Source organism: Polyergus mexicanus, unplaced genomic scaffold, assembly GCF_030449975.1.
Source record: "Polyergus mexicanus isolate NDT 795.1 unplaced genomic scaffold, iyPolMexi1.0 SCAF_14, whole genome shotgun sequence".
In the NCBI taxonomy this organism is placed as follows: domain Eukaryota; kingdom Metazoa; phylum Arthropoda; class Insecta; order Hymenoptera; family Formicidae; genus Polyergus; species Polyergus mexicanus.
This window is the reverse complement of record NW_027223334.1, coordinates 3,736,970-3,797,917: the sequence shown is the minus strand read 5'-3', so window position 1 is coordinate 3,797,917 and position 60,948 is coordinate 3,736,970. Positions and strand designations below refer to the sequence as shown.

Below are 60,948 nucleotides of genomic sequence, written 5' to 3'. Positions count from 1 at the left end.
AATCCACATTCTGATAGCGCACATTGCCGTGTGCTATTGGGATGTGTGCTAAAGAGAAAATATGTGTTTCTTTTTCCCATAGCGCACATCGCCAGAAAATATGCGTTTCTTTTCCCGATAGCGCACATCGCCGTGTGCTAATGGGACGTGTGCTAAAGAGAAAATACGCGTTTCTTTTCCCGATAGCGCACATCGCCGTGTGTCATTGGGACGTGTGCTAAAGAGAAAATATGCGGTTTTTTTCCCGATATTGCACATCGCTGTGTACTATTGGGACGTGCGCTAAAGAGAAAATATGCGTTTCTTTTCCTGATAGCGCACGTCGCCGTGTCCTATTGAGACATGTGCTAAAGAGAAAATATGCGTTTCTTTTCTCAATAGCGCAGATCATCGTGTGTTATTAGGATGTTTTTTCCAACATATTAATTTATATTAATCAGTTTTTTTTTTGTTATTTTTATACAGCTTATATACCTTAAAATCCTCTGATCTAAATAGTATCGTGAGATACTTAATTCTATCATTTGGGAAAAATATGCTGTGAATATTTGTGAATATTGCACGTATGCTCTGTTTGTACATGTATATGTGCGGGTTTTTTACATCGAATACTACTCTATCTTTTCACCAGTTGCTGCAAGAGCAAAGAGAATGTATAAGAAAAGCACCTTCAAATATATAAACTTCATAATATCTCGATAGTTTATTCATACACATCCACTCAGCACGTGAGCGACAGATTTGTCTGTATTTTCGCGCGTTTTTCTTTGTGCATGTTTTTTGTTCTCTATTCGAACAAAAATAATTTTTATGGACACTTCTCTTGAGAAATATTTTTTATTCAAAATAATATTTCCATTTGCTGTAAGGCAACGAGCATACGGGGAAATTCTTCAAGAAGTCTACTAGACATAAAGAAAAAGAACACAATATCTTGATAATTTATACCCATAGATATGTAACAATGTACCCCCCATTGTTACCCGGCACGTAGACCAGCCGGAAGTCTGCTGCCCGGCGAACACCAGCCGGGCAGTGGCAATGGCGCTTAGCGTCCTATTTTAAATGTTGCAATTCGAAGACGATAACAGAGATACTGTATAGCCGTTATACGGCTGCCGATACGGTCCGAATTCCGAGTACAGCCGAACACCTTCAAAAAGTACCGAGCGCTCCGATACCGAAACGCCGCGTCATTTTCCCGCTGCGGGGTAGTGGCGCGCACCGCTAATTACCGACTCCGAAAACAACTTTACTCCCACCTGAATAAGCGACGCGGTTATCGTTAGGCGCTCGGTATAAAAAGGCCGCCAGATTACATTTAAGGACCAGACCGGTATTTGAATCCGCTCGAGCAGTACGCTCCGAGATACGATACCAGATCCGATCCTAAATTCGTAGCAATGACAGAACGTGAGGTTGACATGTTCGCAGCCTCCGCCGAGCATTCTTGGTTTCCGTACCGTCTCCGAAATCCTCACGCAATTTCGACCAACTCGACGAGAGTGGAGTGTTCGCCACTCTCCTAGATTACAGTCTACTATCCGATCGCTTCAGCTAGACGGACCGTGGGTTCGCTGCCCTGTCGAGACTTTTCGACTCCGACGAGCTATTCTCAACTCCGCGTACGGAAGCAGGGGCGAAGAGTTCTCTGGCCGATTGACGGTATTCGATCTCCAATCGCCTCCCTCCGTACACCTGGGAATACACGGATAACCCATGCGGCAACGATAGACCCGGATTTACGTACTCGCGAAAATAATAACCGCGCCGAAATACTTGTCGCGTATCACTACATTGTATTCCGCGCGCCGTCAAAATAAACACGGTCTTGCCGTGCGCCGACGATTTCGATATATCGAAACTAACGCCGGAATAACTAGCGCAAATTTATTGTCACGCGCTCCCGATATTCCGCGCCGATTTATCACGCAATTATTATAGCGCACCGAATATCTTTCGCGCTCACATTATTATTCGCGTTCTGTCATCCATTGCGAACCCGCTTCGCGGGTTATAACACCATTATATTTTGACTACAGCCGGAAGAGGCAAAATAAATTGACTTAATTATACCCAACGTCTACCGTGTGTCTCACCCCTTTCTCGAGCCCTGATCCCAATTGAGCTAATCCGCGCGCTCGCGAAAGCGGACCTGTTATAGATATATATGTATTGTGACGTGACGTTTTTGGGACGTCCGTCACAAGGGCCGAATGGCCCGATCGGGGGCGGTTTTTCGGGGGCCTGCGTCTTCCTAATTTAGGGAGAGAGCGGCCCGATGGTCAGATCAGCGGGATCTGACTTTCGGTTAGAAAAATCGAAAATGTAAGCTCGAGATGAGCCCGCGAATTGGTTGTCGGCACGAGATCGAGCGGCGGGATTCCATCCGGCGGAAGGAGAGGAAGAGAGAAGAGCGGGAGTCCAGGACACCAAGGACACAGGAGACGTTAGGTCGTAATTGTTAACTATTAAAAGACACTTTTGATGGCTAGTAAACATCGCTGCCGGTACTGTATATTTCTTACGGCAGGAAAGGAGAGCGGAGGGCCGGAATAATCCGGCCAAAGGGGAGGCCACTCCACCCGCACGAAGCGAGGGAGTCCCAAGGACGGGGCGACGAGCGGACTCTCAATCCGGAACCTATTCCATCAAATAGGGAAGAGAGCCGATCGGGCGCAGCCGTAAGCCCGCACCTTTAAGCCGAACAAGAAAATCTGGGAAACTCCGGGGTGATGAAACCACCAACACGGCCGTGATGACAACAAGGATTGCAGGACGGCCCTGCGTAACGCGAAAGCGCCACAAGTGGCGCGATAGCGATTTATCGCGCCGGCGTGTCTCCTGCAGGACTCTCGCTCGGCACTGTTCGGCGAGCCGTTAGGAAGGACGCAGGTCGCCCGGAGCGTACGAGCGAGCACGAGATCGCAAAGGAAAGGCCGAGATATTCCTGCCGGTGGGACGAGCGTCGTCGACCCGATTTTGTTGCCGAATAATTGTAGGTAATTAATTCGGATGAGTCGCGCCCTTAATAGTTGTCGAGCCACGCGTTTTGGTGGATTAACTTGGTGAATATTTTTGGTAGATTAAGTCGCACGGCCGACGGGCACATGTCGCTCATCCGAATTAGATAAAGTAGGCTCTCTCTATTCACTTCGCTGCCGCCGACAATTATTAGTGTTATTTTCGCGTTTGTCTGTATAATATGTTGTGAATTATCGTGATTTTTGCGTTCACGCGATCGATATTCCGACTCGCGCAAAGTATTGCGCCGCGCGACTCGTACACCACAGTCGTTATCAATAGTTTCCGTATTGTTTCTGTGTATTGTTAGCGCGTGTTTTGTGAGTATTGTAAGAAATTAGAATCAGGAGAAAGCGAAATCCTAAAACTTCGTACAATAAATCTATCGGGTGTCTTTGAGCCCGCTATTAGTTTCCGCGAGTCATTCGAGCTAGAGATTAGGCATTTCCACGTAAAGGTCGCCGTCATGGTTATTGAGACGTATATCGGCTTACCGCGAGCCGGACCAACGGACCGATTTGAGTCGTGCAATCTAGTATTTTCTATTATACCGAAGCGGATTCACGAGCGTGCGTAAAGTAGTTACCGGCGTATTCGAGAGATTTCTTTAGCTGTCGCGGCCTCATTAAGTTTCGTACGGCGGAAATCCTCGCAGCCGAAAAGTCGAGATAAAGCGCGTAAGATGCCCGGTAATTTGATATTGTTGCGCACGGTCGTGCCGATCTCCGCGGAAATAATATAGCTTATTCGCCTGTAAAATAATTACTGTCATCCAAGGCTATTATTTATACGAACTGCTGTATACTCTTGTTTCTTTCGTTTTAAATATATTATTGTTATCTTTGTTTTAACCGACCGAATGCTCATTTTGGCTCCCGTGTTCTTGACTCTCAAGATTTCTCCCGTTTTCCCCGAACCCCCCCCCCCCCCCTCTACTATTTCGGGTATACTGAATAGCCGCGGAATTTTGCCGTCGCGTTTATTATCGGTCGCGCGATTATCTTTTGGTGTTGCGTTTTTTTCGTGAATGGTGCGGCCTGCCGTACCTGGCGCCCAACTTGGTTTATTTGCGATTCCGGGAATTTTTGTGGATCGCGAGATTGATATTCGAAATACGCGCCGAAGGTGTACCATGGGCATTGGAGAACCGCCCGCCGAAAAAATAATTATTAATTAAATAATTTTAAAAGAAATATACGGTTACAGTATGTAGATTGAAGATTAGCCTTTAATACGGATTGTTTTTTTGGCCGTATGTTCCAGCCCTCTCCCCTACAGGGGGGCTCCACTTCCGGAAGATATAACCTAACCCAAACCTATATATTTCTGATATACTGTGTCCGATCGGGGCTGTGTCCGATCGGGCCTGTGTTGGTATGAGCCTGTGTCCGATTGCAACCATATGTGTCCGATCGGAATTGTGTCCGATTGAGTCTGTGTCCGATCGAGCCTGTGTCCGACCGGGACTGTGTCCGATCGGGTCTATGTCCGATCGGGAAATATTGCCGTATTCGATCGATAATGTGCGCAATCGAGACTCATTCTTCTGACATGTTACGCATATGTTCTTTGTTTGGGCCTAATTTTTCAGTTTTCAGATCTCTTTTTAAGAAGCTTTTTGTTATTCTTTACATTTCTTACTCACTACATTTATTACTCTCTACTAGTTGTACAACCTCTGCCCTATGAGGTGTTAGGTACTGGTTAGATCGGTGTCAGGAGCTGGATGGCAGGACGGGATCTGGTCTCGATTCCTCGGCCGGCCGGGCTTATATACCCGGCCGGGGCCTCCTACTCTACTGTCGGCCCGGGAGTGGGGTCGATTCCGCGTGGGGACCGTGAGAGAGATAGCGCGAGTCGAGAAGCGGGAGCGCATGCAGAGCGAGAGCGTGTGTATCTGTGAGCGAGAGCGCATGCTGAGAGAGGCGGCGGCGGGACAGGTAGGGCTGGGTGAATAAGCAAGCCGTGTATAGACATATATATATTTGTTGGATACAACAGGTCAGGCCCGTAGTAACGGTCCTACCGTTACATCTCTATTGTAGACGCCGCTTTACTTTACCTCCACAATAGGACAGACGTCTTGTTCTCTTCAACTTAATTATTACGTTACGTCTTACGTTTGATTGTTTTATGATCATCTTATGGGCGCGTTCCACCTAATGCCCGCAACGATTACGGTATCATTTGGTTTTTGTTGTTCACCGAAAGTTAAACAAAGGCCACGTTCAGCATATTTTCTCTTTAGCACACGCCCTAATAGCACACGGAGACGTGCGCTATCGGGAAAAGATACGCATATTTTCTCTTTAGCAGACGTCCCAATAGCACACGGTGACGTGCGCTATCGGGAAAAGAAACGCATACTTTTTCTCAAGCACACGTCCCAATAGCACACGGCGACATACGCTATCGGGAAAAGAAACGCATATTTTCTCTTTAGCACACGTCCCAATAGCATATGGCGGCGTGCGCTATCGGGAAAAGAAACGCATATTTTCTCTTTAGCACACGTCCCAATAGCACACGGTGACGTGCGCTATCGGGAAAAGAAACGCATACTTTTTCTCATGCACACGTCCCAATAGCATATGGCGGCGTGCGCTATCGGGAAAAAAAACGCATATTTTCTCTTTAGCACACGTCCCAATAGCACACGGCGATGTGCACTATCGAGAAAAGAAACGCATATTTTCTGACGATGTGCGCTATCGAGAAAAAAAAACGCATATTTTCTGAGGATGTGCGCTATGGGGAAAAGAAACGCATATTTTCTCTTTAGCACACCCAATAGCATATGGCGATGTGCACTATCGGGATGTGGATTATTGAGAAAAAGGGTAAGTCAAGTAATGTTCGCTATCGGGACATTGTGTGCTTTACTTTGTGCGCTATCGGGATAATGCGCCATTTATTTTGAGTGCTATCGGAATGTATGCTAAAGAGATGTGAGCTATCGAGGATTATGTTAATTTTTATGTGTGCTAAGGGCCGTAGGCTATCGAGAAAAGGGAATTAAAGTAATGTGCTCTATCGGGACAATATGTTTTTTTTATTGTGTGCTATCGGGATAATGCGCGTTTTACTTTGTACGCTATCGGGATGATGCGCAATTTACTTTGTGCGCTATCGGGATGATGCGCCATTTACTTTGTGCGCTATCGGGATGTGTGCTAAAGAGATGTGGGCTATCGGGAATTATTTTAAATTTTTTCTGTGTTATCGGGATGTGGGCTATCGCACCGTGCGCTAACGGGACCCTCCCAAGAAGAACGAGGAAGAAACAAAAACAAAAAAAATGAGAAATTGGATATCTTATAATTGAAATAAATGTAGAAATACACAAGTATTGTAGAGTATATGATTTTGTGAGTATACTAAGGTGCTTTAAATGTTGGGGTTTTAACCGCATGGCAAAGGACTGTAAAAAGGAAGAAACGTGCCAACATTATGCAGGAAGGTACAAAGGAAGCGATTCCAAGATGAAAACAAGAAAATGCATAAATTGCATAGAAAGAATCAGAAGGTACAATAACAACAATATCGAGGATGACCACGAAGCAACAGACAGAGAATGCCCAACGTACCAAAAAAAGGATAGAAGAGGAAAAGAGTAAAAGACTAGATTGGGAATAGAACGAAGTCTAGAAGAAAATCATATCTTCATGTGTTCAAATGCAAGAAGTTTAATTATTCATAAAGATGAAATGGAAGTCCAAACATTTAAAGGGATAAGTCCGCTAGTAGTAGCACTAACCGAAACAAGGTTAACTGAGGATATAGATGACTCCGAAATTAATATAACAGGGTATAATACGGTAAGATGCGATGGAGAATCGAAAACAACTGGAGAGGTTATAATATATATAAAAGAAAAAGTTAAATATAAGGTACTATTTAGAAGAAAAGTAATAAGGAATTATTGGTGCGTAGCGGTGTAGATAAATGAAAGAAAGTTATATACGGGAGCAGTTGTAGTTATATATCATTCACCAAGTACATCAGATGCAAATTTTGTGGAACGTATGATAGAATGGAATGAAGAATTAAATATCAAAGGACAATTTATAATATTAGGAGATTTCAATATAGACATGAAAACAATGACATTTTATGTAAAAAAATTTAAAAAAGAATTATTAACGTTAGGAGTAAAACAATATGTAAAGGAGGCGACAAGAATTACGGAGAAAGGCCAAACAATAATAGACCTAGTTTTTTCGAATAACAAACAGAGGATATGGTAAACGGTATGATGCCAGATGGGCTGAGTAACAGAATAGAATTAGTAAGGGATAGAAGCGATATGGGAACGAGACAAGCACAAAATATAAAGATACAACTGAGGAAAACAATAAGTGCACAACAAAGTTTAATGTATGAGGGGGTTAAAATATATAATGAGTTACCGAGGGAAGTAAAAAATACTGAAAATCTCTTTAACTTTAAGAAGCGTGTGAAGAAATACATATTAAGCAAAAGATAATATATATGTACACGAACATATATATATATATATCTGCAGTGGAGAAGATGTGTCAAACATCGCTCCGCAAAAGTAATAACTTTTAGATGGTTAAATAATTACGGGAAGTAATAGAAAGTTATTCAAGTCATATCGGCATAGAGAGGTATTAGCCATGAGTATTATCTAGCCGGGATATGCTGATTTGTGGGCGTGAGAAGTGCATTTCCTGTCTGGGACATCAAAGTCTCATACGACAGGTAGACATTAAAAGTGGACACAAAAAATGTATGACAATAGAACAGAGGTGACTGATCGCTTACGCTGATATTAGCGGTTTCGGCCGATAATTATCGGCATGGACGGTGAATATATCGATGCTCGGCATGTAAAAAGACAATAAAAAAGTAGTGGTGACATGCAAGTCTTGCTATCAGGTAAATCGTATTAAGCTGTTTTATCATCCAGGGTGTGTAAGCAAGCATAGGATTTACGATAGAAATCAAGAATTGGTACCGTATTCTGGCCTATTTGACAAATTTACAATTAATAATATTTATTTAACTTCAGCCATATAGCCAAGAAGTGGACTTGGTTTACAAATTCTCCTTATCCGCACATACCTCACGCATACACATTCATACCTTTTACAATTCTAAGACTAGCTAGGACTAGCTTATTTATTCCATTTCATATTATTTTATCTTATCTCCTTTTCTTTTCACATCTCTACTTTCTTTTCCTATTTTTTATTATTAATTCCTTTTCCAGCCACAATTTCCGCAGTATCCTACCTTTCTTATTATTTAACTCATCACTCCAAATACTATCTTCTATTTCCTTACAATTTTTCCCTAAATCTTTAAACCAATTTTTTATCCGTTCGCATTCTTTTACATAGTGACTCATACAATCTTTTCCATTACCGCAAAATACACACAATGTTTCCTCTTCCTCCAACCAATATTTATTCCCCTCTTCCATATTTCCGCACCTTACCTTTAACAATGCCCTTATCATATCTCCTATGTTGCCTTCGTCTACACTATTTTTCCTCAGATAACTTGGTCCTTCATCTCCTGTTTCCAATTCCTTATATTTCTTGTTGTATCTGGCCTCTCTAATTTTACCTTCCTCTGCTTGCCTTTGCACCACCCAATCTCTCTCTCCTAGTTCCTTCCTTAAATCGATCCCCCTCTGTCTTAGGTCTTCTAATGCTTCTATACCCCATCCATTCCTATTATAATATTTCTCCCTCTCCCTACTATACATATCTTTCCATCCATTCTTTTCTTTTTCAATCCAGCACCTTTTCATCCATCTCTCCTATCTTTTCCTCATATTTAACTGCCCTCAATCCCCATTCAATTCTTAGTTTATTCAGTCTTAATTCTCTTGTCATTAGGTACCTTGGTGTACAAAAATCTAACCTGAAAATCCATCTTACATAGTCCAGCATTATTTTCTCTAATTCTTTCTTCTCTTCCCATCCCCATATTTCCACCCCGTAGGACATTACGCTATGTACCAAATACCTAAACAACCCCCACCTTCTGGTAAAATCGCCCCACATATCCGCTCTCCCAACCCCCATGTTTTATTAGCTGCCAACCTTCCCTTATTACTTATATCCTTTATATGATCCTTATAATTACCTTTATTGTTAAACACGAAGCCTAAATATTTGAAAACATTTACCTCTTCAATTTCTTTTCCTCTCCATTTCCAACTTTCCTTCTTTTCTCTGTTTCCTCTATTGAAAACTAACACTTTCGTCTTCTCTGTACATAAAATCAAATTCCTTTTATTTAAAAACCTCTTCACTGTCTGCATCATATCTAATAATGCCTGCCTGTTCTTTGCCAAAAACACCATATCATCCGCATACTCTAACGACCATAATCTCTTATTACCTATACGTACACCCCCTACGTTCCGCATTTCCAGCTCCTTACCTATATCCGCTATATACAGATTAGACAAAAGTGGACTCATCACACATCCCTGACGTACTCCCTTCGTTGTTCTAAACTTCGCTGTGACCTCTTCCTTTACTCTTACCGCCATTTTTGTTTCCTCATATATCCTTTCCATCCTCCAGACAAGGTCCGCCGCTACCCCTTTTCCTTTTAGTACATTCCATAACTGTTCTCTCTCCACATTATCGAAGGCTGCTTTTAAGTCCACGAACAAGGCATAGATTCTTCTTTCCTTACTTTCTTTCATCTTTTCCCTCTGAACTATGTGGTTCAACACAAACACATTATCTATCGTTGCTCTTCCTTTTCTGAAACCTGCTTGACTCTCCGGTAGCAGACCCAACCTTTCTGTTTCCTCCTCCAGTCTGTTTCTCAAAATCTCAGCGTAGATCTTATATGCCGCGCACAGCAAGGATATACCTCTATAATTGCCTACTATGTTTGCATCTCCCCTCTTGTATAATGGAACTATTATCGACATTCTCCAGTCCTTAGGTATGTACCCCTCCTTCCAAATCTGCCTCATAAGTTCCACCAAGCCTTTCCTCACTCCGTCACCACCAAATTTCCAAGCCTTCATAGGTATCCCGTCTACGCCTACTGCCTTCCTCTTTTTTAATTTCCTTATCGCATCCCTTATTTCCTCTTCCTCCACCTGTCCTTCTGTCTGCTTTCCTCTTCTCCTTCTTCTGTTATTGTCTCCTCTTCAGTTTCCCTAGACATTCTGGGCTCATCCTCTTGTCCTATTGTCTCTCCCTCCAACAAGTTCATGAAATGCTTTCTCCACGCTTCTTTACTTATGTCTGCTGCTTTCCATTCCTTCTTTTTCCTCCTTTTATTTATAAAACTCCAAACTTGCGTTGTATTCTTTAATTTCCTCAACTCCTTCTCTTCCCTTTCTCTGTTCTCCCTTTGCTTTTTTTCTGTCAGCTCTCTCAGCCTCTTCTTTTCTTCCAGATATTTCTCTCTTGCTACTCTTCCTTTCCTCCATCTCTTGTAACATCTTTGCACCTCCCTCTTCTTCCTTGAGCATTGCTTATCCCACCAGTCTTTGTGGCCCAACTCTTTTCTTTTCGTTGTTACCTTTTTCTTTATCATAGCTTCATGTATCATACACTTAAGTCTATCCCATTTTTCCTCAATTGTATCCTGCCTGTCTGCTTCCCATGGTGCCATCTCCAGGTTTTCTTTATACCATTGTATGGATTCTTCATCCCAACAAATCCTCCATTTCTCCTCTCCTTCCTTCTTGTCCTCCTCTTCTTGTTCCCTTCTTCTTCCTCTTCTGTCTTTATCTTCCAGCGTTACTATAACTAGCATGTGATCAGAGTCCACTCTGTCGCCTACCCTGAAATCTACTACTCTCTCGTACACTCTTTCGCTACTGAACACGTAATCGATCACTGTATTGCCCCTCGCACCTACATACGTATATTCCCCTTCCCAATCTCCTTTCGTTGACCCATTCAACACATATCATCCCTTTTCTTTAATATATTCTATCAAATTCCTTCCTCCATTCCCTATCGTCTTATCCTTACTTTTCCTCTCTATTCCTCCTTCCTCTTCTTCTCCTCCTCCTAATTCTCCTATTCTAATATTAAAATCGTCTCCTACTATTATTTGCCCATTTTCCTTTCCTCCCATCCATTTCTCTATTTTCTCTTCTAAAATCTTCCAATTCTCCTTATTATACACAGAGATAATATATAGTGTATCCTTACCTTCTTCAATTTCTGAAACCACCAAATCCTCTTCATCTTTACCTATTATCCTATCGGTTCTATTTCCCCACTTCCTTCTCTTACCTATTATAAAACCTCCTTTCGCTCTTCCCTTTCTTTTTTCTTTAACTGCGTATTTACAACCCCATTCATGTGTCTTGGGCAGCCTATCTTTCCACTTACTCCAACCCACCTCATCTATCCAAGTCTCACTTAAACTAATAAAATCATACTCCCCAATGTATCTCCAGAAATCTACCCCCTTATTTCCTATTCCTGCGACATTCCAAAATATGACTCTTTTGTCCCTATTACCTATCCTACTACTCTTTTTATTCCTTTCCACTCCTTGGCTTATGAAAAATTCTCATTATCCTTTACATCTCCTTTCTCTCTCTCATCTACCCCACCTTCTCCTTCCCTCATATCCTCCTTATTCAAATCTCGTTCTATATCCTCCCACGTTTTCCACACCCCCTTTATCCTAACTCTAGCATATCCCGCTTTCACGTCCTCCCCTTTGCTTCTCTGTTCTTTAACCCATCTACCTATCCTTTCTTGTCTTTTCCTTTCCTCCCACGTTAAATCATTTTCTATAAAAATCTTTCCCCCTTTTAACCTATTTTTATTTCTCATCACCCATTTCTTGTCCTCCTCTTTATCTATTTTGACTATTATCACAGGCCCACTTATTCTCACGCTTATTATTCCACACGCTACTCCCAGTCTGCTCTTCAGGAAATCTTTTGCCCATTCCCTCCTATCTTTATCTAATTCCTTTACATCTATCCCTTTTATTACTATATTGTTCCTCCTCTCTGCCCTTTCTTTCTCTGTCACCATTCTTTTCAACCTCTCTATTTCCTTACTACTCAATCTATCTTCACTTATTGCTGAGCTCCCCGAACCTCTGAAACTGCTTCTCCTACTTCTACTTTCCCTACTTTTTCCTACATAACTATCTGATACCTCCCCCTCTTCACCTGCAATATTGTATTCCCGCTTTAGATCTTCCACATCTCTTTCCATTCTTCCTATTCCTTCTTCGATATTGCTCAATCTATCCTCCCAGACTTTCTCTTTCCTCTCCATATTTCTTATTCCTTCCTTTAAACTCTCCTTTATACTCTCCTTTATTCCATTAATTTCCTCTTTTACCCATTCTTTTAATTTTCTTAATTCTAACTCTATATTATCTTCCTCTTTTTCTTCCCTAAACGTAACTCTGTTGCCCGTTCTCTTTGCCATCCTAACCTCAAAACTTCGTCGCTACTCTTTACCTCCCAAGATCTTCCCTTCTCTTGTACTGCCACGCTTCCCTTCCTTCGCTACCCTTCCTTTCCTTCCGCTCTCTTTTCCTACTTAACTTACACGCTCCTACTTACCCGCTTTACACTTAAATACAACTAAAACTATCTCACATACCCAATACGCATTCACTCGCTCACACGCCCTCTAACCAAGTCCTGACAAATTTACAATTGAAAGTAAAGCAGGTATGAAGAAGGCATTGGCAGTGGCCAGGGGCAACAGGGACAAGCTAGGTTCTACAGGATCTATAGATTTGTTTACGACGCCAAGTAGTGAAAATAGAATATCAGGAGCGAGTGAATCATCGACTATGGACGTAAAAATAGATTGGCTGGTAAAAATTATAAAAGAAATAAAAGATGAAACAGCATGTAAAAAGGAAATTAAAATGATGGTCAAGGAATTAATTTAAGAAGAATTGGGAAATGTTAAGCAAGAACTACTAGAAGAATTGAGGAGAATGATACAGGGAGAAGTATGTGGCTCAATAGGAGGAATACAAAGGAGCTATAATGAAGCGGTTAAAGAAAAAAAGAAAGAAAATATAATTATCAAACCCAAGATTCAATAAGAGAGTGAAGTTACAAAAAAATTGATAAAAGAAAAGGTAGATATCAAAAACATGGTGATGGAAATAACGAAGCTAAAAAAAAGAAGGAAGAAAACAGTGATCATGGGTTGTGAAACTGGAGAAGAAATAAAAAAGTTGAAAGCCATAGTGCAGGACAAACTGGGAGAAAATTTTAAAGTTACAGAATCACCGCAGATGAAGTCCAAAATAGAAATTATCAATGTCAGCGAAGAAAAAATGAGGATGATGTTGATTTAATAACTACAATAAAGAAGCAGAATAGAATTGATGCAATAAATGATGGATTCCAAATGCGAATAGTGAAAATTGTCAAAGAAAAGAGAAATAATAATAATCAACTTAAAAGAAGAGAAAAAGAAGAAGGTTCGATAATAAGTAGATGAAGAAATGCATGAATTGATGTTGAAAAAAGAGAAACTAAATGTAGGATGGAGAAAATGTTCTATATTCAATCACATTAATGTTAAAAGATGTTTCAAATGCTGGGGATACTATCATATTGCAAAAAATTGTACGCGAGATGAAATATGCCATAAATGTACAGGAAATCATAAAGCAATTGAAGGTACGGCCACAAAAAAAATGTGTAAATTGTATGTTTAAAATTCAAACATACAATCTGAAGATAAGTGATGAACACGACGCCCTTAGCCCGGAATGTCCAACATTTAAAAGGGCGATAAGGAGGAGAAGACAGCTGGGAAGATGCAAAATAGCAACTACAGAAGGAAGCGGAAATAATATTCTATACAAACGCGCAAAGTTTGATGGCGCATAAAGATGAGATGCAGCATCAGATTATGAAAAAAATAAATCCGGCATTCATAGCGTTATCAGAGACAAGATTGACCGTTGAAATTGAAGACAGTGAAGGGAACGTACCAGGTTATAGTATAATTAGATGTGATGCTGAAAATAGAAATAAAGGAAGGATTGTTTTATGTACAGAGTGATCCGAAACAAGTACAGTGTCCCTGAAGGATCGTATTCCTTAATCAATTCTAAGACGATTTTTCCTTTACGAAAATTTCTGAAGCTTAATTTTTAAATTATAAAAGGAATTAATGAGCGAATTACGGGACGAGTACAAAAGGTAGGCAGGGGCAACGCAACACATCGTCTGCTGCAGGCGCTTACGCGAGGCGTTCGCTACAGCTGATCGAGCGCTACCACGTACCTGTCCTGTAATTCGCTCACTATTTCCTTTTATAATTTGAAATCTAAGTTTCAGATGAATATTTCGTAAAGGAAAAATCTCTTTTAGAAATCATTTAAGAATACGATCTCTTAAGAACGAACGATTGTTCTAAATCACCCCGCTACTGCGCTCGATCAATTGTTGACTATACGCGACGAGTGTGTATGTGTGTGTGTGTGTGTGTGTAAGAACGTATACGCGTATTACATACACACCCACACACATACAGTCATCGCGTATAGCAAACAGCTGATCGAGACACACACACACTCTCTCTCTCTCTCTTTCTCGCTCGTCTTCTCACTTGCTCAGTCACTTACTTCTTACCTTAAACAGATCATAATTGCTGCACGATCGTGGATGCACACGAGAAATGTTTTTTACGCAAATGAATTCTTTTTACTTCTTTTTATAATTAATCGATAGTGATCGATTGTAATTATTCGTTATAATCGTTAAATTTTTTTATTTTATCGATTAAGTGCGTAAGTAAAAGTGTAAAAGTGTCTCTACAATTCATGAATGAAAAAAGCTTTGCTTATTGCTTGTGTTTCTTATTACGTGTGTCACATTGGAACATCTCACATGGGAATATTTTTCATGCCATCCACGGCCATGCAACAATTATTTGTGAACAATATGAAAAATCGAATCTGTACAAGGTAAGAATAAGCGAATGAGTGAGTGAGTGAGTAAATGAGAGAGAGAGAGAGAGAGTGATTTTTAGTGCGTGTGCGTGTGCGTGCGTGCGTGTGTATGTGTGTGCGTGCGTGTGTATGTGTGTGTGTGTGTGTTACGCGTACACGTTCTCTCTCTCTCTCTCTCTCTCTTACACACATACACACGCACGCACACACACACCCATCGCGTGTAGCAAACAGCACCTAATAGTGATCAACCGTAGCGAGCGCCTCACGTAAGCATCTGCATCGGACAGTGAGTTGCGTCACTCCTGCCTACCTTCTGTACTCGTTCTGTAATTCGTTCTAACTATTTCTTTTTGTAGTTTAAAAACTAAGCTTTAGACAACATTTTCGTAAAGGAAAAATTGTCTAGAATTGATTCAGGAATACGACCTTTTAAGGACAAACGTTTGTTCGGGATTCGGACAGTTTGCATTGCCCCTGCCTACCTTCTGTCCTCGTCCCGTAATTCCCTTAACTTCCTTTTTATAATTTAAGAACTAAACTTCAGATATAAAATTTTCGTAAAGGAAAAATGGTCTTAGAATTGATTCAGAAATACGATCTTTTAAGGACAAACGTTCGTTCCGAAACACTCTGTACATATACAGGATGTATCATTTTAATTTGATACCAGCTGAATATTTCTTAAAGTAAAACAGATTAGAAAAAATGTTTCAGACAATAGTTGCATGGTTTCGAGAGGGCCATATGATAAAAATATGGACTTGACCTTGAGTGACCTTTTCAAGGTGAGGTCAATGTGATCGATGTTTTTTTAAATGGAACTTTCATTTTCTATTGCATATTTTTGTAGCTTACCTTGAGAGCTTTTTAAAACACTATAATAAAGTATTTTTTCCATTAAGTACTTTTTTATTATATATTTTAATCTGACATTTTGATATAAAAAATAAAATATCTCGTAAAATATTTAGTTTTCGATAATCTTACCGTAATATTTTTATGTACAAAATAATAAGACAAATTAATTAGTATAAAAAAACAAATATTTGTTTAAAAAAATACATCGTAAATAAATACATACTTTTTCTCAAAAACAATTATTTTGTAACGGTTCACCTTTCTCGACACCACGGATCGGCTCGTCGGTGTCAGGGTTCTAGAGAAGAGGAGATTCAGGCTCACAAATCACACATCGAGTTAAAAGGATACCGGAGTGGCAATCGAACTCCGACGGGTTAGCGCCCTTATTTAATTGTAACTAAAAGTGTCGGTATATTACCAACGCTTTATAGTTATGTTACCGACAGTATTACTTAGAATGATTATCAGGGACATTTGCATACTTTAGACAGAACAATAAAATCCAAGTTTTTCGCATTGTATTAAATATGTAGAGGCAGAAAATATGTTGTATTTCTGCTGCTCGATCGTCTCGTATAAGCAATTTTAGAGCATAGATGTCTGTGTCGCATACATATTGAACACAACTCTAACTTGTTGCTTATATTGTCTCTTTTGATTTTATCATGACGTGCATATGCACGCATGCACGCACGCACGCACGCACATATATACAGGGTGAGGTATTTATAGTGACGCGGGCATATTTTTCGGAAACGAAGTGAGATATCAAAAACTGTTTTAGATAAAAATAGAATTGCAAGGGGGGCATAAATTGCTTTGACCTTGACTGAACCTGCCATGGTCATATAAAGTTCAACTTTGTTTTTTTATAATGGAACCTCTTATTTTTCATTGCATAGTCTTGTAGCTTATTTCGAGAGCTTTTCAAAACATTATATTAAAGTATTTTTTTATTGTACTTTTTGAATTATGAGGCTTGAAATAATATTTTCCATAAATTATAAAATATCTCGTAAAATATTTAGTTTTCGATAATTTTACTTCAATACTTTTATGTACAGAATAATGAAATTAATCAATTAGTGTAAAAAAACAAATAATTGTCAAAAAAATACATTGTAAATAATTACATACTTTTTCTTAAAAACAATTATTTCTTTTTATACCGATTGATTTGTTTCATTATTCTGTACATAAAAGTATTACGGTAACATTAGCAAAAACTAAATATTTTACGAGATATTTTATAGTTTATGGAAAATTAAGAAATTATTTCGTCTCATAATTCGAAAAGTACTTAATATAGTGTTTTGAAAAGCTTTCGAGATAAGCTACAAGAATATTCAATGAAAAATAAGGAGTTCTATTAAAACAAAACAAAGCTGAACTTCATATGACCATGGCACGTTCACTCAAGGTCAAAGCAATGATATTATCTTATGCCCCTCTTGGAACCCTACAACTTGTCAGAAACATTTTTTGATATCTTGTTTCCGAAAAATATGTCCGCGTCACTATAAATGCCCCACCCTGATATATATAGGGTAGGCCATTTTAATGTATCCACTGAAATATCTTAAAATCTAGCAGTTTAAGACAAAAATGTTTTAGACAAAAGTTGTATGGTTTCGAAGGGGCCATAAGATGATACTATTGGTTTGATCTTGAAGAGCCATTTAATTTTTTGAAAGAAATGCTATATTTCTTATTGCATATTCTTATAGCCCATTTTGAGAGCTTTCCAAAACATTATAATTAATTATTTTTTCATTAAGTACTTTTTAAGTTATTTTATATTTTAGTCTGACATATTTTGATATAAAAAATAAAATATTTCGTAAAATATTTAGTTTTCGATACTCTTACCGTAATACTTTTATGTATAGAATAATGAGACAAATCAATTAGCATAAAAAAATAATTGTTTATAAGAAAATTATTTACAATGTATTTTTTTAAATAATTATTTGTTTTTTTTTGGGCTCTAATTGATTTGTCTCACTATTCTATACATAAAAGTATTACGGTAAGATTATTGAAAACTGAATATTTTACGAAATATTTTATTTTTTATATCAAAATATGTCAGACTAAAATATAAAATAACTCAAAAAGTACTTAATGAAAAAATACTTTATTATAGTGTTTTGGAAAGCTCTCGAGATAAGCTACAAGAATATGTAATGAAAAATAGGAGGTTCGTTTAAGAAATTAAAGGTGTCCTTGACTTGACCTTAACGATACCATCCAAGATCAAACCAATGATACCATCTTATGTTACCCCTCAAAACCATACAATTTTTATCCAAAACGTTTTTCTCTAAAATGCTTAGTTTTTGAAAGAAAAGGGGTGTACGGGTGGTCTAGGACGCTCTGTGTATATATATATATATATATATATATATATATATATATATATATACAGGGTGTTTCAAAACAACCTTCCATCCTTAAAATGACGTATTCGTGATACGATTCTAAGACGATTTTCCTTTACCAAAATTTGAATTGAAGATTCAATTTTTCGTTGGAAGATTAATGTGTGGGCTGGAATAATGGGCACTGAAATACTTGGTCCAGTTATTCTTCCAGATACTTTATCTGGAAGAACTACTTCGACTTTTTAACAGAAAATCTTCCAGATTTTCTAGAAGATGTGCCATTATTTGAAAAAAATGAGACTGTCTTTCAACAAGACGGTGCTGGGCCACACAACGCCAGGATCGTTACAAATTATTTAAACGAGCATTTTTCCGGACGCTGGATAGGTCGGTACGGCCCGATACGTTGGCCCGCAAGATCTCCGGATCTCAATCCTCTGGATTTCTTTTTATGGGGATATTATAAGGAAGTAATTTATAAAACACTTCCCGAAAATACCGAAGAACTTGAAACAAGATTACGACATGCTATTTGGGATATTGACGAAGAAGTAATGGAGAACGTCCAAAGAAATTTATTAAAACATATGAGAGCTTGAATTAGGATGGATGGCGGGCATTTCGAGCATCTGCTCTAAAATTTTATTTTAATCAATCCGCTCTTTTCAGAGCGACCAATACATTTTAACGTTAGAACATCTAATTTGAGCAGAATAAAAATAAATTTTCCCAAGTGTAATTTATTAATTACATTATTCTTGCGATCTTGCGATTGACTGAAACTTTCACATCGTGAATGCAATAATTTCGAAAACGTAATAATGTATAATATAATATATGCTTTTTAAAATAATAATTATTTATTATAATTAGAAATAGAATTAGAAAGCAGATATATATATTTATTTCAATTACAAAAGTGTCTATCTCTATCATCAATAACCTCTGTGAGCTACTCAGGCGAAGCCCGAATTCCCAAATTCCTCCCGGCAAACGATCCCAACTACCGTGCCTCTCCGGAGGCACAACATTATTTGGTGGCAGCGGTGGACCTGCCGGGGCATCGCCAGAACTCACGCAAGATCTGCAAAAGACACGGTTGTGTTAAAAAGCGGGCACGCCAACAATCAATTCAATTGAAGTTGACGGACGGAAGCAGCAGCTAAGCCTTCCCCAAGACCTGCAAAGCACTCAGAGTGTAAACAGGACAGGCACGCCAGCACACGTGAAACGTAAGCTGACGGAAACCACAATCAACGGAAGAAAGTTAGTGAAGTTCTCGGGCGGCGCTCGAATTCCTAAATTCCTTTCGGCAAACGATCCCAACTACCGTGCCTCTCCGGAGGCACAACATATATATGCGTGCGCGCGTACGCACACACACATGCACGTACATACAAATACTAATATTTTAATTTTTTTTAGCGCATTAATGAAGCAGTACGACGGGCATTCCAGTGAGAGAGGAAGAGGCACCGAAACATCCCGGCGAACATCCCCAGATACTATACACAGATGTCTAATCCAACAGAATACGGATACGAGGCTAGATATAGATATGGGCCTGCGCCTCCTACATATGTGCACGCACCTCCTTTACCTGCATATATGCACGCGCCTCCTACACCAGCATATGTGCACGCGCCTCCTACATCAGCATATGTGCACGCGCCTCTTACACTAGCATATATGCACGCACCTCCTATACCTGCATATATGCACGCGCCTCCTACACCAACATATGTGTCCTACACCTGCGTATATGCCCGCGGCTCCAACATATAATTATTAATTAATATAATAACTTATTAATTTACTATTTTTTTAATTATTAATTAGACTAATACATAATATTGGATGTTTTCTAGCAAGGTACACAGATGACATAGTGTAACATACAATATCACACGATTGGCTCTCTCTCTCTCTCTCTCTCTCTCTCTCTATATATATATATATATATATATATATATATATATATATATATATATATATCAAATACAGAATTTTAAATTTCTTCATCTGACAGCCAATTATGTGATATTGTATGTTACACTGTATCATCTGTGTACCTTGCCGAAAAACACCCATTAATAGAAAATATTGATAAAAATTCTTTAAAATTTTTAATTTTTTAAAAATGTTAGTAATATAGAATATTTTTTTTTTGAATGGCATATGAATTGCCAATAATTATGATTTAGAATATAAATAAAAAAATATTTTATAATTATGCATATAATGCAAATGGATATGGCAAACAGAATCTTTACAAATATACCTTTGACAAATATATGTACAACATATCTGCACAACAAATAAAACTTTTAATTGTATTTTTATATTTATTTATTTATTTATTTCATATATTCCTTTTGTAGTTTATTTCTTCTCATATTTGGTTTCTATTTTATTATTGTTTATTATTATTTTTATTAATATTTTATTTATTTTATTTCTGTTTCTAAATTTTATTTTTTACTTTTTATTTTTGTTTACTTAAATGTTTATCCTTCTATCTTTCTTAACTCTATATCTCTATTTCTCTCTCTCTCTCTCTCTCTCTCTCTCTCTCTCTCTCTCTCTTCTCTCTATTTTTCTATCTCATTCACAATTACTTTTATCTTTGCATGCTCATGGTTTCTATACATAATGAGAATACCGCGCAAAAAAAAACTGACACGATATCTTAATCAATTTTTTGTTCTTACGGATTAGCGCTAAATTGTTTGATTATAGCGTCGGTTTTTGCAGCATTTTCGCGATCTGTATCATATTACCTCTGTTCGTTCGCGATAACATTTTCTTCTTTTTGTTTACTTCATTCTTTCATTCACATAGCTTTCTACTCTCTTCTTTATACAAATAAATTAATTTTTTATATACATTCTTTCATTTCATAGAGTATATTATTATATAAAATATATTATTAAATTACTTTCTATTCTTGTTTTGCTATTAAATACGCCATATCATTGATCATAATTTACAGCTATTCATTTATTTGCGAATCGAAAATAAAAGTCGGTAGATATTTTATCAATTTATATTATCAAGCTTATAAATATATACATTTATTATCTGTTGTATATATGTATATGTTTATCTTTCAAACATCGAAATAAATATTTTATTTGTATGCTATTTTATATGTTTAATAACATAATAGATAAAATATATCAAATTTTCTTTTTGGATTTATAAAAATTAATAAATAGCTGCAAATAATTATCAATTTTCATAAAGATTATAGATAATATAAAAAATATATATTATAAAAAAGATTATAAAAAGATTATGTTATATAAATATATTTATAGAAAATAGCAAAATAGAAAGAGAAAATCACTTATTGCATTTTTCATGTATGTTATAAGACGTAAATACATATATTAATTAATTTTTATGTAAGGAGACGAAAATAGAAAGAATAAAAGCTATAGTAATAAAAGAATATAATAATGCCTATGAAAGAATATAATAATAAACTAGCAGAGAGAGAGAGAGAGAGAGAGAGAGAGAGAGAGCAAAGATTGAATGTGTAAGCAAATATGCGAAAGCAGCACGAAGCTGAACGATACATTGTGAGAGAGCGATTAGAAAGAGACAGAATGAGCGTACGATCGAGAGAAAGAAAATACAAGAGACTATAATAATATTAGTGCGTACATGTACCATATATTACTATCACATGCATGAAACAGACAAAGATAATATTATTGTCTGTCCTTGTCAATTAAACAGATTACAGCTCCATCAATCATGCTACCCGGCAACTAATCTACTGCTCTATTTTACTCTTGAGTCTCGATTTTGCACACACACATATGCACGAAAATTTTTTAGACGCAAATCTTTTTTGCTAAGCTTCTAAATTCATTTCTGAAAGTTCAATGATACTCCTTCATGCATTTCCGAGTTACAACTATTTTTATTTTGTACGTACAAACTGCAAAACTTTTATATTAAGCAAGTATTGTTACGACCTGACGCCAGAAGCCGATAAAAAAACTGTAATTTTCTAATTTATGCGCGTTTTCATTATAAAATTGGACAGCCTGAACTTTGTTAGTATGTGTACTTTAATCATGGAAAAGCATTTATTATTCTGTTGAACCAATAAAAATATTTGAGTTTTAAAATAAATAATCATTTTGGTCGGTAAAACAGAACAGTCCGACATCCTCTTAATAACTAAATAATGTTTATTATATTGAGATATATTCATACAAGACTTAGCTACTACGGAGTGTCGCGTGGTCGCTTGGTGATTCCAACTTTCAACACCACTGCCTGTGCGTCTTATCCCGAGAACGACTAGGCGCCACGCTTTCTGCGGCTTATCCTAACAAGGATTAGCGCGTAGTGATATGGTGCGGCTGTAGCGGGACACGCTCTTAAAAGCTATCCGGACGATATACGGCTTACTTACTAGGCGGACAAGACTCAATTGGCAATTACAAACGGTCGGTTGACAACTCAGGCTGGTGGCTCGCGATCGCGGTCTATTGCGGGTTCCGGGAGCGGAGGCAATGAGGAGAGCGCTCGCAAGTTGCAAGCAGAATCGGCCGTCGAGAGCACTCTACAAGGTGCGAGAGCACTCGCTCCCTAGACCAGGTGAAAGGAGCGGTATCAGGATTCGGTTAGCTGGAGAGATTCAGAGAGCGCTTTGAGATTTCTTGGATCCCGAGAATCGGGACCGGGACTGGTAACGTGTGCTGTGCCGGGCTGGCTTATATATCCGGCTGGCGCTCTCTCGCATCGCGTAGTGGGGAGGCCGTCGCTACGCAATGGCGAAACGGCTGAAATTATGTTTGGGTTTCTTAAGATGGCGCAATGCGCCAGCCTTCTTGCGGACGTGTTCGGTCCGCGAGGCTTTAGTAACAGCGCTGCCGTTACAATTTTTTTACATCAATTGATTTGTCTCATTATTTTGTATATAAAAATAAAGATTATTGAGAACTATTTTACGAGATATTTTATTTTTTAAATATGTCAGATTAAGATATAAAATAACTCAAAAAATACTTAATGAAAAAATATTTTATTATAGTGTGAAAAGCTGTATTGAAAAGCTCTCGAGGTAAGCTACAAGAATATGCAAAAAAATAAAGGTTGCCATTTAAGAAATTAAAAATGACCTTCATATGACCTTAACAACATTATTCATAATAATATTGCTATGTAATGCGCCACATAAAACCCTACAACTTTTATATGAAACATTTTTTTCGAAGATGCATATTTTCCGAGATATTAAGAGGTTTCGACACTATTTGTACACCCTGTATATAAACCTCACAAAGGTAAAAAAATACGCCAAGTACATATCTAAAAAATAAATTATAAAAAATTTTCTTCTAGAAAAATAAAATATCTCTAAAAAATAAGAAATAAAAATTGAATATAAAATCAATAGTTAACTAACCAAGTATTTATTGTCAGAAGCAGTTGTGAGAATTTGTAATTTGAAATAATATTTGTCATAAAATCAATTATACAATTATACTTACAATTGTATTTATAGAAATGTCATAGATTCTCTCCATAAAATTAAAATATGTTTTATTTTTATTAACAGAAATCTAATTTTTAAAATGAGTTCAATACAAATAAAAAAATTTTTTTAAATTTTAATTAAAAAACTTGAATTTGTTAAACCAAACAATATGTTAAAATTAATATATTTTTTAATACATTTACATTGCAATTATTGTGATATAATTAAATTAAATATAATTCTAAATTAAATTTATTGTTTGTTGGTTTTAATATATCTCTTTCTAAAAAAGGCATGAAACCTCGAACTCGGATATATCGAAGGGTTGAAACCTTTTTCCGCGATGCTAATTGGCTGTCCCGCTTATGCGCTGCGACTTGTTTCATTCGTGTTATTTGCAACCTTCAAATCATGCGAATTTTGACAGTTTGACAATTTGTGAAAGAAAAAGTTACAGTTAGAAAAGAAAAGTTAAAAAAATTGGAAAATGTCCATAAATAAAAGCGCGCCCCTGTGTCGATCTAGTACTTTAAAAATTAGCAACGCCAAATTTTTTTAATTAAAATTTGTAACGATGCCGTTACTAGCAGCCTAGCGGGCTGACCAGCCGCCCGTATTTCCTGAGGCTCGGCGCCTATGGCGTCCCTAAGCACCTACACCCGGTCGCGGCCCCACCGCGGAGCCACCCCACCACAGCCGATTCGCGTGAGTGGGAGGCCGGCCGCCGGTATATAAGGCAGTACGGCAAGCGTAGCATTACCAGTTCCCGATCCTGAGTCAGTGTGACCAGAAACAGGTCCCGCAGCTCACGGCTCAGCAATGGAGGGGATAACGCACACAAGCGCGAACCGCGTACATGTGCGCTCTGCGCTTCGGTTAGTTTCGGAGAGTAGAGAAGAACAGACATATGTTTTCCGTCTTCTTCTCACTTTCTACCGAGCTGGCAACGAAGGCAATGTTGATCGCTTGGCTTATTACATACGACAGCGTTAAATGCTTTTCCGACTCGTGAACTTTTTATTATGTATATATATGTATATATATACATAGTTATATAAAACATTTTTTCGTTATGCTATATTAAATTTTATTATTTATTATGATATGGTAAAAGTGATATATTTACGTGTAAGGACATATGCGATTTCTTATTTCTTTACTTTAATAATTACTTTATTAATTATTTACATAAATATATATTTGTGTAAAATTATAAATATTACAACAATATAAGAACAAAGAGTGAATGGACTTCCACACCACCTATGAGGTTCCACTAATGACGCGTTAGATTTTTTTATTATATGGATTTTCGCCTGGGGCCCTATTGTACCACATTTTATTGATGTCTCTTGTAGACATAATATTTTTTTACATATTTACTTTATTATGTCTTTTGCAAACATAATGTCTATTACAGACATGAAAATTTTTAGACGCGCCTTTTACAAATATGGTGTCTTTTGGAGACATAATATCTATTACCGACATGATATTTTTACAAGAAAATAAGTAAAGCAACTTTTTTTATTATATTATATTATATGAATAATAATGGCCATAAAATATAAGTCATTATCTTCTGAACATTATTATTGCATATCGGTAGATGTTGAGGGACCAGCAATATCACAAACATCTGCAGCATATAATGTAAGACTGCTTTTTTGTTTTTTAGGAGGAGTGTTATATAATTTGTCCGACGACATGAGAGATAAATGCTTCTCATCAATCTCCATGTTTAGAATGGTTTCTTTTCTTGCTTTCAATGCTGATTTCAAAACACAAATAGCATTTATAGAGGAAGACGAAAGTTTATTTCGTTTTTTTGTTTTTAAATCTGTTAAAACAGAAAACATTTTTTCTGGATAGGCATTCGAATTTGGAAGTGATCTAACAGCATTCAAAAGATGTTTGAGATTGGGATATTTATCAATATTAGTGGAATACTGACTTTGTAAAATTTGTTTCCACATATCATCAAAGCTTAATTTTAATAGCTTTTCCTTTTCTGTTATTGTAAAATCTAGATGTAAAGTAAGCCATTCTTTCTTCAAACCGTTTTCGTCAAACCCGCCAAGAGTTTCAGCGATAAAAGAAACATCATTGAATGATGTTTCTCTATCAATATCTAATAATACTAGGTTATGTTCGAAAACTTTTAATTTTGATAAAAATTTATTATTAATTGGTAATCTTTTATAAATTTCCTCGGTGGCAGTTACATAAAATTGCAAACAATTCTTTCGAACATTTGCAACTATATCTGCATGTCCTTCCTTCATTAATTCATCGAGGTAGTCTTCACATTCAGATCCTAAAGAAACTTCTTCTAACAATTTTTGATTCTCCTTTTCATCAAATTTAATATTATCACATAAATTATTCAAATGCTCTGACTTTAAAAAATGTTTGCAAACTGTGGTTAAAAGTTCTACTGACTTTGGCTGCAATAAATGTATTCTAGTTTCCACAGCTTGGAAAAATGCATTAAATGAATTAAAAAAATTTAAAATATGCTGTAAAAATAAGAAATAGGCTTTTATATCTAGATTTTGCATCATAGATAATAAATATGTTCCAGACTTTGTTCTTTCGCTTATGGTAATTTCATTCAGAAATAACTTGATAGTATCCCAAGACTCAAGAAGTCTTTCAACACATGAATGATGAGAAAGCCACCGTGTATCAGACAACTTTAAAATTTTTAGGTTTGTTTGCTGAAAACATTCACAGAACTCTTGATAAATTGCCGAACCTTTTGGACTACCGTTAATAAAATTCACGATTTTTTTTTAAAATTCCTCGCAATAATCCGGTATTTTAGCGCATGCGGCATGCGCAACTAATGCAGTGGAATGACAAGGACATGGAAGTATAATTAAATTTTTACACATCTCTTTCAGCTTTTTTTTAAATGAAAGATGTTTTCCCGTCATTACGGATGCATTGTCACATGATAAAGCAACAATATTTAAAAATGGAATATTCAATTTCCACATTTCAGCTTTAAAAGCATTAAACAATTTTTCTGCGCTGCAGTCTCTCGCATCAATATTAATTAATTTTACTAATTGCGAGCGAATGTTTAATGTTTTCGAATCAACATACCGAACAAGAAACGTCATCCATTTTTCATTTGAAATATCAGAAGTTTCATCAATAAAAATTGAAAATTTAGTGTTTTAAATGCTGTTAACTATACGATCCGTCTCAATCGGACATAACACATTTGAAATTATACTTGTACATTTTGTTTGGCCCATTCTCATATTTTTCAAAACATTAAAATCTTTTCCTATTTCTTGAAAAAGAGTAAGAATATCTTTTGCCGTTCGATGCGAAATATTTTTATCAGCAATTAACGCGGCATAGCGAATTTCTGCTGATTTCTTTCGCTCTTCAAATGACAAAAGTGATTCGTTCACATTCATATCTTCACTGGATTTGTTTGTTTCATTTTCTTTACATTTTATAATATGTTGCTTGGATTCTGCGTGACGATAGATTTGAGACAAACCACCAATAACAGATATATTACAAAACGCGCAGAAAAATGAATTAACGTCATCTGATACTTCGCGTAGCCATGGCTTAAACAAATCGATCTCTAACCATTGTTGTTTAAAACGTTTTCGTATTATTGTATTTGAACTTATATTGTTATTATTTAATAATGATGCATTTTCTTTATGACACGCAGAATCCGCACGTCTTATAACGTGCGATAAACCGCACGAAAAATTTTTATTACATATAATGCAATGGAAAAGGCTATCGTCAAATGATCTTTGCGTATCCAAAATTTAAATCGATCATCACTAAGCCAAGCTTCTGAAAAGCTTCGCTTAGGTTTTTTTTTAATGTATCACACATTTCTATATAGAATTATCAACAACAAAGACTCTAAGAATGAAATATATATATATATATATATAGATATAATGAATAAATATAATGAATAAATACAATGAATAAATATAATGAATAAATATAATGAATAAATACAATGAAGAATGTAATATAAATATATAAATATAACAGATAAAAATATAAATAAATTTGAGACTTACAATTGGAATAGTTCCATAAATTTTATCATCCGCGAATCTTGTCCATAAAAGATATCACATAAGGTATAAGATAAAGTAGATATGTAAAATATATTATGTCTATAAAGGACATGAATAAACTTTCTGAACATTAAGATTTCATATAAGAGCACTGTTTAGAGAAAATTATTAAAACGAAAGGTAACAGCGTAAAGAATTCCAGATAAGTTTGAATTGATATAATCTATTGAAATGAAATTTGAATTGATATAATTTATTGATTCTTTGCCCGCGTACTACTTATCTAGTCGACGTTTCGGCGAGAAAAGAGACGAGAGCCTATTCTACATGTTTAAAAACAACGAAATTGTTCGGAGACAATAACAAGAAAAAAATACTTTGTCAGCTGATTTGGGCATATCGAGACGAGCGGACACGACAGGCTGTGCGTTTATTTGTAAACACAAGCAGAAATCTGCTCGAGAAAAACAATGAACATATTGGACAATATTTCAGGTAAATATCATTAAAAATAATATCGGTAGTCTAAAGGAAAAATTTATTTTAATTGATGAAAGATTTATTTTTTGAATTTTATCATCCATATATTTTGTCCGTAAAAGATATCACATAAGATATAAGATAAAGTAGATATGTAAAATATATTATTTCTATATAAGACATGAATAAAATGTGGTACAATAGGGCTCCAGGCAAAGATCCATGTAATAAAAAAATCTAACGCGCCATTAGTGGAACCTCATGGGTGGTATGGAAGTCCATTCACTCTTTGTTCTTATATTACTGTAATATTTATAATTTTACACAAACACATATTTGTGTAAATAATTAATAAAGTAATTATTAAAGTAATATAAAGTAATTAAAAAATTGCATATGTCCTTATATGTAAATATATTACTTTTACTGTATCACAATAAAACTTATAAACTATAGCCAATGCTATACTAATATAGCATAACAAAAAAATATTTTATATATATATATATATACATATATGCATAATAAAAAGTTCACGAGTCAGAAAAACATTTAACGCTATCGTATGTAATAAGCCAAGCAATCAACATTGCTTTCGGCTGCGTTCCAATATTCACTGCCAGTACTGAAAATCTATAGTGCACGTGACGTGGACTATAGATTTTCAGTACTGGCAGTGAATATCGGAACGCAACCATCGTTGCCAGCTCGGTAGAAAGTGAGAAGAAGACGGAAACATATGTCTGTTCTTCTCTACTCTCCAAAACTAACCGAAGCGCAGAGCGCACATGTACGCGGTTCGCGCTTGTGTGCGTTATCCCCTCCATTGCTGAGCCGTGAGCCGCGGGACCTGTTTCTGGTCACACTGTCCTGAGTCCTCTCGTTAACTCCAGATCCGAAACTATCTCACCAGGTCACGGGCTATCCGTGGTTATACCGGGCTACCCGGTTGCTGGGACGGCACATTCCGATATCTCACATTAAACCAGGTCACGGGCTACCCGTGATTATGCCGGACTACTCGGCTGCTAGGACGGCGCATCCTGACATCCCGCGTTAAACCAGATCACGGGCTACCCGTGGTTATGCCGAGCTACCTGGTTGCTGGGACGGCGCATCCTTAGATAGTAAAACCGTTTCGCGTACACCGCGTCCAGATTAGATCGTCAGATATAGAGGACTGTCGAGAAAAGATCGGGTTCGCGGAAGAGTTCGTGCGAGAGGCGAGTAAGTTGCGATTCGACGAGCCCTTTGCGAACGTCGGAGCCGACGGCTATCTGCTTTATCGCAACTGGAAGCGGCGATACGGAGTTTCAAAATTTTCGTGGGAGTTAAATCATGTCGTGCATTGCTTCTACACGTTCAGTTGCCGATTCAAGAACGGAAATTATTTCGAAGAAGATGAGAGATATTGCGCGAATTGCACGCATAGATCGAGTTTCGTGAGAAACGTATCGACGTACGTGAAAAAATCGGTATACTGCGAGATAATACCCGCTTGCGATCTCATCGATGAGGTCTTCGACGTATCGACTAATTAGTGCGGCGGCTGCGCAACGAGAGCTTTGTTCTACATCGAAGAGTTCGACAGGGAAGAGACGTGGTTTATCTGTAAAAGATCTTGGCGTTTGTTGAACGACGAATGACGGATCGAGAGACGATGGAGGAGCGCGGTCTTCTCGATAGCGCGCGGAGTGTCGCGACGGAGGACGCGTATCGCGCGTGGGCGCGACGGTGCAACAAGCGTCTCGAGTCTCTACGAGAGGAGTATCGAGGCGAACGCCGGGGAAATCCACCGGAGCGATCAATTCTCTAATCGCTCAAATCGTTTGATTGACGGGCGTGAGAGATGATCTGCGTCGACGTTTCAAGCGCGCGGGAGAAGGCGTCGAGAGGTGCGAGGGATTCTCGAGGTACAAGATCGAGACGGCTTTCTCTAGACGCGTTTTAATCGGCGCGGTTATCAATTTCGATTATATCGTACTTCTACGTTTTCTCGAGGACACTAGAGATACCGAGTTCGATCGCATACGCAATGTTATGGATAGATATAACAGTGTCAAGGTCAATATCATATTCATCGGTAAGTTCGTCTCGGGCGACAAAATCGATGTTAAGACTATCGCCATGAAGAATTATCCGCTTCTACCTCTTTCCAACCTGTGAGAGTGGTACGAGAAGCGCGTAGTCGACGTTACTCTAGCTTCACTGGAGGAGTTTCAGGAGCGCGATAGCGGATGTACGTTATGTTGAAGAAAGCGGTGGTCAACGTGCAAGCTACGGACAATGCGTGTTTCGCGTGAGCGGTAGTCGCCGCTCTATATCCGGTCGATAGACACACGGGAAGAAGCTCACGGTATCCTCACTATTCGACGGTGTTGAATCTGGAGGACATTGAGTTTCCCATGAGTTTGAACAGAATTACTAGATTCGAGTGTATTAACGAAGTATCTATCAACGTGTATAAGTTCTGGATAAGAAGGACGGGATAGGCGGCTGCCGTATCGTTTCTCTGCGTCTCACCGGTGACAAGAAGGACAGACACGTTAATCTGTTGTATCTGAGCGGTACGACGCAACGAGATAACGCGGCGCATTTCGCGTGGATCAAGAATCTATCCCGACTTATCGGTTCGCAACTGAGCGGTAGGCGAAATAAAGCGCATATATGCAGATCAGTGAGTACGAACTAAAAAAATTTGTCGCATGATGCGGATAATGTACGCGATTTAAAAATGTGTGTTATGCGGAAGGATGGACAAGTGCGCTATAGTCTTTCCTATCAAAGACGATAAATAGCTAAATTTTCGCAACCACGGTAGAAAGGAGCGACTTTTGTTCGTAGTGTACGCCGATCTCGAATGCGCGCTGGAGAAGAAAGAGGAGAGGAAAACGTCGAACACATCCGTCGTTCAGATCACAAAGTCTATAGCGCGGGATTGCGTATCACGAACTGTACGATCTAGCAGTTTGCGCGAGGACTATTCTCGACACCGATGCGCCTATGATGGATCTTACACAGGACGAGTGGGAGAGATTCATGAGCGCAACACACTGTGGCGTGTGCGAGAGACTGTTCGAGCCGGAGGATGCTCGCGTGCGCGATTACTGTCATCTGACCGGACGGTATAGAGGTCCAAAGCATTCGAATTGTAATTTAAATTATAAGGAGACTTACGTAATTCCCGTATTCTTTCACAATTTATCGGGCTACGACGCGCCACTGACGAAGGAGACATACATCTCTTTCACGAAGAACGTCGAGGACGCATCGAGCGAGGGATGGTTTGGGAGACGCCTGAAATTGCGCTTCGTAGATTTTTTCAAGTTTCTAAGCGCGAGTCTCGAAAAATTGGCGTCGTATCTCGACAAGAGCGAGCTGAGGATCGCGTGTTCGGAATTTTCCGATCTCAACGACGCCGATTTCGAGCTTCTCGCGCGAAAGGGCGTGTTTCCGTACGAGTACGTCTACGCCGGCGATAAATTGCTGGAGACTTGTTTACCGCCGCGCAAAGCTTTCCACAGTTCGCTAACGCGATATCCGAGAGCGATTATGCGCGCGCGATAAAAGTCTGAGAACGGTTTTGCGTCGAGACGTTGGGCGACTATAGCGATCTGTATTCAAAAACCGACATTTTTCTATTGGCCGATGTTTTCAAAAATTTTAGCGACGCGTATATAAGGAGTTACAATTTAGATCCCGCTTACTATTACACGTTACCTGGATACACGTGGGACGCTATGTTAAAGCATACGGGCGTTCGATTCGAGTTGTTAACCAACATCCATACGGTGATGTTCGTGGAACGCGGGATTCGCGGTGGGTTAAGTCAATGTTCCAATAGATATGCGCGCGCTAATAACAAGTACTTACAGTCGTACGATCCCTCGGAACCGTCGTCTTATCTCATGTACTTCGATATAAATAATCTGTACGGATGGGCGATGTGTCAATCGTTGCCTTACGAAGATTTTCAATGTCGACGATGTTACGAGCGTCGACTTAATGTCCATAACGTCGAACTCGCCTATCGGTTACATTCTAGAAGTCGACGTTGCGTATCCGTTCGACCTTCACGACTTTCACGCGGACTTGCCGTTCTGCCCGACGCGCGATAAGTCGCTCGGAAAACGACAGGAGAAACTACTCCCCACGCTGTACGGAAAAAGCCGTTACGTAACGTATTATCGCAATTTGCAGCAATGCGTTTGACACGGATTACACGTTACGAGGATACACAGAATATTGCGATTTGCGCAATCCCCGTGGTTGCGCGGATACGTCGAACTGAACACGCGACTACGAATTAACGCGAAAACGAGTTCGAGAAAAATCTGTACAAATTGATGAATAACGACGTGTTCGGCAAGACCATGGAGAATATGCACAATCATTCGGATGACCGACTCGTGACCCGATGGGACGGGCGATACGGCGCGGAAGCGATGATCGCGAAACCGAATTTTCACAGCAGAAGCGTCTTCGCGGAGGATTTCGTAGCCGCGGAATTGTGCAAACTCGAGAGTAAGTTTTACAAACCGATCTACGTGGGTATGTGCATTCTCGACGTGTCCGAGATTTGCTTGTACGAATTTCACTAAGAGTATATGTTACCGTTGTATCGAGATAAGTGTAGAATAATGTACATCGACACGAATAGTCTCATTTATTACGTCGAGTGCGAGGATGTATACGAGGATATGAAGCGCGACATCGATAGATTCGACGAGTGATTACGTGGCGGACAACGCGTACGGTATGCCTTTCGCTAAGAAGAAAATACCCGGTGCGCGTTTTGATTCTGGAAACAAAACTCTCCGCGGCGTCTATTCTTTTACTCAGAGCGTTATCGAGCTGGGCGAGTCTCGTGAACAGCAGGATGACGCTCTGCCCCGCCTCGTTCACGTGTTTTCTCAAACGCGACGTGATTCCGTCGATGCACCTTTTGCTCGTCGCGTTGGCGTCCTCTTCCGTCTGAGCCAGGCGTTTTATCTTGCGCTCTTTCGCGTCGTACTCGATTGAAAAACTCAGACACAGCGCATTATTGCGCACGTAATTTCGCAGGGACTCGATAGTCAGAAGTAGTCTTCCGGTCCTCGCGGTCGTTATTAACAATATACTCTTGTACGTTAATTTATCCTTTTCCGTGTACGTGAGAATATCAGGATTTTTCATAAAGATCAATTCATACAAACCGGGATTATCGATGTATCTAATCTCATCTATGAATATGGAATCGTCCACGTCTACGTCGAATCGCTTATCGCCGAGCATCGCGCCTCTCGCGTCGATGTATACCCCGTAAATAGATATGATCGATCTCGTTCGGCTTTTCCCCGCCGAGAAGAGCCCCCATGTACTTTTGCCCCAACGGTCCTAACCGACCGCGCGGTATTTTGCGACCTTGAGAAGTTCGCGGAGTTCGCCTAACGGGCATTTCGAACATCGAGGACGTCTCTAGATTCTCGGATTCGAACGCTTCCTCCTCGGTTTCGTCCCGCGCGAATGGATCTCTCTCGGCGGGATACTCGCTTAATGGAGTAGATACGGCGCTTAATCGTCGTCGCGCTCGTATTCGTTTCACCTTAGGTTTTTTCCAAGCGGGAGTTAGCGCTTCCTCCTTCTATTTTTTTTTCGACGCTCGTCGTCGCAGGCAAGGCGTTGATCGCGTCTCGCTTTATCGTCTCGCATTTGATCTCGTCTCTCTCGATGTCGTCTTGCTCGGCGCGTTCGCCTATGCGCCGCAGCGGTTCAGCGATCGGCTTGAAACGGTTTTCCATCGCGATCTCGTTTTTCATTTTGCCGGTCTTCAACGCTCTATGTTTTTTACGAATCGAGGCGCACGTCTTAGCGATCTCTCTCGCCGTCTTCTTTTGTTCGCCGATATCCGTCGCGGCCATCGTGATTAACGGATCGATTCTTCTAGCTCGCGAGGAGAGCGATCGACGCGTTCGACGACTGATAGCTCTACGGTACGGCAAAGTCGTTAAACCCTCGTCTGTATCTGCCGGCGCGAAGCGCACTATCTTTGTCTATTGCTAGGAAACCGTACCTGTACCGCCAATACGCGCGACACAGCGCGTGAAAATTCTCGTACGACATATCTCTGTTCACGTGATCATTGTATATGTGACGCAAATTAGTAATGTTCTGTTTAAAAGGAATCAACAGATCCGCGTTATCTCGAATTAAGTGTTTTGGTATTTTAGCGTACATTTGCCACAGATAGAAACAATCGATGTTCGAGTGTCGGCCCATAGCGAAGTACTCCCTGATAGTATCCTGTTTGTCGCACGCTATGTCGTCGAACACGAATATCGAATTCGGGAGCACTTTGATGGATGGAATTATTGGAAAATGTGAAATAACCTATATCTTCTATCGGCGTCAATAAAATCTCTAAATACTGATATTTAGGCTGCTGCAAAAACTTCGAGTAAACGTAAACGTTCTCGAAGCGTACGCCGTGCGGACTCTCTAGCAAACTTATCAGCGCGTTCGCCTTACCGCAACTAGAGGGGCCGAAAATGACGCAGCAAATAGCGCTCGGTAATAGATGACAGAAACTGCGCGCTTCCTCCGATATTCGCGCCCTACCATCGAGGTTCGTCACCCTTATCGCGATCGGTTACCGCACGAAGCGCATTCCTCTCACCGCGCGTGTGCGCAGTACACTCGCGCAAAGCGGAGCTTTTTCTTTATATACGAATAGAACGCCGCCGATCGTGCAGTAGCGAATTGCGCGCGGTGTATCGAGATGTTTATCCTACTAGTAGATGGCGACGATATTCTCGATTTCACCACCGATCAGTTGCGATTTATCCCGAAGGTAATCTTGCTAAAGTACTTCGGTCGCTACGTGGAACGATTGTGGGAGAAGCTGCCCGAACATATAAGAGTGGATCCGGAGGTGCGGCGCTACCGTCGATGCCTGGAACATTACAATCGTCCCTGGCAACAAATGGACATCGATGGTCCGGCGCCGCTCGTTAAAGATTGCGGCGAATGCAATTCGCGAAGCGGCGGTACGATGTGATCAGTGATATCGGCGGCGCCGGGTTATTGAACAGAGCGATAAACGCGCTATCCTTCGAATAAGGCTGGGTAACAATTGCGTTCGAGGAGATTCGATACGAACACGACGGCGTGGAGATCGATGCAGAAACATCGGGATAACGAGTACGATCAAGAATTACACGTCGCTGACGGTCGAGAGAAGCAAAATATTAAAGAACGCCGGATGGGATTTATCAGCGATAACTCACTCGTCGATCGGCGATTTCAACTTTTGCGTACCTTTCAACATGTTATTAGGTTTCTGCGAGGATTACAAGCGCGTTGTGATCAACGCGCGACACGAATTTATTCTGATATGAGCACGCAACGATAACAATTGTATCATATCACGCGAAACGGATGAACCTAAAATCATTTTATTAAAAATACAGTGACGAATGCCTCATATAGTGTTAAACGATGTTAATAAATTAAGATTATTGCGCATGTTGGATAGCGGACGATACCTGAGCATCGCTTCTCGCTCGTGGGATCTCTACGAATTTCCGCTTCTACAGAGCACGACCAAACACTCGTGGGCCGTCAAAGCGGCGACGCAGCTCGAGAAATCGCGATACGTTATCTTCGCGCTACAGTCCGGAAAGAAGAACATGTTGTCCATGGAGCATTCCCTATTCGACGAATGCAAACTGACTAATGTCAAACTGTATCTTAATTCCGATTTTTATCCTTACGACGACATGATGAATCTGGATTTTGATAAGCGCAAAGTCGCCGTGTTGTACGAAATGTACTCGAAATGCGACGACGACGAAGGGCTCTTAAATCTGAATAAATTTTTAATCCACGGTCTGCTCGTGGTCATTGACTGTTCTCGACAGAACGAGTCGATCAAGAATGCCACCGTGGACGTTCGCGTAGAGTTCGATTGCAAGAAAAACATCCCCTCTAATACCACTGCCTACTGTTTTATCATTCACGATCGAATGGTAGAGTATCCACTCACCAATGTCGTGCGCAAAATCATGTAAGCGCTATAATATTCGAAAAAATATGAGGCGAAAATAAAGCGCTTAAGAAATCTAGGGGCGAACACTTCGAGTACCGCTAACAACGACGATGGACGCGTCGATCTTGCTAGGTTTCGTAGTCAACGAGAGATTCGTCGCGAAAGAGGTAGACGTGTTAAGAAATAGCGTGGTATTAACGCGTCACATCTTTCGCCCACCGATATCTTGGGATCTGCTAACGAGAGCGGAAAAATCGCAGGCGTGTTGGTTGACGTCGAACTATCATCAAGTAAAGTGAAACGACGGACACGTGAATTACGGATCGATGAAAAGACACATTCGAGACGCCATGTGTCGAGGATTTAGCCCCGATTCGACGACGCGAATCTACATCAAAGGCCATGAGAAGAAGAAGTGGCTGATCGAGATCTTGGGAAACGTCGCCGACGATCGCGACGTAGCCGTCTCCGTCGAGACTCCATCGACGCCGATTACGAAGACGTCAGACGTCTGGAAACTTTGAACGCTTCGCGAGTCTTTTGCTGCGGATATCACGCGAAGAATTGCGCGTTGGAGAACGCGTGCAAACTGCACGATTAGTGGTTCGAGCGACGCGATCGTCGGCGTGATATGTGCGATTAATTTTACATTATACTACTTTATATCTATGTAAAACATCCTATATGTACTCGTTTGTATTATATCGAATCATTATACATTACGCATAATTGTATATTATATGACGTATCTAGTCAATTATATAATCTATAAATTTAATTATATTTTAAGCTTTATATAATGTATCGAATCGATTATATAATCTATAAATTTAATTATATATTTTAAGCCTTATATATAATGTATCGAGTTAATTATATAATCTATAAATTTAATCATTTAAACTTTAATAAATGTATTTGTCATACCGTCACAAAATACATGGTATACGAATGAACCGCGTTTTTCCTTTATGGCGGTCGCGTATCCTTCCCCGCGCATAATAGCTCGTGCATCTCCTATGTTTATACCGATATCCGTCATAAAGTGTTTAACAGCGGATAAAGAACAGTTATTAAGTGATTTTTAAAAAATGCCATCGTTAATAGAATTAGTACTATAACGAGGACGATTGAACGCGTCGTGGTGGGCGCAAGATTTGGCGATGGGACTGTTGAGATCTCTATTGAATCTGGTGGTATCTTAAAGTGTAAGTAATATTTGTGCATTTTATGTCGTATTAATTATTTGTGATATGTTAATAATTTAATTTATAGTATCAGTCTACGAGCGACATTGAGATTCCCGGTTTTATGAATTTTGAACACCGGCGAATGATTCGAATGTTGCGACGGAATGCGCGAGACGGATTGGACGAATTATGGGAAGATACTGTGGAGGCTCGAGAGTACAATTCGGTCAATTGGTCTTGGATGTACTGGGATATTTTTGATCTACGAAAATTATTCAGGCTCGAACTCTAGGAGGAAGACGCGGTGGAAGAACCGTGGGATGAGCCTCCAAGCAAGAGATCTAGGGATTGATCGTGAATATCTTTTTAAGATTCGCAATACGTTAAATATTAAAAAATAAATATTAAAAATTAAATTATTTTACTAATAAGACTCGTATTGTTTTGTTTCAGATCGAGCGTCGCCGTATTTTAGATTTATTTTTAATTTATTTTATATTAAATATATTTTATATTAAACATGTATTTTTCTAAAATAAATTTATCTTCACGCATTAAAACAAACACTATTTCTATCGCGAGCGCGTATCCTTCAGCGATAAGAGAGCGTCGACGCTTATTACGAGAGGCGCAAGAGAAGGACGGCGCGAGAGCGGAAGGACACCGAAGAAGGAAAGAGAAGCGGGAAAAATCAGCGCTTTAACACATAACGTTTATTCGTAAAAAACCGCATCTTACAAATGCGCGCGATACATGAAATATATAAGTACAAACAAAGATCGAATTTTATTAACGCGCAAAGTCGCTCCTCATCGTCGATCGGTCGCGATTCGGGCTTACGACTCATAGGCCGCTCGCCCGCGTCGCCCGTCGGCGGTTCGGCCTCGTCCTCCATCAGCCGCGACTCGGCTTCTTGTCGATCGGCGGCGCGATGACTCGCCTAACGTCGACGTCGCGCTTGCGAAGCTCGTCAATCATTTCGCGAGAAACGACGAGGTCGCTAACATGCAAATCGAACTCGGGGGTTCACGCGGCGCTCTCGGCGACGTCACGCTCGCGAGCCTTGCGCAACACTCTGCGAAAGCTTTGCGCCTGCGCGAGCATAGTCCTCGTCCTCGTCACGAGATTGTAGAACGATTCTCGCGCCGTTTTTATACAGTCCTCGATCTGTTGTCTAAAATAAAAAGTAAAAGGGTTATTAAAAAATTAAAAATTATTATAAAAATTATTATAAATATATTATAAAATTTTCGATCAAACACTCACATTAAACGCGCGATATCGTCGTCTCCGTCCACTTGGAAGGCGAGTCTGAACGAATCCGGATTGTTCTCTATAACGCCTCGCGCCTTCTCGCGCAGATCCGAAGCGAAGTCTCCCAGGAGTGAGTCTCGATTGCGCACATTACCGATTGGACACGACAATATTTCCCAATCGGACACAGACCCAATCGGACACAGGCTTGGTCGGACACAGTCCCGATCAGACACAAGTTCAATCGGATACAGACTTAATTGGACACAATTCCGATCGGACATAGTCCTCATCGCAAAGCTAGGTCCATCCTACATTCATTCTGTGGATGGGAAAATGTATGCGTGGACACAGTGGGTTCTGCCCCCCTCCCTGTGGTGGGGGGGGCACCACTGTCAACAAACTAGACACATATGTTTGCGTTGAACTTCGTTTCGCGTGGAAAGTTGTAAACCTATGTGGAACCTTACTACGCATTAAAAAGTGTATGCGTGCAGGCAGTATGTTCCGTCCCCCCTACGGGGAGGTTATACTTCCGGAAGATATAACTTAACCCAAACCTATATATTTCTGATATACTGTGTCCGATAGGGATGGTGTCCGATTGGGTTTGTGTCCGATCGAGCCTGTGTCCGATCGAGCTTCTGTCCGATCGAGCCTGTTTCCGATCGGGCCTGTGTCCGATTGCAACCATATGTGTCCGATCGGAATTGTGTCCGATTGGGTCTGTGTCCGATCGGGCCTGTGTCCGATTGCAACAATATGTGTCCGATGGGAATTGTGTCTGTGTCCGATTGAGTTTGTGTCCGATCGGGACTGTTTCCGATCAAACATGTGTCCGATCGGGTCTGTGTCCGATCGATAATGTGCGCAATCGGGACGATCCCTCTCCCAGAACGTATGATTTTATTGCGATTAAATCACCGTTCACGTTTATGTAATCGGCCGCGCTTATCTCCTTAATCCGTTTCATGTTCGCGACCGATCTCGATCCTCGCTATCTCGCACATCGTCACTTCGCGCCTCGTCGTTTTGCGTTTAACCACTTCGCTATCTTGCTTCGCGCAAGCGAGAATATTTTGACGCTTCTCGAAACGATCTCGCGCTTATAAAGATCAACGCGTGGATGTCGCGGTAAAATTTATCTATTTTCGCGTCTTTCCTCGATAGGTGTTTTTTTCGCCTTATCAAAAATCGCGATAGAGAAAAATAATAGAAAATAAAAACGATAAGAAAGATTCGCGCACCCGCTAGATAACGCGTATCCCGGATACTCGGCAAATGTTTATCGTCGCCGAAAGGGGTACGTTTCTCTAATCGTTCGTCGAGTATCCTTCTTAGGGGATAAACGAATAATAAAACTAGAAATAATAAAAACCCGAAAGGAATTCGAGTGTCCGCTAAATAACGCGCATCTCGGACGCTCGACCGGCGTTCGTTCGTCGCTGAGAGGGACGCGTTCCTCTAATCGAGGCGGACCGCGACTCTCCCTCGAACGAATCGTCGACGCATTTCTTCCTTTGCTGCCCGCGTCGAATTCGTCGATAATAAAAATAAGCGTCTAACCGAACACGCGAATCAATCACGCCTGGCGTCTTTCGACGGAGGCGTCTGTCCCGCGTTTTTCCCCGCTCCGCGCAATGATTAACGCGAGGACGGCTCTCCTCGCCCTAGCAACAACGCTCGTCGCCGCAACGGCCGCCGCGCCCGTCGATTTGGAGAAGGCCGAGGCGCTTCCCTTCCTGCGCGCGTACGGTTTTCTGAAGGACGACGGAGGATCGCTGTCGTCCGATAACGCGACGTTTCTGCGTCGCGCGCTGTCGCTGTTTCAGGAATACTATCAATTGTCGGGAAACGGCGCGTTAGACGCCGTTACGCTTAGCCTTATGCGCAGACCGCGATGCGGTTTCGCGGATATTCCCGATCGCGTGTATAACCCCGTCGCGCGAAAATGGCCGAAAACGCGTCTCACGTGAAACTTTCAGGTGGCTAACAAGAAACTCTCGCAAACGGCCAAAACGGCGTTCGAGTTATGGGCGGCGAATTCGTCGCTGACCTTCGCGCGCGACCTGATATACTAATATCGTATCGAACGGGCGCACATACTTACGCGAATCGTCGAAACGCGGGCATTTGCCCGACGATCTTTTACGGTCCCGGAGAGCCCTAGCTCACGCGTTCTTTCCATCGGGAGCGACCGACTTCGCATCGGAGATACACATCGACGACGCGGAACTGTGACACGTGTATCAAACAAAAATATTCCTGATACGTGTCATCTTCTACAAATGTTAACGCACGAGATCGGTCACGGGCTGGGTCTACAGCACAGCATGCGCAACGACTCGGTGACGTTCCCGTATATATCAAACATAGAGAATCAATTTCCAGTTAAGCTAAGTGTAGAGGACGTTCTAGCTATACAGAATCTGTACGGATCTCACGACAACGGAAACTATCCGACGGCGAGTCCCGCGACCACGGCGGCGCCCGCGACGACGAGCGTCGCACCAACCGACCCCGAACGCGCGGATCTTTGCGCTTTAAAACGCGTGGACGCTGCGTTGATAATGAATCACCGATTATGCATAGCTAATCGTCGCAACGTGTGGTCGGTCGACGTGACCGAGAGACGCTACGGTAGACCCATGACGCTCACAGATTACGCTACGTTTCTCCCGGCGAATTCACGCGTCTATCCGCCGCGTATCAAAGACCCTCGAGCGATCTCGCGGGCGACTCGATCTACCTCGCGGAATATCCCAGTCTTAAGCTAAAATCGGGTTGGCCGAAACATCTCCACGATATCGGACTTCCTCGAAACGTTAAAATCAACGCAGCGATAAACGCACACGGGACGAACCTACACGATCTACGACGACGACAAGGTGGCGGAGATCGACGAGTGTCGCATGACAGTCGTTAGACACGCTCCGTTAAAGGATATATTTCCCGGAATACCGCCTGCGATAACGTCGGCCTTCTGATACATCGACGGCAATCTGTATTTTTTCCAAACATCAGTTTTACGCCTTCAACGAATTCACGAATATCGTAATTTCGGCGGGTCCTTTCGATCTACACGCGTTCGGTATCGAGTGTCCTACGGACGGTCTGTTAAGACAATTGCGAGATCTCCTCAATCGGGTCTATCGTCTCGGCGACGCGACCGAGAGAGAGAGAAGATTGACGAGGAAAACGACTAGAGCGACCCCACCATTATTCTTAAAAAATATAATATAAGAGAGGACGCGCGCGAAAGAGGAAGAAGCGATCTTTACGCGAGTATATAAAGACCGTTCATCCGTTAAACGCTTGATTGTTGACGGAGGACGCCGAAACCTACGAGCAAGAAAAAACGAGCGACGATGTACGCGACGATGGGGGGCCAATCGTAGCAGCACTCGTTCGACGATTGATCGAGGCTAAACGAGCGAAACCGCTAGGATAGCGCGAGATACGCTAAGAGAGCTAAACAGGGCAATGGGTAACACTATTAAACGTTTATTCAAACTGATAATCCACTAGCGCCGTTTCTCTAATCGCACGCGTCCATTTTCAGGCGAGATCGCGACCGGACATCAAGGCGCGACGCGGACGTCTCAATCACGCGACCGCTCAGAATCTTAGGAAGACGCTATCCATTGACCAAAACCGCATACAAACATCTCGAGATCAGCGTTAACATCAGCCGACCCTCCTTTGTGGAGATCGTCCTCTGAGATTGCCACGGCAAGGAAATCTCGCTAACGCAGGATACGTGGAAGAACTGCTCGATCTACGATCCACGCTTTTGTCGCACTTTCGCTCCGACGAGCGCGACAAGACGCGCCTTCCGGCGCCGATATATATCGCACAGTTGACGCTGCGATTCGTCAAACTCAACAATCTCCGAATACTCCGTCTTGAAACGCCCACGGTTCGCCTGGCCGTATCGAAGAGCACCGTCGTAACTATATTAAATCTGGGCCATTGCGTCAACCGCATCGTCGCATCTTTAAGCGGTTTAACCGCACATGTGGATAACAAGCTGACTCATTTCCTCGATATCGCTGCACGCGCTTACGATCCGACGCTTATTCCCGCGATGATACGCGAGAACGAGAACTTCGACCGCAACGATCTGATCGATTGCGAGTTGCAGCAGACTCTGCTCTTTGGAGAACATATACAATACTAGTCGATTTAAAAAATAATAGAGGATTAGTATGCGTCATGCGTCACATGATGTTTTTTCTCTCATATATCGGAATCGGACACAAGCCACGCTATTGTAATCGTGACAAGTTAGTAATCTAATTTAGTATAGACATCTGTGGACTGGGACGAGTGGATACCTTATGCCATATTCACATACGATACTATCCCCCATACGGCAACAGGATTCAACTCTTTCGAATAGGATTTTTAATATACGGACACCAAGCAACCTTGCCAACAACGCTAACAACGCCACCGAAACCTACGTATATTTACGACGGCATATATTTACGCCCAGGAATTAAAGGAAAGAATACGAGCGACAAATCAAATCGCTAAAGAGTACATAAAACAGGAAAAAATTAAAGTAAAAGAGCAATACGACAAAAAAGTGAAAAAAAAACATCACGATAAAAGACAAAGTATTGTTACATGATAAAACAGTTCGGAGAGGCCGTTCAAAGTAACTCGACTCTCTATGGACTGGACTAAACGTAATTATTGATAAAATTTTTGATGTTAACTATAACAACAAAGTAGGACAAAAAGTAATATGCACACCCGTAAATCGCTTAAAAGCTTTTATAGAGCATTAAAAGAAAAAAAGCATAACAAACAAGCACTTATTTTATTTCAGATCGCTAATAGCATAGAAGGCACAACAAAATTGATATAATAATATCCAGAAATTAATGCAATAGTAAAGTCAGATGAATCAATTAAATAAAACAACAAGAAGAACACACCATAAAATGACTTCAAATCTTGAAGATTTAAACATTGAAATAGGAACCCAGTTTCCTTTAAACTACATGCATCTCGTACTATTGGGAATAATGAAAAGATTATTGAATTTTATGTAATAAAGAAAGAATATTGCACAACTGCTTACTTAGGCACATAGTTTACTATTGTATTTTGTTAAAAAAAGTACGGTGTATTATATGGTCATCAACATATATCACATAACATAATTGTGCATAATTCAGTTCATTGTTAGATACATTTTGCGCATTTAAGTTAAAATTATATGTAAAAATAAAGATTAGATCTTCACATCAACCATTAGAACAATTGATAATTATGCATATTAAGACTCTACCCCGCAGGATAGTGATATTGAAATATGTTGTCAAGGTCATGACCCTGATCAACATTCCAAAGATTTTAGCCGGCGGTCATTGTTTATTCAATTGTTGTATAGAAGAAGTTAATTTGAATATAACAAATTTTTAGAAAAGATTATCCAATACCTTAATTACGTATTATAAACAGCAAAACGAAAATAAAATCGGTCCAATAAGAAAACTTTTATCTTAGTACGAAACTTGCATATAATTATTGTTCTTTGTTAGATGGTACTATAATTTTGCTTACAAAAATGTATTTAAAAGGTAAACATATTTACGCTATTTATAAAAAAGTATTCAAATGCTAAACCATTTTTTACATTTTATGCGTCTCTTTAAATATTGAAATTAAACAAATTAACGAGTTGCAATACTTATAATAAATATCATAGTAATAATATTATGGCGAGTCAAAAGAAATTATAAACAAAATATATTACGCATAGAAAAGAAACAATCATAAACAGAGTCTCACATAAGTAGAAAACATCACTATTCTTCCGTTTTGTTCTCCAACGGGGAGGGATGTCGTAACTCAACATAAATAAATTCAATAATGTAATTACAACCTAAAAAAGTAAAAAGGAGCATTGTGCAAAATTAGCACTTCATAAGCTATTCCGTGCGATCCCAAAACCGCGATTAAATGCAAGACATGCAATTCGTTGCAATATTCAATTATGATATAGTAATCTATTATCAAAAATTCATCTACTTTCGAACCATAAATGGAAAAGCAACGAGTACTCGGGGCCGTACTTCGAATCTAAGTAGTGACGCGTATACACAGTGCGAAAAAACAGTGAGATACCGCAAGCGCCAATATTATACATTACCAAGCTGAACTGTAAAGACGCGGAAGCTGTACAAATAAATTATTATACCACGGAAACTTTGTCTTATGTTTCTCGACACTTGGAATCTCAACTTCTAAAACGAACCGAAGTTTTGGACTATCTCTTAAAATCCCGTTGTATCCGGAGAGGCATAACAATTGGAAAAAAAGGACACTTATCTATTACTGCTGTACAAAATCGTTTTAGAAAGGCAAAATTTAATTCAAACATAAGAAAAATAATATGAACTGAACGAACAGGTAGATGTACGTCGTGTATAAATAGTAGGTAATAAACGATAACGGAAACAGAAAGATGTATCAGACTTACTTATACATATTTGCGTTCGTTTATCTACGTTTATCTGCGTTAATTTATTAGTTTTTTATTCTTGAATTAGATTTTTTAAGTATCAAATTACTTTTCTTCTAGGTAAAATCTGTTTCGCAATTGCATAGATGGGAAGAAAATGTAATGCGCAAAGGATCAAACAGGGACAAACTTGTATTTATTGCCGAATATTTACTAACACAATTCCAGGAAGCTATTGATAGAGGATTTATCATTTACGATATAGATTTGCGAAAATGAGCATTACAAAGAAAAAAGCAAATAGACTTTTCTTCATTTAAAACAAGAAATTGATGGAATTTTACAAAAGCACATTGCATTGCATCACGTAAAATAACAAGTTTTAAAATCCAACCTTTTGTTGTGCCTCCGGGAGAGGCACGGTAGTTGGGATCGTTTGCCGGAAGGAATTTAGGAATTCGGGCTCCGCCCGAGAACTACACGTACTTTAGTTAAATAATTCAGACACTTTCCACGTTAAATAAATAGATAAATATCAGCTTTATTTGTGACTTGGCTTATTTACAATGTTCCCGCACATTAATTCGCGTCGCGTGTCGCGATAGCGGATATCTCAACGTGCGCGTGTCTAGAGTCGAGTCTCGGTCTCGAGACTCACTTCTTGCTTCTACGTATATTCTTCTGCCGACTGCGTGGCTATTCGATAATTATCGACACTCGCTTTGACACTCGCGACTGCTCGCGATTTTACCTGCGTTTAAGAATAAAGGTTGCGCGCGTTGTGGTAATTAGTAATCAAGACTGCCCGTTTGATAGGTACTGTGACTACCCGCGTAATATTAATTAATGATGAAGACTGCCCGCGTAATATTAATGGTAAAGACTGCCCGCCGTTCGTTAGCGGTGGGCCTTTTTATTAACTCCCCTTGGCTTCCCGGGAGGGGGTCGTTTAGCGACAAGGCTGTGTGTCGCTTGATTTTGGCAATATCCGGATCCAAGCTAAGAAGTTCTAAGTAGGACTTCTTTGCTTGCAATTTCGCAATTTCTTTATTCTTTTTTATTTCGCAACGAAATGGTTGCGCGGTCGCCCGGGCTTCGCGCGTGGCTCGCGTTGTCAGCGCTTTGTTCGGTCAACGCTCGTAACGTGATCTGTATTCGCGTTACACGTTGAGTAATGCCATCATATAAAATGATATATATCTAGAATAGTATATATCTAGAAGAGAATAGTATATAGCCTGTTCTCGGGCTATTACACTTCTCATGCAGCTGATGTAACAATACGTCAAAGTGCAAAGGAATTTGTGAGACAGATTAAACCACATATTGATGTAATCGATCAAATTTATAATACAAATGAAAGCGGTTTTACTTTAGAAATATATTTTAGAAGAATATTAATAATGTGGGAATAAATAAATCGAATTTACTATTTAATCTTTATCTTCTACGACTCATAGCTATATCATTATGTCCATTATATCTGTAGATGGAGATTCTCTTTCACCTCTGTATATAGTACTAAAAGAATCTAGTAGAAAATTTGGATTACGAGTAAAAAGAACTCATTTTAGACCTATTAATATTTATATTGCGGCTTCAAAATCCGGAAAACTAACATTTCAAAAACTGGTTTAAAGAAATATATTTACGAAATGGAGAAAAAAGTCTGTTACTGCTTAATTCATGGACAAGACAATTTTCTGGAACAATTAAAAGAATTTATACGTGCAAGACAAGCAAGACAAGCAGACAAACAAGTAAATATTTTAACAATACCAAAAAAAAATAATTGCTTTTGTACAACCTGTAGATATTTCTGGTTTTAGAATTTGGAAAAATTTTGTTCGATATTTTTTTGATAATATTATTTTAAATAATAATGACAAATTTATATTAACGTAATAATATAATAAAATTACCAAATTTAACATATTATCAACTTTTTTTTCCAAGATTTAAAAATGTACGTAGGTCGAACAAATAAACTCAACGAAACTTTTCGAATAGGAGCAGAATACTTTAATACTCGTAATTGTGACAATATTGGACTAATAGTAGACGTGTCTAGATTTATTCTAAGCTGCACGTTTGTGTCTACAAACGTTTATTTAATAGTAAGTACGATGAGTGAACAGAAAGTGTCTATCTCTGTTGCGCAATGCATAATTATTAAATTTTTAATGCACGAACATATTAAATCAGCTAAAATTTTGTACAGACTACGCGTACAGTTTGGTAAGAACATATTATTGAAGTGTCAAGTATACAAATGGCATAAGTTTTTTTGTGAAAGTCGTAAAGAAGTTGCAAATTTGATTTATGCGTGTCGCCCAAGGATGAGCATTACGTCTGAGAACATTCAACAAATTCGCGACTTTATTGCAGACGATCGACGAATAACTGTTCGTAAAATTAATAAAGGGATTGGTATAACATACTTATGGAAGTGTGCAAACAATCATTGAGAATGAGTTACGATTTCGAAAAAACACTGTACGATGGGTGCCTCGAATTTTGAATGCAGAAGGCCGTAAGGGCCGAAATCTCTCAAAAGCTCTTGAATTACCATGCAATAGAAGGAGACGCATTTTTTATGTATTCTCACATATAATGGATTTGTTTGAACCTCCTAAAAACGCCTTAGCGAGAAACAAGTTTCTTAACGACGATGAAGTGGAAGTCTTCGTGCGCAATTGATTTCGTATTCGTCCTGCTACTTTTTATGAAGCAGAAATAAAAAAACTGCCAATGCGATGGCAAAAATGTAAACATTAGTGGATGTTATGTAGAAAAATAATTTTGTTAATTTTCACATATATTGTATTAACTGAACAAATAATTTTTGAACAAGTCTCGTTTATATTTGATCCACCCTAGTATTTAAATATAGTTGGTACAAAAGTGGATATTTATCAATGCGGCCTGAAAAGTTTGATAATCTAATAAATTTTTGTTATTTTAAAAGAAAAAAATATATACCAAGATGTAACGATGCACCCCCCATCGTTACCCGGCACGTAGCCAGCCGGAAGTCTGCCGCCCGGCGAACACCAGCCGGGCAGTGGCAGAGGCGCCTAGCGCCCTTTTTTAATATCTCAAACACCGCGGTTGTGATAAACAACCATGCGGCCGTTATACGGCCGCCGTTACGCCGAAGACCGAGCATAGCCGAGCGCTGCCGGAAGATCCCGAGCGTCACCCGCCGAAACGCCGCGTCGTTTCGCCCAGGGGAAGCGACGCGTTTACCGTAATTTACCCGCCGAAAACAACGCGTCGTTATCCCCACCCGGGGGCGAACGACGCAATTACCGATAGACGCTCGGGTATAAAAAGACAGCGTTTCGGCATCTCGGGACCAGAACGATTCCTGAATCCGCTCGAGCAGTACGCTCCGAGATACCAGAACCGATCCTGAAAGTCGTAGCAACGACGGAACGTGAGGTTGACGTGTTCGCAGCCTCCGCCGAGCATTCTCGGCTTCCGTGCAGTCTCCGAACTCCTGACACAAATCCGACCGACTCAACGAGAGCGGAGTGTTCGCCGCTCTCCTCGACTACGGTCGCTTGGGTGACAAATTCTCTTAAGAAATCTAAATTATGCTTGACAGATATCGTAATAAACAAAATCGGTACCAAGAATCCAAATGAAAAACGAAACGAACGGTAAAATGATACCACTTGTGCTTGCCTGACAGATTTCATTTATGCAAATTCTACATTGAGATAAACTCAAGTAAATAATAAAAGGTGTAAGTCTTACTCGATTGCAACAACTCTCCATTGGGCAAAACCTAGTTCTATAAACAAAAGCCTTCACCAATTCCTAAGGTTTTAAAATTTCTTGTACCAAAGGGAACGCCCTCAGCAATCGGAGAGTGTAGAAAATTCAATTTGTGAAAAAATATTAACAAAGCGAATGGAGAGGAGGAGCAAATGGCTTAATATATTCTGAACTATTCCTTGCGGACACTTCACTTCATTTTTCGACTTTCTCTAGTTTTCATTTTACATACTTCAATTTCATCTCTAGTTCTCAATATACCAGGTATATAAATATGAAACCGGAATTTTTGTATAGAAAATACACGTTTATTGTATGAAAATGATAAAAAATATTTTATTCGAAGTATTGCCCATTGCTAGCTATACATTTTTCCCATCTCTCTGACAATTTGTGGATGCCACAAAAAAACTGTTGCTCCTTTGAGGCAAACCAGTCATCGAGCCATTTTCGTACATTTTCGTAAGAAGTGAAGTGCTGCTCAGCAAGTGCGTGTCCCATCGATGCAAATAAGTAGTAATCGGATGGAGCCAAGTTTGGTGAGTAAGCCGCATGCGAAAGTATTTCCCAACTAAACGCCTCAATCGTTTCCTTGACCGGTCTTGCTGTGTGTGATGGTGCATTATCATGAGGCAAAATCACTTTGTGTTGCCTTTTTTGATATTCTGGTCGTTTTTCACGCACAGCTTGATTCAAATCGATCATTTGTTGTCGGTAGCGTTCAGTATTAACGGTTTCGCCAGGTTTTAGCAGCAATTCGCTGTCTTCAAACTTTTTCGGTGGTCTTCCACGTTCTTCGTTTCTCACGTCAAAATCGCCACTTTTGAATTTTTTAAACCACTCAAAGCACTGTGAATTACCAAGAGCATGCTCACCGTAAGCTTCGACAAGCATTCGATGCGATTCTGCAGCAGTTTTCTTCAAATAGTAACAGAAAATCAATGCTGTCCGCAAATCGTAGTTTCCAGGCACAAAATTCGACATGTTCAACGCTATTAAAAACTATGCTGTTGTATGAAACTTGTATTGTTGTGAGTTGAAAATCTTTATCAGATGTCAAAACAAGAAAATGGCGCCAAAGACGCGGTTTGACGGTAACTACATTGACAGCTAAGGCAATCTATGGGCAAATTCCGGTTTCATATTTATATACCTGGTACACTTCGACTTTATCTCCAGTTTTTAATTTTCACTTTACACAATTTTTAAAGTGTTTCGAAATTGCGTTGTTTGGTGCAAGTTAGAGAGAATCTAGTTATCCAGTGCAAATCCAAAAGATCTTGTGCCAAGTATAATTGCGACTATTGCGAACCGCATTCTAATCAGACAGCTTGAGCTCAATCCGATTCACCGGAATCCATCTCGCCCTTCGGAGCCTCCATTGTTTGATTCTTCAACATAATCAATAAATAGTAAGTGGCTTGAATGTTCCCGATTCCGTTTTCTTTTTTATTATTTACATCTTTGTATCTCGAAATAATTCTTGAATTCTTAACTATAATAAATCAATCGGCAACTCGTTTTTATAATTTACACTTCAATCTTAACTTACTTTCCTATTCGATCTCCTCTCTTTTAGTCCTTTTAACCCTTTCTCTGGAACATTACCTTGAATCTGTTCTTTTCTTATATTACCTTCGTCACTAAGGGTCATCTATATTTTATAGAGCGACTCGTGACTTTCCTTCGTCACCAAAAATCACCTGCATTACTTAGTGCGACTCGTTACTTTCCTTTATATCCAAGGGTCACCTGTATTTAACAGAGCGACTCGCGATTTCCTGCCTGTTGCCAAAAGTCACCTATATTTTACAAAGTAATTCGCAATTCCTTGTCTGTCATCCAAGGTCACCAATTCACAGAACGACTCGTGACTTTCCCTCCATCGCCAAGGGTCACCTGCATTTAACAGAGCAACTCGTGATTTCATTTGTCATATCCCCCGTCTTCTATTTCATTCCATAAAAATATTTATATTATTACGTCCTTGCGTAGAGTTAAAGGCGATCCGTCTGAAGCGAGATCACAGAGGAGGACCGTATCCAAGAGGTTGTCATGGAATGATGATAAACAACGGCAGTCATGTCAGACTTTGTGTAGCTGTCTTGCAGTACGGCCATGCTTAGGACAGCGTCTTTTACGTTCGGTTACCGTTTATTACGTTGTTGTGTTGTTCTAATAAAGATATTCTTATTTCTTAAACGACTGTTCTTCTATTCGCTCGGGTGCGGAAGTGACACGGTGTGCAAATGTAAAGCGATTGCATAGCGCGCTTTGATTAATCTCAAACCAACAATATATAGAACATATATATTATAAAGATAAATATATAAATCTTTCTTTTTTTTCTTCTGGACCTAAGATCGATTCATTCAATAAAAGAAAAACTCCAAAAATTGTTTCTCTAATTAAGAATTTTATCGTGATTTCTTTATTATTATTTATTATTACTCTTTCCTGAGTGGAAAGATTAAACCGATCTTCGCGAGCGGTCACCAAATGTTCGCGGAATCGTCGGAATAGGCGGCTATAAAAAGAATTGGCTCGGGTTCAGGCTGAATCCATTAATATTACTGTTAAAGGCGTAGAGAAAACTAATATTAATATAAAATTAACGCATAATACACGCACACCAGATAATTCTCCTCGGAATCGACCTCCTCTCCCGAACCTATTCAAGGCCCCTCAAAGTCAAGATCCCCAACTCCTTCGACCATTATCCTCAGTGATTCCCCCCCCCCCCCTTCCATCTCCTCTGCGTTCAGGACTTTTCTATCCAAACGAACCAGGAAGCCCTGTCGGACAATGTGATAGCGAAACCGAGGACAGATCCAAGGAACGGGATTTTCCTGATCTTAACCTGAGCGATTCGGAGAGAGAACCGCGCGATTTCAGGGACGGATCGTGTCACCTTGGAGACGAATCAAGAGCTCATAAGCAAGGATTGATCGAAGAGCAGTTTGGGCTTTGGGTCTTGGATCGATTTCCTCCCTTAATCGAATCTCTTGCTGAAAGAATCTTTTGCATAGAGTCCGAAGAATTGCAGGGAGCATTGGAGAAAGGTCTCCCCAACGCCATCATCCCGTGGTTTGTCCTGGGGCGCTTATTTTCTGTTGCCATCTCTATCGAAATCTTTTGGAAGATTTCCCCTTTCCTCCATCAATCTCGAAGAAATTCCTTAACTTCCCTTTATTTTTGCTATAAATAATTTTTTTGTTTTTCGAAGAATTATTGTAAAACCAATCAGAACCATAAATTTAATATTAGATTGTTTCCCGCACCATTCTGATTGAAGATCCCCGTACTCATGTAACGCGTTATACAGGATGTCCGGAAAATCACTCGTAGTATTTCGGGAAGTGATTCGGGACCCAAAAAGAAGGGAAAAAAGTTATATAAACATAGGTCCGGAAATAAGTCGTTTCCGAGTTATAGACATTTTTATGTTAAAAAAATCGTCATTTATAATCCGCTTGGCATCTTTCTTTTTAAAATTTTTTTAAACTTTTAAATTTAAATTTTTAAAATTTAAATTTTTTTTAATTTTTGATTTTAATTTTTTGATATTTGTAAGTACAATTAGATTATTTTTAAAATCAAGAATAAACATAAACTGGTATTTAAATCGAATTAAATAAGATTATCAAAATGATCATTTTCAGCACGAATGCAGGCCTTTATTCTTCTATCAAAGGAATTCCGAACTCTTTGAAAAACATTTAAATCCCTCCTTATTTCTTCGAATCCATGAGTTATTCTTTGTCTTAAGTCAGCAATATTATTAGGCGCATTTCTGTAAACAATTGACTTTATATGACCCCGTAGATAAAAATCAAATAGAATCATGTCTGGTGATCTTGGGGGCCAGGCAACCGGACCTCCACGCTCTATTCATCTCTGGCCATAATTTCGATTCAAATGATCTCTGGTTACACTAGTGATGCCAGAATGTCCACGCTAACAACACGCAACAGTAGTGGAGGGGATAACGCACACAAGCGCAAACCGCGTACGTATAAGCTCGGCGCTTCAGCTAGCTTCGGATAGCAGAAAAAGACAGATATACTGTTTTCTGTCTTTCTTCTTCTTACCAAACCGACAATGAGACGACGTGACACTTCTCTCTTCTCGCTTCTTGATCTCTGTATGCGTTAAATGTTTTCTTTTCAGCCTTTTCGTATGAAATATATCATAGCGTATATTATATATTTATTATATTGCTGCGTCCCTGCGTGTCGGGATAGTGTGCTTCGCTGATTTTCCGACAACGGCAAACACAGCTAAGTCCATCTAATAATAGAGATTCGGTACCTCAAAGACAAAATTCTTTTTGAGAAAATGAACTCGGTTATAGATTGAAACTCGATAATTAAATAATGATAATTATATTTTCAATTTCAAGTAAATATTCTTGCGTGTGTTAGTTTTCCTTACTTACATTTAGGGAAAAATTTCTTGGAGAGAAGATGAAAGAAGAGAAGAGAGAAGAAGAGTTCTACAGAAAGAGACAAAACTGTAAGAAAGAAGAGAATTCTTTTGATAGAAGACTGCCTCACCCGCGGTTTTGCCATGGTTTTCCCATCGGGCCGTAGGGCGAATGCCGAGGCAGAGGCTCGAGGAGTTCTCTTTTGAAGACGTTGAGTCCACGGTAGATACCCCTCCTTTGTCCGAAGATTGGCTCTCTTATTTTGAGATGCGGCTGCATTGGATATTTCCCAAAATAAGACGAAGATCAGGGAACGGCTAATGCAATTTCAAAATTTGTCGAAGTCGATTGAATTCTGGATATTGACGGTGCTCGGTAACCTGCAGCAGCAGCTCAGAGTAGAGCAGGAAACCGTTTTAGTACCCTGGAGTCGACATTGGACGATATTTTTGACAATGAAGCAGGTTCGATGGCTGATATCCTGTATATTCCTGGAGGGTGTGTGATTGAAGCCGGCAAATAATGGCGATCGGTAATTTGTAATAGCTGCTTAGGGTAGAGCAGGTAATCATTAGGGCACCCTGCTGTCAACGCCTCGGAAGAAGAGAACAACGGTCAACCCATACAATTTAGAACAGCTTTTCTACCATTAATTGTCGGAACGACAATCTTGAAGAGGGGGAGTAGTGTTGCGTCCCTGCGTGTCGTCTGTGGTGATTATTCCTGAATCTGCTGTACCCGTCTCCGGAAGATCATCCCGAAATACTACTAAGGATTGTTGCTAAACAACGGCAGACATCTTGGGAAAGAGCGATAATCTTAGAGTCTCGCGACGGATATCATTTCGGGCAGACATATTTGAGATTACTATTACCGATATTATCCATTCTGTGTTCCTTGTTAAATTATGTTCTGTGTTATTATTAAAGTTCCTTTTAAAAGAGTGTTAATTATTTACGTCATGGTACGCGAGTGCCGGTTGTGTCGCGCGCGTTCGAGAAATATCGATCCGCGGACACAACAATATATTATATAATATATTTATGATGTGTGTTAAGATAAGTATATAAATTATTAAAAGTTTTTATCCATATAGAATGCATCTCAAATTGATGACTTGAAAAAAAGAATATCCATGTGGAAACAACAAAAGGAAAAATTGATAAATATATAAACAATGCTAATGTGATTGTAATTATATGATTAATATGATAGGATTATGCTGGTATAAATAAGAATATAGAGAGGGAGAGAAAAAAGATAGGGATAGTATTATGCAATCCAAAATAATTGTCAATATTGCACGATAAATTTTATTGTACGAGAAATGTATCAATTATCCGACAAATCCGATGCAGTTGACGAATATAGTGCAATGGTTTCTCTCTATTTTGCTAATTTCTCATTAAAAAATAATTTTTTATTTTTATAACTACATATATTATTTCAAACTAATCTTTTCATCTTGCGTATAAAAAAAAAATATTTAATTAAAGTGATTAAAAAGTACTGTAATAAACTTTATATTTAAAAAATGTCATATACAGAGTGTCCTAGACCACCCGTACACCCCTTTTCTTTCAAAAATTAAGCATTTTAGAGAAAAACGTTTTGAACAAAAATTATATGGTTGTGAGGGGAACATAAGATGGTGTCATTGGTTTGATCTTGGATGGCATCGTTAAGATCAAGTCAAGGACACCTTTAATTTTTTAAATGGAAATCCCTATTTTTTATTACATATTCTTACAGCTTATGTCGAGAGCTTCCCAAAACACTAAAGTATTTTTTTATTAAGTACTTTTTGAGTTATTGTTGTGCCTCTAGCCGCTAAGGAAGAGGTTTTTCGGGATTTGTACGCCCAAAGGATTAGGATCCATGCTCGAAATAAAACACTCCCGGATGTTAGGTATAATTTAGTATATTTTGCAAGATTTAATACACTTTCACTTATTCGCGATTATAATAGTCGGGCGCGATACGTACGGTACTTCGATACTATTACTGAGCGAGCGAGTAGCTAGCGAGTAGCCCCCCGCCGGTGCATCTCGCGCTTATTATATATATCTTAATTAATTAGAAATTAGGTCGTTGATTGGAGAGGAGTGTGGTGTTCCTGACCGGAGCATGTCTCGTGCTCCGCTTGTCAGTCTGAGTCGTCAGCTGCTTACTCAGCTTCCGAGAACTTGACCGTGACTTCCTTCTCTTTAGTCACGTATCTTACTTTTATTTTATTAATATTCTTTTATTACTTTACTCTTTCTTAATTATCTTTCCTTGATCTCTTTTCTAATTTTAATGCTCTGTTTTATTCAGCTCTTTCTTACTCTTTTCTGTTTCACGTTATTGTTTTATCCTTTAATATATTAAGAAATTGGTCGGGTTACGACATCCCTCCCCCTTTGGAAAAAAAAATTAACTATACGTGAATTTTCGTCTACATATTTTTTCGCTATACATTTTTCGCATTTTACAATTGTTTATTTATTTTATTTTAATATAACATCGCAGTGTTAGTTATCGCGGTGTCGGTTTCTATCTCAGCTGTTCTATTCGATCCGCTTGCGGTGCCGTAGATGTGCTCTTGAATTATTTTCGGTTTGCACATCGGATTTATGTTAGTTTCTGATAATTTTCTCTTTTCCGTCTTACATTTTTTCTTAGCGTATATAATAATTGCTATTATGGTAATTATTATTATTATTATTCTTGTGCAACTTGAAGCTACGGGATATATAATGTGTCCGTTAGTAGGGAAATAATTGTTATTTAAGTCTTCATTTGTTTCGTCAAGTCTTTCGCTTAGGTCCCTTAATTCTGTCGGGTTTCTAATGACTTTTCGCAATTTTATCGGTCTAATTTTGTCCAATATTTTTTCGTTTCTTTCGTTGTGTGTCATCCTAAGATTGTAGTCTGATAGCTTTGTCTGTACGATCGTTATTATCGCGGGCTTTTTTGTCCGTATTATGACGTCTTGTGTTGTTAATTTACATTTTTCTTTTAATGTGATTTGCCCGCTTCCTTTTATTTCTATTTTTCGCGTTGCGTCGTTTTTGTACGTTATTTCGATCGGTTGGTTTGTTCGTGTAGAGTACAACCATGAGTTCGCATTACTCAGCGCTATCCATATTGTTGTATTCGTGTGTATGTGTCGAATATTACAATTGTTTGTGTGTGTTTCTAATTGTACATTTACTTGTACTTCGCATAGCGCTCCTTCGTCTAAATGATGTACGGGATAATTCTGTTCGCAAACATATTGATCATTGTTTCGCACGCATTTATTTAGATCGTTTTCGTTAGGCGTAAAATATGTTCGGCTATTTACGTCTATCGCTATTATTGGTTGATTTACCTCTATAAATATAAATGTATTGTTATATTTGTGCGTAGGTAGTGGGATTGCCTTTATTATCTCATACTCGGGGTATGTGATTAGCGGAATCTTTATAATCGTAAATATATTTGTATTATCGTAATAGGCGCTAATTGTTAAGAACTTTTCGATTGTTCTCCAATTTTCTGCGGATATTTGAAATGGGAAGTGCGTTCTCTGCGGTATTTGTGATGTTGTTTCCTTGAGGTTCTCTAGGATGCTTTCTATAGGTAGTAGTCTTATGTGGATTACTCCTCCTTTCGCGTTAGTCAGATGCGCGATAATGTCCGTAAGATCGTTTGTTAGGTCTTTTATTATGGTATTTAATATTATAAAGTGTTCGTCGAGATCTTCTCGTTGTCCATAGCCGACTTCTGCTTGTATCCAGGCTTGTCGCATTTCTGTTATATTTAGAAAGTGTTCTTCATTTTCTTGCAGAATTTTCTCAACGTTATCCACCTGTGCAATTGTTGCGTTTAATATTTTAATTTGATTTTTCATCGCGTATTGCAGCGTTTGCTGATTTCTTTGCATAAGATTTAATTGTTCCTTTATAATTTTTTCGTCGTCTGCGTCCATTGTGCCGAAGAGTGTTTCGGCTATCGTTCTTAGATTAGCCCTCGTTTTGTCTTCCTGGATGCTTGGTATGCGATTTTCAGATGTTTCAGCAGTTTTTCTGCTTGTTCTCTGTCTTTTTCTGCTATTTGTAGCAGGTTGTGACAGGTTTCTTTCATTTTTATTTGCAATAGTTTATCGTAGCATAGAGCTCTCGTCTGTGCCATATAGTTTCTCAATTATATATTCATGTCGATGGTCCATTGCGGCGATGTCTAGTTTTATCACCATTTTCCATGTGGATTCGATTTGGTTTATCTAGTCCATTTTTTCGAAATAGATACCTGGTCCATATTTAAATTCTTTTATTTCTCCTTGGGTATCAGGTTTGGTTTCCTTGCAGGTGCTCCATACAATAAGACTCCTGTAATAGAAAGCTTTGCATTATATTATAATATTTTCTTAGAATCGTGCGGTGCATTTCCTTTCTTCTCTGGATGCATGTGCAGCTACTTTTGTTTTTACCTAGCCCTTTCCAGGCTATTTATTCGCTCTTCCATTCAGTCTGTCTTCCGACGTCGTCTTGTCGTCTTTACGAGTATTGTATACGATTAATGTTGTGCAGTTCTTTTTTTTGTGTTGTGGCTCCTAACTGCCACGAGCTGTTCTTTAGCGCTGCTCAGGCTTCTGTTAGGGATCCATATCCTTTAGTGGAGGTGCCAGACGTGTCGGACCATTTTGCCCGTTCCTTTTGCAACCAACTCTCGGCGCCCGCGCTTGTTCGCGAGGTCGACTTGCTGGGTCTTCCAGATTTGGTGGTCGATCGTGACGTTGCGTTTGTGCCAGAAGTGCCTGTGGACGCGCCGCCGCCTCATATCAATCGAGGTCGCGGACTTTAGATTGACTGAAACTTTCGCATCGTGAATGCAATAATTTCGAAAACGTAATAACGTAAAATATATGCTTTTTAAAATAATAATTATTTAGAAATAGTTATTAATTATGATAAATAAATAATTTTTTTAAGTATGTCATTATACGTTTCATGTTTTCTATCGCATTCGTAATGCGAAGGTTTTAGAAGATCGTTCGTCTTATCTCGCGTCAATCATGCGCCACGCGCCACACGCACGTCGCAACTTGCACGGTACATGTCGCGTTTCTCACATCGCTAGGCAATGTAACAATGTGATCGCGCAGGTTTCGCGGTTCATCGCTAAATAATAATCGTACAGCAATTAACGACAATACGTAGTATGAAGATTCGCTACGCTGTGAGTGAGCAGGTGAGTGAGTGAGTGCGTGAATGAGTGACCGAATGAGAGAGTGTATGAGTGTTGTGTAAAAGAGAGAAAGAGAGCGAGAAAAAAAGTGCGTACGTGCGTGAGTGTGTATAAACGTCTCACCCTCATTCCCTCCTTCGCTTCCTCTTCCTCTCCCTCCTCTCTCTCTCTCTCTCTCTCTCTCTCTCTCTCTCTCTCTCTCTCTCTCTCTCTCTCTCTCTCTCTCTCTCTCTACCTGTCTCTTTCTTTTTTTTACGCACACACTCTGCCATACACACATCGCGTGTAGCAATCAGCTGATTGCAGCGTCCGACGAACGGCGATCCGGAACAATTTTCGTTACAGTGACGTTATTTTAAGAAATACGTATTCCTGACGTAATTCTAAGACATTTTCTTCTTTATCAAAAATCTATATAAAGCATAATTTTATGTTATAAGATAAAATAATTAGCGACTCATGCGGTGGTAGTCACGCGTCGGACGGTCAGCTGCGGCGCGTTGTGCCGCTCCTGCCTGCCTTCTGTACTCGACGCGTGATTTGCTAACTATTTTTGCTTATAACTCAAAAATTACGCTTCAATTCAAATTTTGGTAAAGGAAAAATCGTCTTAGAATCGTATCAGGAATACGTCATTTTAAGGATGGAAGGTTGTTCTGAAACACCCTGTATATCGTTACTGTAAAATTTTTGTTTTTTGCGCTTATTAATCTGAAAATAATTGTAATGGCTTAATTACATTTTTGCGATTAAAATGGCGCTAAATATGACATAAATCGGATTATTTTTAATGAAATAAGTAATCATAATTTTACTTACATAATTGATTAAAAATTATCCGATTTCGTGTTTGGTATCATTTTAATCGGTAAAATATCATTAATTCATTGTAAGTATTTTCGGATTAATAAGCGCAAAAAACAAAAATTTTACAATAACGATATATAACGCGTGAGATTATGGATAAAGCGAGCCTCGGAAGTCTTTCATATTAGCTATCTCGCTTGCTCGTCATTCGTTCTCTCTTTCTCTTTCTTTGCTTGTTCTTTATTGTATTCTTTCATTCCCATTATTATAATCTTTTATTTCGACTCTTTTATTCGACTTTTATTCTTTCTATTCTTGTTTTTCTACATGATAATAAATTAATTTATTCATCTTTATTTTATGAAGCATAAATAAGATATTGTATATTTTATAAATAAAAAAAGTATTATGTATGTGTGCGTGTGTATTTTTGTATGTGCATGTGTTGTATTTAACTACAGTGAAACGTAATCATGTATTGTATTAGCTATATAGTGAAATAAAAAAAGAAAATAACTTGTATTGTATATCTCATTTATGCTATATAAAAATATTTATTTATTTTTATATAGGGAAACAAGAATAAAAAGAATAAAAGTTGAGCAAATAAAAGAATATAATAATGGGAATAAAAAAATACAATAATGAACGAGCAGAGAGAGAGAGAGAGAGAGAGAAGCGCGAGTGAACGCGTAAGTGAATACGCGAGGAGCCTGAAGCTAAGCGATACGTAGTACATAGCGAGCGAGTGATTAGAAAGAGACAGAGCGTATGATCGAGAGAGAAAAGATACTGCAATAATGTTAGTGCGTACAGGTATATTACTCTCCCATCCATGAAACAGACAAAGATAGTACGATTATGTCTGTCCTTGTCATGTAAGATTGCAGCTGCGTCTATTGCGACATCACGCAACTAATCTACTGCTCTGTTTTACTTTTGAGCCTTGATCTCGCACACACACACATATGCACGAAAGTATTGCATCGTAAAATTTTTTTTATAAAGCTTCTAAACTCACTTCTCTAAGTTCACTTATACTTTTTGATGAAATGTCGAATGCGGAGTTTACTGATTAGGCACGTGCAGATTACAAATTTGTTATATTAAATAAATGTTGACGACAGAAGCCGATAACAAAACTGTAATTTTCTCATTTTCTTTTCACTTTTCATATGAAATCGCAAATTCCGCATTCCATTATTATGTATACTTTAATTATGGAAAAGGATTTGTTGATATCTATAATCAATAAAAAGATTTTGCAAATTAATTAATATTCGCATTTTTATCGGTAAAACAGACCATTCATTTGACATCATTTAGAGTGTTTCTACAAAAATTCATGACAATCGAGCGTGGGTCATTTTCGGAAGTTTATCCGTACTTAGAATACAGTTTTATTAATTGACTTCAATTATACAGGGTGATTCAAAACAACCTTCTGTCCTTACAATGTCATATACTTGACACTATTCTAAGACGATTTTTCCTTTGCCAAAATTTTTGCCGAGGCTTAGTTTTTAAAT

The 60,948-nt window shown here is 39.2% G+C and overlaps 1 protein-coding gene and 1 pseudogene across 1 annotated transcript; one reads left to right on the top strand and one right to left on the bottom strand.

Moving 5' to 3' along the window:
- Positions 1-10,104: 10,104 nt before the first annotated feature.
- Positions 10,105-12,440, bottom strand: LOC138939544 (golgin subfamily A member 6-like protein 22). The gene is made up of 3 exons (XM_070307411.1): positions 11,603-12,440; positions 11,193-11,468; positions 10,105-10,889 (listed from the first exon to the last, which is right to left on the bottom strand). The coding sequence occupies exons 1-3, from the start codon at positions 12,438-12,440 to the stop codon at positions 10,105-10,107; spliced, it is 1,899 nt and encodes a 632-aa protein (XP_070163512.1).
- A 31,852-nt stretch (positions 12,441-44,292) lies between these two features.
- LOC138939536 (uncharacterized) lies at positions 44,293-52,910 on the top strand (annotated as a pseudogene).
- The last annotated feature ends 8,038 nt before the right edge of the window (positions 52,911-60,948 follow it).

What these genes read in the sequence shown, in the direction of transcription:
- LOC138939544 (XM_070307411.1), bottom strand. Translation starts at nt 12,440, where the DNA reads ATGGCAAAGAGAACGGGCAACAGAGTTACGTTTAGGGAAGAAAAAGAG. An exon ending in GGATATGAGGGAAGGAGAAG is followed by an intron (nt 11,469 to 11,602) that starts GTGGGGTAGATG and finishes GGAATGTCGCAG; the next exon opens with GAATAGGAAATAAGGGGGTA. An exon ending in GGTTTCAGAAATTGAAGAAG is followed by an intron (nt 10,890 to 11,192) that starts GTAAGGATACAC and finishes ATACGTATGTAG; the next exon opens with GTGCGAGGGGCAATACAGTG.